The sequence below is a fragment of the Stegodyphus dumicola genome, chromosome 2 (assembly GCF_044657685.1).
Source record: "Stegodyphus dumicola isolate Sdum_Otavi_A_Nest chromosome 2, ASM4465768v1".
In the NCBI taxonomy this organism is placed as follows: Eukaryota; Metazoa; Arthropoda; class Arachnida; order Araneae; family Eresidae; genus Stegodyphus; species Stegodyphus dumicola.
In genome coordinates, this window is record NC_140769.1 from 11157169 (window position 1) to 11228142 (window position 70974).

A 70974-nucleotide genomic window follows, 5' to 3' on the forward strand; every position below is an offset into this window, starting at 1 on the left:
CAAAGCAGTCTTGAAGGGTGAGGTGTGGTTTGTACTATGAAAGCCCTAATATGGGCATCTTGGAATTTTTACGAGTAGTTTTCAGGCGGGAATTTTATCAGTAGCTTGAGTCATTTTAGGAGCTGCATGAATTTTTTGCTTTCCCTTTTTAGTCTCATTCCCGTTTATTTTCAATAATTGTGTAGATATTTTTTGTGTATGTATATTTTATCGCTTAATTTTCTTTATTGTTAATATTATTTGTAGTTAATATTTTATTATTAATTTTCCATAAATGGCACGTAGAGATCTCACTCTTTCCGAAGTGCTAAAAGTGCTTCATGAATTACCCTCCGATTCTGAATCGGAGCATGAAGATAGCAGCGATACTGAGATATACACTCCTGAACCACTTGTGTAATCCGATGATGATATGTCGGATGAAACTCATTTATTTGATGAGAAAGTTGATGATCCATATCACCAAAGCCTCTCTACGCAGCCTCAAGTTTTTACTTGGAATTCTAAACATATTGTTGCATGGAACAGAAGCCGCACAAAACGAGTTTTGTGTTCAAAAACCTGCAAAGTTGGTTTGTGCTTCTATGAAAACGTGTGATATGCTTTGAACAATTTCACGAAGCTAAGAAATCGAAATATTTTTAAATATTTTTGTATATAGGACGTGTGTATATACATATATTTATCTCACTTATCCACATATATTCAAGAATGTTGTGTATATCCAGAAAACCATGTATAAAACCATAATACAGTGTTTTTTCATTAATATACAAAAACATCTACTCATTTCCATGCTTCACTGCAATGCTCGCTTAATTGCACTTTTAAGAGCTCTGGCGGTGCAGTTTTCTACCTCATGGGAACACCCACAGAATTAAAACGGTAAGTGCAATTTTTACAAAATTTGACCTGTATACTGCTTTAGGCCTAGATAGACGGCATACAACTTTTTTTGTTGAAATTCCGAATTTAAAGTATAGTGCACCACAAAGGGTTGCGTCAAAAATTCGCAACTTGATATCTGTAAATGCAAAGTTTTGTTAGTTATTCAGCTTAGTTACTCTTAGTTATTCAGCACATCTATTATAGTATAAAATATAATCTGTTTTTGTCTGTGTATTAAAAAACTGCATGTAATTTTTGATTTATACATATTTTTTTTACATCAAATTTTGGATAGTTCTTTCATGGTTATAACAATGAATTCAGATGAGCCCCTAAATCAGCACCGTGTTCAGCTTTTCCATGATAAAGCTAATTTCTTTTGTGAATGAGGAATTATGAGGTGCATTAAAAAAGACAACCAATTATCAAACAAAAATGAGCAATATATTATTGACTGCTCATTTTCTTTATATAAATAAAGAATATAGAAAAAATGCATCATGACACTTTAAACCAAATATAATAATGAATACCATGATAGTAGTATAAAGTGGATCACTAAAGTATTGATTTCAGAGAATGTTCTGAGGTATATGCCAAATTATATTTTCATAAATAAATTTTCAAACTATTTTATTTTCCTTTAAAAAATAAAGATTCTTAATACAGAAAATATTTATTCACTTCTTACTCACAACAGAAACTGGTGATATTACAATTTTGTTCATTTAAACTCTTTGAAGACCACAACGCCCCAGACGGCCTTTCATTCCAACGACCACAACCGCCCGAAACGGCTTAAATTCCGACGTTGTTTTCTTCCCTTTCCTAAGGTATGCAGTAGCAGGTGCAGTTTCCCCAAAATTCATTGTATTAGTTTATTGCAGACAGCTTGTCCTAAAAAGATTTATTTGTGGTTTCTTATCTTTATTTGTTAGGAAGTAGAAAGGATGCTATTTGAAATCTTCACTCTTTTTTGTGCGTTAATGGATGGGGAGGGAAGGAAATTGCTGTTACTCTCGAAAACGTTTTCGGGCGGTTCAGTATGTTTATGCATACGGGCTGACGAAGACTTCAAAGAGTTAAAAAGGCTTTAAATTTAAGAAAATATATTCATATAAAATGCAAGAAAAAACAAGCAAAATACAGTAAAAAAATATTTATATTAAATTACATGAGCTATAACAGAAAATGAACACAAATCTTAATTTGCTTCAAGAGCAAAAATATTCCACAATAATAATCCAAGTAGCACGGCAAACTGGTCTGAGAGGTTGGAAAATGGTTGTGGTAACTTTTACAACGTCTTTACAATGTTGCGAAGATTCAAAATATTTGCCGTTCCATCTTGGCAATTTGCCGACGTCGCCGAAACGTCATGACCACTTTTAGACGTGGTCGTTTTAGCATCTTTTTCATAGTTCATCAGCATTACTTTTAGAATGAAAAAGAGATTAAATCTGCCTTTTCAAGAATCTGAAGTCCGCATAAGATTTATTTTGCAATGTTTCATTACTTTATTTCATCTAAATATATTAATCTAAGGTAGATTCATCTAATGAAATATAAATTTAATATAAATACTTGAATTATTAAATTTAATTAGTACTAAAAATATATGCTAAATTATTGTTAAAATAATACTTATATTTTTTATAAATATTATAGCAAAATATTTAAAAATGAAACAAATTTATAAAGTTATTAAGTTATGCATTTTATATATTTTAAAAAATCATATTTTTGAAATCAATGCAAATCACATGTTAGCAATTATTTTACTGCTGAAAGACTATTTATTATTTTTGAAGTAAGGACGAATTAATATGCTGACATAATATGAAACATTTTTACCGCGTACAGAGCAAAAAGTACAATTTTCGCGAAGATATGATTGTGTGTGAACATTTATTCATGATTATAAATGGGACGATTTTAAGAATTCCGAGAAAACGTCCAATGTTAAAAGACATTGCATATCCATGCATATTTAATGGCTGTCCAAAATATCTGACGGAAAATTAATGGAAAAAGAGAAAGAAATATTAACACTTTTAATGAAAAACGGCAAAATTAATGGCTTTTACAAATTACTAATAAATGTTGACATCAAAATTAGAGAAAGTGTGTACAAAAATATGAAATTCATTACCTATAAAAGTTCTGATGAACCATTTGTTACGTTTTTGTCCATCTCCAATGCATTTAAAAATAATTTTGGTTTAATCCTAGTATACGGTACACTCAGGATTTGGTGATATTGACATTACAAATGTTTTAGTGTGCCCAATTAATATTTTTTTTTTGTTAATATAATCTTGTGTTTGTAACACTGTTCATAATTCTATTCAGTTGAAATAATTCTTGTATGCCATTTAAAAAAGATTCTATTAAATTATCAGAAGAGCCATCTAAAAGTTTGATGCCATCCTATAAACCGCTGAAAAGTTTAGACTGAACTGTTATTCGAGAGATTGACATTCCATGCATATAATTTACTGAATGATTATACTATTACCGCACATCTGAAGTGGAGGCTTGCACGCTTTGGCTAGCTGCCAAATTCGAACAAATCAGTTAATGGCGAAATAATTTCAGACTTCATCTTATTTTCAGGAACGTTTTCTTCATGGTTTTGCAATTCACCATAGGAATTAAATACTGGAGAGCTTCAATACAGAAAGAGAATGATGCACAAGAGTATAGTGATGGCAGTTTGTTTTGAATTGAGGAGAAATCTTCACGGTAATGCTGAATATCTGCTCTACAAGACCACACCAAATTTTTAATTCTGGATGCATCGTTTAAAGAAAATATCGGATGCAACTTGCTAAAATTGTCCATATACAGTGAAATAGTGTTCTGTTTTCGTGTTTTATGTGTTTCCAGTGATTAAAATTATATGGTGGTTTTTTCCAATCTTCAGTGACCCTCAGCGGTGCAATATTTGGATACAAGGATTAGCGATTTGGTTGTTATAATGTAAGTGCTATACCATATATCATTCATATTAATCGATTATTGTGTTGGTGCTCAGAATTAATTCATATAAAACCAAAAACAACATACATTTTCATGAAGAAGCAACAACAATTCAAGCTGTTATGGTATGTTCATGAGTTTCAAAATAGAAAGAAATTATTGGACTGGTACTTAATATGACTGCTAAAGATGAATTAGATATAATTAATAACATATTAGAAAAATACAAGGAATACATTAAAACTAATAATAATGCACATTGTATATTATGTTGTCTTTTGTATAGTAAGCAGAAAAGGTTAATGATTTTAAAATGTATGAAATGTAAGATCGAAAAAATAGTGTTAAGGAAATATTAGGACTACTATGAAATATTGTAATTTATAATTATGTGATATTTAATTGTGTAATATTAAAAAACACTAAATATTTTTTATTGATTGCAAATTACAGTTTTATTACTTTTCGTTTGGTATCTATTCTTCCAAACAATGCGTAATTCGCATTTTTTTAAATATTGCCATTATGTATGTTTATTAGATTATCTCAATAAATGAATGTTGGAAATTAGGTTTTATTTTTTATTAAATTTAAGTATATTCTATTTTCTTTACTTACTTTTTATGTGCTTGTGATAATGAAGAAATTCATAATAAATAGAAACAAAAAGTTTCATCCTGTGCTATTTAACGAAGAGCTTACTTGAACATACTTAGCTTACTATCGTATACTATATTATTTAAATTATTTCTGTACAGTAACAAAAGGAAAAGTTATTGATTATATAAAGTGCATGAAATAATCATTGTAATCTACCACAAGTCTAAATTGTAGAAACTAAAAGTAAGTAAATACATTAACGGAACTACTCTGATATGCGCCCTCAAGTCGCCAAATTTCGCGCCAAATATTTTTGGCGAGAAACTTTATGCTGCCATATTACTATCTAAATTTTTTGTCTACATTTCGAACTTTTACCCTAAAATGTCTCCAAAAACGCGGTTTCCGCACATGCAAAAACTACGTTTTCAACATACAATTTAGCTAAAAATCCGAAACAAAAACAAAAAATTTAGATAGCAAAAACGTAAAATTTCTAACCAAAAATATTTGACAAGAATCCATGTACACAGCGACATGTTTTAACTTAAAAAAACATTTACGAATGGCACAATGTAGGCAACGAACGAATCTACAAACTATGCACACCTCGCTTTAATAAATTAACGTAACAACAATAAATTTCAAAGAATACCATGTACACAGCATCCTGTTTAAACTTAAAAAAAATTCTACGAATTGCACAATTTAGGCAAGGAAGGAATCTACGATCTACGCACTCCTCACTTTAATAAAATAACATAACAACAATAAATTTCAAATAATACCATGTACACAGCGTTCTGTTTCAACTTTAAAAAACATCTACGAATTGCACAGTCTAGACACTAAACAACAAAATAAACTAAAATAAATTTCAAACAATTTAAAAAAACAACAATAAACGTCAGAAATTCATACTAAACCAATGAACATAACATTCTACAAAATAAGAACAAGGATAAAATAAAATGCACTTACCATGAATTAATGCATTTTCGAATAGCAGAAATATTAATTTCATACCGCCTTTAACATGCTGCCACGTAATCACTATCATATTTACATGACAGCCAAACACACTATCCAGAAAATTTATACTATGGGTTCACAAATAAATAAAATCACAAATCCCTACTTCTATCATGCACTGCCATTAAAAATAATCTCCCAGACCCTCTTTCCACACTTCCAAATACCCACTACCCCTCAACAGGATAGCCACAATGATATTTCCTTTTGCTGAACTTCAATTCAACAACTACCATTTTATCTTTCCCTCCCATCTTCTCAGACACAGAGGCGAATCAACGAGCTCCAGCGAAAGATTTTTCAACGTCAACAGGGTTGCCATAGAACACGCAATCGTGCCAAAACCAGCGCAGAACACATATCATTTGGTGAAATTAGGGCGTATATTAGAGTTGTACCACATTAACATATGATCGAAAGAAATGGTGTTAAAAACATCAGCATTATTAGTAAATTCTGCAATCCATAATTATTGTATTTTTGATTGCTTACTATTTAAAAAACACGAATAATTTTTTATTAATTGGAAATTTTAGTTCTGTTACCTTCCTTCTGCTTATTTATACTTTCAAACACTGCTAGTTCATGTTTTTTTCTTAAATAGTGCTGTCATGTATGTTCTTTGTTAGGTTATTATTTCATTTTAGATATGAATATGGGAAGTTTTTTTTTTTTTTTGGTTATTTTTTGTATGAAATACTTTTAATCATATTTATTAACTACTTTATACAGTGTTTCATTTGGATATCTTGGAGATATAAAAGTTAATGGTTATATTTTTTACTATAAAACGTGAATATATTTATACTTGAATTCAGGTAAAATACTGATTATGCTTTCTAAGAACCACTTCCTAATTTATCATGACAGGGGCAATTTTCAATGTCTCTGAGATTTAACAGAAATAAATATGATAATGCTGTTATAATCTTATGTCTGATTAAGTTTTATTTACTTAAAACCTACTATTAATGTTATATATTTATAATAACCCCTTTCATAATCATTCTCACTTACATACTAAAGGATTAAGGGAAAAAAAATTATGAAATCTTAAATAATAGTTATTTGGAATTTAAGTTATTTAAAAAATGTAGTTTAAAGTACTGAAAATAATTAAGGCTATTATTAATTATGCATGCTTATTCTAAAGAGAAAAAATTTTATTATCTTCTGGTTTTCAGGAAATGTGAAAATATTTAAACTTTAGATAAATACAAGGAATACAAAATTTCAAAAAAGAAAAAAATATATTAATTATTAAGCTTATTTTTCTGCATAAATCAAAATGTAACACAAGGATATAATAACGACATTTTCACAACTGTTGCGGAATTTGGCGAATATTTAGGCGTCTTTAAGTGATCGTGATACAATGCTTTCACAACCAAAATATCATCTGCGAAAGACGCAATAATGACGTCTATTTGACAAAACCTTCATCTGCAAAGACATAATAAAGACATCTTTGCAACGGTTGAAAAACAGTTCGCGGACATCTGGGCGTCTTAAAGACGACATATTGCAACGACATCTGCGTTAAGACGTTGCTGTGCTACTTGGGAAATGCACACCCATTTTTATTCATGTAATGTTTTCTATTTATATTCAGTTTTCATGTACAAAAATTATTTTTATATAAAGTTTAATAATTAGTTCTTTATTATATTATAAAATTATATAAATATACACTGAGAACATACATTGTAATACATAAATATATATATATATTACTTTTTGTGTCACATTTCTCATTCATGTATACTTATTACATACAGAATGTAATTATAGCTATTTTTATTTAGCTAGCATAATGATATGTCATAAAACAATCTAAATGAAAACATCAGGTAGATAAAATTTTATGACACTGCATTAGATTTAGATGGAATCAAGATATCCTTTCTTCACAGGTAGCAAAGAAAAACCAATTTGCTTCTTTCATTGCATTTGTGGTTTCTTACCAACCACAGCAAAAATATCATCACCCACATTAACATCACCAGATTTGATAACTGCACAACCTACACCTAGAACTGGCACTGCACCTGTTTTCTTCAACATTTCAGGATCTTTAGGAATTCTATACCTAGGAGATATATAATATGTTAAAACATTACTTTTAAATATACCTAGGGGCTATTAAAGTATATAAATGAATTTCTTTTACATTTTTTTAATATTTAATCAAGAGCTTTTAATTAACTTACTTCCTCAGAGTCACTAAAGGCTCTTTTTGGCTCAATTCTCCTAGGTCAGGTTTGACTGTAGTCAAGAGGCATCTGAAATATATATATATATATATATAATATTTTATGAAAATGCAGTACTATATGATCAAAATTAATTATAAAATCTCATAAACACATAAGCTTTTATAAGTAACTTCAATTTATACTTCAATTAGAAATTTTAGTTATGAAATCTTTTAGAATTATAAATGTTAAAAAAAAAATAATACAATGCATGGTCAATTGCAGACTATTTATTTAAAAGATTATAATCTAATAATTAAAAGAAATATTTTCATGGATATTGTCAAGATAAAGAAAGCAGTATTAAATGAACAAAGTTATCAGACATGATAAAACTAATACAAGCTAAACTAATACTGTAGCTGCAGGAGGGGGCAAAATCAAAATTCAGAGCATGCAACTTTTTTTAGGATTTAGTGAGGCACTGGGCATCAGAATTTAAAAAACATAAGGGACTGCAATGACGGGTAAAATGCCTAGTTTCAGCCCTGTATACATATGTACTATAATTGTTGCAATTTATTTATATCAAGTAATGAAATTCTTATTAATATATAAGGCGTCCCTCAGAATCAAACAGCCAAATGCCATGTGCACATTCTATGATGAAAAGTAAGCAAAATTATCCTGTAAACATATGATAGTGAGATAATTTAAGAGTTATAGGTTATATCTCTCAAACATCCAGATACTTTTTTCATGGATTCTGACAACGAATATGGAACATACCATGGATTCTGATAACATACCTGGTCCAATGAAACCACAGCATGCACCTAGCCTTTGCATCCATCTATCACTGATGTTCAACATATCAATCATAATCTATGCATTTCCCATCCTATGCTCATGGACATTTTTTGCTTATATTTGGCCACAGCATGCACAGGCAATGTTTGGCAAATTTATTTTGAAACACGTGGTATATTAAGCTAATTGTCATATTATCTCGTCATTGATGTTCAGTCTTTCATAATTTACAGACTATGCATACCTCACTCTATACTCATAGTGCATTTTTTGCTTGTCTTTGGCCAGAGAAGGTACTGGGCAGCATTTGGTGACATTATTCTAGAATACTATGTATAATCAACTATTTCTTAATTTTCTGATTATGATTACTGTACATCTAATTCACACTAAAAACATTTTACAAACTTTTTCAATGCGTGAATCACTTATCAAAATTATGCACAACATAGATTTGAAAATATAAAGTTAATTACCTGCCAGTGAGAATAAACTGCTCTAATTCAGCTCCACTCTTAAACTTAATATAATTCCATGAATCCTTTAAAAATATTTTAGAATACAAATTAATTTTTAAAAGTCAGGTTAAAAATGTAATTATAATACGAGTATTAATGCATAACATTGACTAAAAAGAAATATACCTGCGAATGCATGATATAATGTATAAAACAATATATATATATGTTACGATGAAACACCGAAATCTGGAGAATGTCGACTTTCAACAGTGAATGTAAACATTCACATAGTCGCTTGGTGCATGTCCGAAATATTTTCCAAATACTCTTATTTCTGACTTACACCGGTAAATGTCGACATTCACCATGTGCCAATGGTGAATGTTGAACATATAAGAATATTATATTTTCTTCTCTGTAATTCATTCTCGTAAAAACGCACTTGAAATTTAAAATAAGAACTTAAGAACATAAGAACTTAAAACACACAGTACATTCAAAATGAGAAAGGAAAATAATAGAAATTAAAAACTTATTAAATTATGTGATTCAAATCTTATTTATTGCAACAACTTAAACTATTAGGACACTTTAATTGTACAAGAGGCCCTTGCTTTTAAAATTGATTTTATTTGTGGAACACTTCCTTTTGCAATGACAGCATGTACATATACTCCTCTCTTTTTGACCTACACCAGAGCATATCTGTGATTGTTAACATACAACGGTGAGGGTCTGAATGTAATGCAATATTCGATCTTTCACCGACGTATTTGGTGAATGTTAACATTCTCCGGTGAAAGTCGACATTTTTCAATTTTGGTCTTTCACGGTAACATACATATATATATATCTGAAACACAATTTATATAGTGAAGACTGAAAGGTAGGATTCCATATAAGGCAATATAGAACATGTAATTAATTAGAAACACATTTTATTAATTATATAATAATGTTGCAGAGGTTCATAACAGTTGAATGCAATAAATATATTATTAATACAATGCACTATTAATGAAATTTTTCCTGGTTACTACATGGTCCATCCTTAAGGTGATCATGTCTTTGAACAAAATCATTTGGAATTGTGGATGACTATCTCATTCAGGTTTTATTGTAATATGAAAAATATAAAGGATTTGATGGCAGGTTATATAGCAACTCTGGAAACTTATTGTTTGCTAGGAAGGATCATCAGCTTCATGAAAAATATAACATCACCAAACAACGAATAAGCTAGCAGTTTTCTTGGAAGCATATACCACAGAACAGAAGTGCACTTTTAACCAACACACTGACAGTGATGCGAGACAACAGTAGATATTACCAGCTATTGCAGATGCAATATGGGGTCAAATATGTGTTACATTAATGGGAACTGTAAACATAACAGGCTATAAAAAATGACTGGCTGATGTAAAGGCAAAGATTACAATATACAAACATCTCTGAGATGTTAGTATGCCTGAAATTTTACTTTATTTTATTTATTTATTTATTTTTAGCAGCATATTTGCTTACATTAAAATCTAATACTTCTACTGTTTTGTTTAAAGAAAAGTGAGTTTAACTTTCTACACTTGCATTAATTTCTGTAGGAATTATGTTAAAAAGTGATGATGGGTTTCCAGTTGAGTGCATTCATAATTATGATCCATCATAAAATTGTAAATACTTCTAATGCAGGTTGATCGGTATTTGCCACTGCAAAATCTTCATAGTGGCACTACAACAACTAAAGTCACATTTAGGAAAGTCAGTTTTTTAACATGAAATTATTAAGTTTCTGAAAAGTGACCATAATGCAAAAAGATATCTATTAGAGGTTTTATTTGCTACTAATCCTCTTGCTGCATGGAGCTGCCATTTTAATGAAGTCTGCTGTTTTCATATTTAAAATTAAACTTTATGAAAGTGTCTGGATCTTTCCGGTATGGCTTAGTTACACAGCTATCCATTTTCAAGACTATCTTTGCATATTCTGTCAGAATATAAATTCTATAAAGTTTACTGTCTGACTCTTCCTTATACTTTTTTTTAAGTTGCTGCAACAGGTACTGCTCTATAATCGATAGTTCAACATCAAGCTGCCTAAATGATGAACTACTGCAGTGGTCTTAAACTGTTGACCCCGGAAGCAATTTTATGCAGCCTGCTAATACATTTCAGTTATGTATTTGTTTTAATACAGAGCTTATGAATTTCGATATAGCATAAATTAATTGGGCAGTGGATTGCAGTGTTTATTAAGAAATGAAAATAGAAAAGCACTTGCAAACATTTCAGCAGGCATTATATGCCAGCTGAGTTCGAAGCTAGAGCTGGCACACAGCCATAACTACGTATGTAATCCCATAACAGCACTTTCACAGATTCCCAAAAGTAAGGAGGAGAAAGGATATTAAGCATCCCATCTCAGGAATTATAAACATATGGATTGCTATTGTATGAAAAGGGAAAAAAATTACAGATTTAGGATGAATGATTTATTAATTTTAAATGAAAAATCATACACTTTGCATGCTTTCATGCCAGGCCGCATAATTAAGCTAAGTGGGATATTGATATAATCAATAAATTTATTCTCCAGCCAACAGCTGGTAGAATTTTTACATTCTGGCAAGTCCAGTCCCTCCTTCTCATGTACTTTTACTTTCCTGGAGCCAGTCACTAGCAATTCTTATAGCTAAACTGGTGTAGACTAACTAATGTACAGCTTGAAAAACCTGTTCTTTGTGCTTGCCATTAATGTTACATCAATACCAATCCTGAAATCATGCAAAATGCTCTAGTGTTGCTTTCATATAAAAATTCATCTTGTTGAAAAGTTGTAAACAAAATTATAATCCTGATCTTAACTAAGAGATTAAACTGCAAGCCATGTATTTAACAAAAGGTGAAAAAAAAGTAACAAAAAAGAGACATGTTTTTCAAGATAAAAAAGGGTACTTATGATTACGTACTTTTATGATGTTGTGTGCAATAAAATTGTATGTTTTATTTGTAATAAGGAAATGTTAGTTCCAAAAGAATACAACACTTGTTGCCATTATGAAATGAATCATAGAGAGAAATTTGAAATCTTGAAAGGCAAACTGAGGGGAGAAAAGTTACACTTTCTTAAACTTGGCTAACAGCAACAAAGTGTTTTTACAGAAGCAAGTAAATCCAATGAAGCAACAGATCATGCAGATTTTGCTTTCCTGTACATCCTGTACATTGCAACATGATAAAAACCATTTGGTAATGGTGAATTTGTTAAAAATTATTAGATTAAATCTGTTGAATGTCTTTGTCCTGAAAAACAACAATTATTTAAAAATATTAGTTTATCAGCCATCTCAGTAGAACACAAACTTATTAACAAAACTGCTACAGTACAAAGTCCATAATTCGAACTCATCGGGACTTCAGCGATTCCAGATTAGGGGTTTTGCTGGATTATAGAACATCAATTTAAATCTGGTAAGATGACATGCAGAAATTATACAATTAAAAATATCAAACCGTAATTTATGAAATAAAGAGCAATTATGATCTAAAGAGTATCAAATTTTACAAAAAAAACTTAATATTTATTTGTTTATTTCATTAAGCATTTCTTTCAATGTGCACATGCATAAAGCATACATTATGTGCATGCATAATGTATGTGCATTCATGCGTAAGGTTTTTGGCTTTGAGGTCTGGATTATAGATCATTGCGGATAATGGACATCCAGACTACAGACTTTGTACTGTAGTTATTTATGATGTTGATTCAATGAAAAAATTATAGACTCTGCAACATTCTCAAAAGCAGTTGATAAAAGTACTGACACCACAAATATAACACAGCTTGCTATTTTCATGCAAGATGTTTTTGGTGAATTTCAAGTTGAGGAAATATTAAAAATAATTCATATGAAAGGAGAAACTGTTGCACAGAATAATTTTTCTGAAATAAAAACAGTAACAAATAAATATACATTAAATTGGGATAAAATTTTTGGATGTGCAAGTGCAGCTGCTATGATTGGTAAAACAATGGAGTAGCGGCAAAATTAAGAAATATAGTGAGGAAAATTTTCAAAATATGTTTTGCTCTATACACTGCATTATTCATCAACAAACGCTCTGTGCCAGAAGTTAGCGAATGGATGATATTATGGAAATGGTAATTAAAACTGTAAACTTCATCCCTGGATGTGCTCTGAATCATCAAGAGTTTGATGCATGGCTTGAAGAAATTGAAAGTGAGCATGCAGAAACGATTTATTATAAGGTGAAGTGGTTAAATAGAGAATTGTATTAAAACAATATTTTGATTAATTAAATGAAATCAAATTTTCAATAAATAATACAACCACTGGCGAGCTACATAATGGTACATGGATAACAGATTTAGCATTTCTTGTTATTTAACCGGCCATTTAAATATTCTTAATAAAGAGTTGCAAGGAAAGGCTAAACTCATTATCACTGACATATATGCTTCTACTAAAGCTATTACAACTAAATTGGAAATATGAGAAACACAACTGCAATTAAAATATTCCACACATCTTCTAAGCTTTAAATCCTATCCTATCCTATTATTCAAAACTAAAAAAGCTCTAGAATATGCAAGTAAATGGCATCATTATGGCAAGAATAATGATTTGGAATCCAATTTTAAATTATTTTCACTACCACTAAAAGCAGAAAATAATAACATACTAGAAAATCTGAAAATGGAACTAAGTGTAATATAAATCTTATTCAAAGATTTGAAGATCCAGATTTGATTAACTTCCATTTGTACTTGTCAATAAAGATAAATATCCTCAGTTGTGAAATTTGCAGTAAGAAAAATAAATGGCTTTGTTTGGAAGCACATTTACATGTGAACAGTTCTTTTTTCACAGATGAAAATTACCAAATTTAAAAGGGCTTGATTTACAATCTGTGATGAAGATAGTTTCCAATAATTTTTCTCACGTTATCAGACTTGAAACATCATCGAGTGTCAAGCTGAAGTAAAAAATAGAGGAAATGTATAATTATTTATATATAATCATATGTATTTTTTCTGCATGTGTTGATATTAAATTTAATACATAAAGGAAAGAGAATAGGTTGACATTATTCATTACGTTTTTGTCTTTTGTTCTCCATGAAATGTAACCAACAGAAATTTATTTTGGATAGAAAATAAATGCAATAAAGTTGAATTTTTTCCCTTTGTGTTATCGAATCTATATCCATTAGGGGCTCACTTTTAGTTATATTAATATCGAGTAGTTCATTGAAATAGTTAAACCAGCTAATCTTATTTAAAAAATATAGATATATATCACCTTTTAATTCACACACTGAAAGTTTCCTTATATGAAGAATAAAACACAGCAAAAGAAATAAATATTTTGTAAAACGTAAAAAATTATTAATATTAAATAATAAATCTGATCATGTATATTTGAATAAAATGGGGAATAAAATGTATGTTTTGATAAATATTTAATAAATAAAATTAAATAGTAAGTTGAAAACTGTTCCCCCCCCCAAAGGTTTTCAGATTGCGCATGCAGTCCATCGGCTCCTTTTAGATCGTGCATGCAGCCTATAACCATTTGAATTTGAGACTGATATACTGCATAAAGAATAATTTTTATTTGAAGCAAAATTTTAAAAATAGAAAAAATTACAACTGAATTTTACATTTTTTTCCATTTCTTTTTAATCATTTTCACATTAGAAAATTATGGATATTGTCCCAGCTGGTGATCTACCAATTTTCCTTAGTTAGCTAATCAGTTTTATACTAAATAAGGCCACTTTTCTTTGAGATTATTTTGTTTGTAAAAGTAATGTTTATGCTTATCGTTTCTTTCACGATATTTCTGTTGAATATGTAAAAGGTTTTTAAAATGATGCCTTCAAATATTTGTTATCAATGTACTCTCAAATAAATTTCACATTTACATTAAAAAGAGCTGAAACGAGAAGCAAATGAAATAACTGTTATCTTAAGCAGCAACAGTGTTTGTGTCCCTTAAATTCCTTGGCTCTCTTTTTTAATACTTCGCTTACAACAAATTGTTTGTAAATAGGTTTCAAAACAACTAAATATAGCAGTACAAAATCGGGTGTATTTTCTCTAACTTCTTATCTGTTTCATTCACTGTATGCACAAAATTCTTGATATTATCTACATCCATTAGGGGCTCACTTTTAGTTATATTAATATCGAGTAATTCATTGAAATAGTTAAACCAGCTAATCTTATTAAAAAATATAGATATATATCACCTTTTAATTCGCGCACTGAAAGTTTCCTTATATGAAGAATAAAACACAGCAAAAGAAATAAATATTTTGCAAAACGTAAAAAATTATTAATATTAAATAATAATAAATCTAATCATGTATATTTGAATAAAATGGGGAATAAAATTACGTAAAAACAACAATTTTAGTGGTGCTACCAATTGATCTGTAAAGTAACTACTCAGTTAAGTGAGGCAGATCACCTATTGGGAAAATACCGAATTATGCTTCCATACACATGTGAAAAAATTAAGTACATGTAATTCATATAAAGGTTTTAGAAAACTGTCTAAACTAGCAAAATTTTATGAATCTTTTTAAACAATCTATCAGTCTATTCCATTACAGGTTGGAAATCATGAAAACGTCTCAATATACTCTGCATTCTTAAAAAAATGGATGCATTTAGATTAATTACTCTAAAATTTTAATCAGCACTTTTTTTAGCTAAGGCATACTAACTTTCTAATACAACATTAAACTTACTTCATCATAAGCTCCACATTCTTCAACTAAAATACTTGGTCTGAAATTACGAACTGAAATTTCATCATCCTCTATCCTTGAATTCAAGTCATCGATAGAAGCTTGAGACAACAAATGAATAGCAGCCAGATCTTGCAGTCCTATCTAAAATATGAAATTAAATCTTATTTCAAATTAAAACATAATATATAAAATTTTACTGCATCAAAAATTCAGAAAGATTTCAAAAATGTAATTTCAAAGGAATTGCATATCAGCTTTATAATACAGTACAAAGTCCATAATCCAGACTCGTTGGGACTCCGGATTAGGGGGTTTTCCGGATTATAGATCATCAATTTAAATCTGGTAAGATGGCATGCAGAAATTATACAATTAAAAATATGAAATTGTAATTTATGAAATAAATAGCAATTATGATCAGGGTATCAAAATTTAGAAAAAAAAAAGCTCAACATTTATTTGTTTACTTTATTAAACATTTCATTCAAAATTCAAAAAGTTTCTTTTTCTTTTTGCTTATGTCATATACAACTGACTTTCCAATGTCATATTCCTCGCATAATTTTGAGATGGATATGCCTTTATTTTGCAGCAATTACACTTTTAGTTTGATGGACATCGAAACATGCTTTAACTTTGTAGATCCTTTGGCAGCTCCAGAATTGGAAACTCTTTTTGACATAATCGAAAGTTCAAGCTTAATTTTTATAAAATTGCTCTAACAGTCTGCAAAAAATAATAAGCCGGATCCAATTAGAAGATTAAGGAACAGCGCAATCTGCAACATTAACTGAAATGCCTTAGAATCAGTAAAGATAATTTTAGCCTAGCTTATACAGTCCGTTATACATTAAACGCATTACGCGCATGCATAAAGCATACAAAAAGAAAGTTTGTGGCTTCGAGCTCTGGATTATAAATCATTCCGGATAATGGATGTCCGGATTACGGACTTTGTACTGTGTATATATATATATATATATATATATATATATATGATAATTAGTTATGTTGCACATATACCTAGGACTAATATTCATGCAAGTTCAATTTTTATTAAAACAATGGAGTCAGTTAAGTTTTTCTTTCATAACTGAGTCTTTAATTATTCAACATGAATCAAAATTGAATCCTAAGTAATAACATTTATTTACAGTGGCTAACTGTTTCACAGTTTCCCTTTTCAATCTTTTTAGCCATCATTTTTTTAACCATCATTTTCGAGTCTTTTCTTTGTTCATCATCACTCGCTCTTTCAGTAATGGGAGATCAAAATAAAATTGTCCCAGAAAATGTGAATAATTCCAATACTAAATTTACTTTTGTAAATGAACAGCTGAATTGCCCTTTACAAGAAGTATTCGAAATGGCCACCTCTGACATCAGTGTAATAATGTACTTGATTTATCACACTGTGAGACACGCACTGCAGCTCCGCCTGGATATGAATTACTGTAGCGAACTTTGCCTACATATGAATTTCCAAGAACTGTGCTTCACATGTTTTACCTTGCATTTTGTATGTTTCCCTGAGCTAAAAATTAATTTTACATCCATACGTAATTTGAAACAACATGGATAAAGTGTAAACTGAAATGATTTGGTACAATTCTTGTAAAACTGCAAGAATAATGTTTGCATAATTAGGCATAAAGTGTGAACTGAATCAACATTCATAAAGTGTGAATTTAAATGATTTGGTATAATTCTTGTAAAAATGAGAGACTAATGTTTATATAATTAGGTGGATATTTATGTATTTATTTAAAAAAAACTCTCAATCAAATTTTTCAAGCATGTCTTCACTGACCATTTATTCTTCAATGCTTCATTTACTACCTCCAAGAGGAATAATGCTTCCCCAGATATCCTCAGTGACAATGCTGTAAACCTATAGATTGCCATAAAATATTATATCTGATTAAACAACATTTCTGCTACGTATCTAAATCTGCTGAATAAAATTATTATCAAAAACAATCGTTTGAATATAAAAGATTGTAGCACTTTAACAATTTATTTGTTGAATTCATATTTATTAATTTTGTTTTCATTTTCCATTCTATCAAAATCAAATTAGAGAAATATTATGAAAATTTATAAATCTGGCATCAAAAACATGCAAAATCTAAGATGATTTTCTTATATTTCCCCTGCTTTAAAGAGGTAATCTCGTAAGGAAAAAATTGATATAGTAACATTTTAAATTCTATCAGAAAATCGTCCGGTTGAAAATAATTTTTTAACTATGCATACTTAATTCTTTTCCCAGGAACAAGTGAAAGTTGACAGATATCCCCCCCCCAAAACTTATGGTGAATTATTCTGGTGAAAGTATTGCTTTTTATTTAGTTAAAATACAACTAATTGCTTTTTATCTAGTTTAATAATCATAGATTGATATTTTATTTACATAAAGAACAGATAAGTTATGGCCATAGCAGCTCCGGCTCTGAGATTATCTGACAAACAGAAAAACTTTCACCAATCATTCTCAATCATGGCATTTGACATAGCAATAAAATAGTCACCACATTCATTGCCACAAAAATTCGCTTGCATAGGAATCCAAGTGATATTGCATGGGTGTACAGTGTTTGTTACGCCATTATTTTTTGTCAAAACACCACAATCTTTTTCAATATTTTGATTATATTGTACTGTAACGAATTCGAAAGACAAGGGGTAATGTAGATGGTTTATTTGGGTTCTTTCTAGGCTATATGCAAAAAAATAAAAATAAATAAACTTATAAAATATTGTTCTCACAATAGGGTGAATAAATTCGTGTTTAGATGAAAGTTCTGGTTTGGAAAGTTCAAGACGAGGGTAGGCTCAAGATGAGGCTGTCTTGAATAAATCGAGCCTCTCAGCCGGTGGTTGCCGGACTGAGCTGTGTCCGAGTAGGGTGCTCTTTGTAAGGTAGCGGCGAACCCGGCTACCTCGCTGTAAATCTCGTGACTGAGATATTAGTATCGCTCTACGCAGAGCTAAACAAAAATTTGCTTGTGGCCGAGCTATAAACCCGAGAGAAGGTTTCTCTCTCTACTTACTGCAACTAACTCTCACTTTCGTCTCTCTGGAACTGCGTTCCATGATTTTGTTCAAATTGTCCTGGGCGTGTCGGAAAAACTTCCAGGATCCTTATTTGTCCGTAATATTTGGAAGCGCCTCTTGATTGGCAAGAGCACTTTGATTAAAAACTGGATATGATGAAGACAGCCTCGGAAAAAGTCCGTGAGAACTTTCAGATTCCAACTGGGTGTCTCAAACCGGGTGGTCTGAGACACTGAACCTATAAAATAATGAAAGGGAACTGAACAATGTCTCCTTTCGAACAACTATAAGAGGAACAAAAAAGCTGAGACTGTTTTGTGACTGCTGGTCACTTCCTCTTTCCTAGAATTCGCTAAGAAATATTCTGTCTGTGGGAACTTTTGAGGTGGTCATTCTTTTTCTGAGAACTTTGTGAGGGTCGATAAATAGCTTAAAACGTTACAGCTATATTCCTTCCCCCTTACACAGGAGATAAATATCTGTCCTCTAAATAATTTTCTCAAGCACATTTATACAAGAACACTGTTGCGTTCAATGATAATAATACTAATAGTAATAATGTCACTAATAGATAGTTCACATATATGTCAATTAGGCATTACCCTTAGAGGCGAGAACTTAATAAATTCAATACACACACACACACACACACACACATATATATATATATATATATACACACATTACAATATGCTTAACAAAAACCAAACAAGCTGTATATTAGTCTGGTATAATATTTACACATTATAAAAAATACATGTCAATAACAAAATGAGAACACTCATACCCTAGCACAGAGTGTTTCCTCTAGACGACTCAGCCCACTGGTATTTATTTATCCTACCCGGGTGGTAAACAGCATCAAAATTGCAAGGCTGCAACTATACTATAAAGCTAAGAAACACAATAAATCCTACATAATTCAAAAAGGACCAATACACAATAAACAAATACGAAGTACTGCAATAAACAAAACAGACAAACAATTATTGTACTCAAAACAAGTTCTCGGCTCCTATTGGGACCTAATTCAGATAAAATCTCAATCTATTTGGTGTGTTTTTGCACTTCTGAGCCTTCATTATGTGTGTGGGTTTTCCACTTACGGCTAAATATTTTGTTCCTATTTTGAAAACTACTTTGCCAGTTATCTGTTCGATTTCGATGTTCAGCTTCAGATTTCCGAACAGCACATCGTGAATGGAAACGCTCCGGGGGTCTTCCTGCACTCCTTCCTTTCAGAGTTCTTTCTTCCGGGATTCCAGACAAAATTTCGTCCTGGCAGACCAGCGTCTTTTTCTTAGAAAAGTTTTACTTTCTTCGGAAATCTAAAGAAGCCCATGCACTTCGTGGGTTAATGACCGCTTTTGTTATCGTGATTTGTCCACTTCTTGACCAGTTGTCCGAATGGTGAGGACACTTCACCCTTTCTTTGCCTCGGGCCTTAGCTGATTCGACAGGGAAACTTCCTTTTTTCATCTGTATGGATTCCCTGACTTTCGTCTCCTTTCTTTTGTTTGGGTAACAGCTGCATCTTGTTGGGGCATCTTCGCTTGTACTACATTATCTTTACCAAAGATCTTTATTACGGTCAATCAACTGAGCTGTTCGATTATCCAATAAATAATATTCCTGATTTAGGTCTACTATTACTGCTGCTTTGGTAATTACCTTCCCAAAATTCCCTCCTTCGAGTTCTACTTGTGCAAGAGGCAATCGAATCGGTTGCGGGTTCAAAGGTTGCTTGATCAAGACAGTTTCCTCTAACAACATTTCTGATGTTACATGATCCCTTCCTATTAAGTTAATAGTGGATCCAGTATCTCTAAACATTTTAATCTTTCGATCGTTGACTTTCACAGTACTAATATATGGGTCAAGCCACATGTTTGGGGTACCCAAAATATCCAAATTATTTCCGACTTATATGGATTCCGCCGTAGCTTTTAATTGCGGGCATTGGTATCGGAGATGATTCTCTGAATTGCATTTATAGCATCTAGGTGCTCTCTGTTTTTCGAACATATTTGGCTTCCATTTTTCAGCCGTCTTTTCTTTCACACCTTCATCGCTACGACATATTCTATCTGCAGGTTCACCCTTCTTCCTTTCTTTAGATTCTTGTTCAGTGCTTTTAACAAAACCTGTCAGTTTTTTTTTATGAACCTATGTTCTTTTTCATATTAAACTAATTTTCTGACTAATTCAGAGGAAGATATTATATTCGGCCAATCATCCACAAAATGTTCGCGAATTTCGCTGTTTACGCGACGTTTACTTTGATCTGTCAACATCAAGTCTTTCAGAGAATCAAAATCTCGCACTTCCGCTCCGTTCAACCACCATCCAGATAATTCCTCAGCTCTAACGCAAAATCTTTATATCGAGTACCTGCACACCGCTGGTGCTGAACAAATTTAACCCGAAAAGCCTCTGGGCTCAACCTGAAACGTTGTAAAAGAATTTTCTTTACATAAGTGTAATTATCGAGTTCCTCTTCCAGTTCTCGTAGAATAATAGAAACAATGTCCATTGGCAATAAAGCCATCAAATGCGACACCCAGTCTCCTTCGTCTACATTCGCTTTGCGAGCCTGACACTCAAACATCGCTAAATAAAGAGAAATATCCGATGATTCAGGATTATATCTTTGCATTAAATTTTGCAATTCTCTTATTGACTTAGGAATATTATTCTGGGAATTTTCTCTGACATTGTTGGCGTTTGTCAACCTCAGTCGTTCCTATTCAAACTCTCTTTCCCTTTCCTTTTCTAGTCTCTCCCGTTCCTTTTCTAGTCTCTGTTGTTTGGCTTCTACGAGCCTATGCTGTTCTATCCGAGTTTCAATAATGGACTCTAGCATTGCCTCAACAAATTTTTCGTCATAATGAGGACTCTGCACAATAAGGTTTTTAAGATCCTGTATTTTTGCATTGAGGAGAATCTCTAAACCTAATTCCTCAGACAGATTTATGAGATCCTGTTTCCTACCTTTCCCAAGATATGACATATAGCAAATTCCAAAATTTCAGATCATACACACAAAAAATAGTATTGCAAAAGTATTAGCTGTTTACTATCAAAACCTTTCACACTTTAAAATTAAATAGAATAACGCAAAATGACATTGCAATTTATGATATGCTTGACATAGACTACTATTAAAATCTTTCCCACTTTAGATTAATAAGAATAACACAAAATAACATTGCAATTTATGATATGCTTTACACAGGCTACTTACGATTAACAAAACGTTAAGAAGTAAAGACAATTTAGAACAAATAATTTCAGCATACAATTTTAACTAAAATATTTCGGCTCAAACAGGTAATAATGCTCAGTACAATAAGCAAATTTCTAAAATACTTTTCAACAAAAGCAAAACAGAACTTAATTTATAAATAACACATGCCTCTTAAATTTGAAAATTTGACATTAAAATTCGGTTTCTCAAAACCATTCAGGGTTATGAGTGACCTATCAACTTAAACATATAAATCTGACACAGCAATTTCACATAATAAAATAAATATTGCTTCTACAAAGGTTAATGCCCAAATTGACTTACCCCGTTTTACAGACAAGCAGACACACATCTTTCTAATCAATTCAGAAGCACTTGATCGTAACTACGGCACAATTTGTTTCCTTTTTTATATCACTAAATAAAACACACTTTTTTTCACTTTGCACTGAAATCACTATTTACTGAACACTATTCAGGATGCACAAATCACTTCATAGTAGGTGTCACAGTTAGAGGTACTTCTTTCCACAAACGCGTATTCTGAGATAAGATCTTTGAAACTTGCTATTGTCCACATAAGAGGAAATTTTCTTCTGTCGTTTTGCAGGCACTTTTTGCACACAGTTTTCCACACAGTCTTTGTTGTAGCTGACACTGCGCGGGGAAACAGAGAAGTCTCAATTACTTCTTCCTCCAAGATCCACTTAGTTGCCACCATTTTTACACATAGCCTCTATAGCTGTAACGAATTCAAAAGACCAGGGGTAGCGTAGATGGTTTATTTGGGTTCTTTCTAGGCTATATGCAAAATATATATATATATATATATATATAAACTTATAAATATTGTTCTCACAGTAGGGTGAATAAGTTTGTGTTCAGATGAAAGTTCTGGTTTGGAAGGTTCAAGACAAGGTTAGGCTCAAGATGAGGCTGTCTCGAATAAATTGAGCCTTGCAGCCGGTGGTTGCTGGACTGAGCTGTGTCCGAGTAGGGTGCTCTTCGTAAGGTAGCGGCGAACTCGGCTACCTTGTTGTAAATCTCGTGACCAAGATATTAGTATCGCTCTATGCAGAGCGAAACAAAAATTTGCTCGAGGCCGAGCTATAAACCCGAGAGAAGGTTTCTCTCTCTACTTACTGGTTCAAGTTGTCCTGGGCGTGTCGGAAAAACTTCCAGGATTCTTATTTGTCCGTAATTTTTGGAAGCACCTCTTGATTGGTGAGAGCACTTTGATTAAAAACTGGATATGATGAAGACAGCCTGGTAAAAAGTCCGTGGGAACTTTTTGATTCCAACTGGGGGTCTCAAACCAGGTGGTCTGAGACACTGAACCTATAAACTGATGAAAGGGAACTGAACAATGTCTCCTTTTGAACAACTATAAGAGGAACAAAAAAGCTGAGACTGTTTTGTGACTGCTGGTCACTTCCTCTTTCCTAGAATTTGCTAAGAAATACTCTGTCTGTGGGAACTTTCGAGGTGGTCATTCCTTTTCTGAGAACTTCATGAGGGTCGATAAGTAGCTTAAGACGTTACAGTACCCATATGAGTAGTCCTATAACACTGAAAATACTTCACTGCTTGCTCTTCTGAAGAAATCATATCCCAATTTTTTTGTATTATTATTTTTAAATACAGGAGAAAAACAGAAATTGACTTAAATTTTGTTTTACAAAAACTAAACTGACTAAGGATCGGCATAACATAAAACTACAGTGGGATCTTATAAGTGTATTCTAATGTTATGTTTATCCATTACAGATGTTCAGATTGTTTTGGTTTATTTGATTACAGCAAAGCCCTCAAAAGGGCTAGTTTCCTAAGAGGAATGATGTCTTTGTAGAGAATTTTCTAAGGAAAATTAGCTAGTATACAAATTACACATGGGGAAAACCACAAAAATGCCCACACAGCCAGTCCACCAGGATTCAAACCGTGGACTGAATTAGTAGGAAAATTCTTAGACATAAATTTATATTATTGATTTAATATACCATTTTTTATCAGTCCATCTAATGAGGTCAAATGTCTGTTTACAACTTAAGCCCTGATCTACACTCAGTTACACTGAATCTATTGTCAGAAAGAATTACAGTAAAGTATAAGGTAATCAGAAATGTCATGCAAAATAACAAAAATAAGATTCTTGCCAGTGTTTTGTATAATATTCCAAATATACCAAACTGAGTGCTTGAAAATAAGACAGAGATGAACTGTTAATGCAAATAGTTATTTAAAATCATAAAATTACTTGTAAAAATTTTCTGTACATAACATAAAACATGCAATTTTTTAATACAAAGCTTAAAACCAAATGCCTAGCCTTGCTTTTATTTTTACTGCATTAAAATTAAACACAGAAATTACTTTTTTTTTTTTTTTTTTTTGTATAAAATAAAACATATAACCTACGTCTATTAAACTAAACTGGGTATTGGCCATGATGATTTAGTATATTTTTAAAAAAAGAAACATTAATTATGGCTCAGCAATGACTTACTTACAATTACTTTGTTGTTACCAAACAAAGAATAACAGACTTACCGATAATCTGGGCCACCCTAACAGAAGGCTAAATGGGTTTATAACCCTGCCAATTTGTAATAGTTGACACAAAAGTGTATTTTACATAATCATGTAGATACCTAATTAAAATATCTAATTTTGTTTTCATTTGGGAAGAGAGGAAATGCTTTTTTAAGAAATCTTTTACACCAGAATTGTGTATCTGACAGCTGCCCAGCCTGGCATAATCTGTTTAAGTAATAACTATTCATATGTACTTATGTACTCATTTTTATCTATATAATTAATATTAGTCTTGCATATATTTGAAACAATGCGCCTGCCAATGTCCAAGGTCAGATCTACAGTTTTGAGCGCTCAGAGTGAAATAAATTTTCACACGCTTTATATATTTTGCAAATTAAAGTAAAAAGACATAACTCAAAAGATTGCTGAAAATGTCTTATACCTTGTTGTTCCTTTGTAAAGCTGGCAACTCTAAGAATGGTATTGATTAGTAATTTTCATTGTTATAATCAAAATTATATAAAAGAAAACAACAATTAGATTAATGTATATGCAGGGTGGTCATAAAAAAACTTCCCTGATATATGAACTTCTAGTGGCTTGCCTGCACAGCCAATCAAAATGAAATTTCAGATATTGTTATTTGTAGGTATGCATCCGAGATTGTCATGATTCATAACAATAGAGCTCTCATGGTTATCGTTACAGAGAAAAAGTTTCAAAATTTTTGCATGGCAACACCCACCTTTTTCCCTGTGCAAATTAATCAGCACACTGAAAAACCATAAATGGCATTGGAATAATACATGTATGACAAAAATTCCCATGCAAAACATTTGTGAATAAGAGCATTTGCACTGACAAACTTTGCTCAATTCACAGGGGTAGACAGTAGAAGCATCAAACACAAAACACCATATGCAAAGCATTGATTATGAAAAAACTTTAATAAGCAGCATAGGAGTTCTTTTGATCAGATGTACAAACATGCTAAAGAGATGACACTTACAGGGAATAACAAGGTGAAATGATAAAGTAGTTTTATCTGAACAGGGAAAATATGCTACTGAAGCAGTGCGAATTTATTCTCAAAATCATAAGCTAAGACATCAAAATCATAAGCTATAAAAACTGTATGTAATTTGGCAAACAAATTTGAAGAAACTGGATGCATATGTGATAGATGGTGATACGGATGAGCATGTGTTCTACTGAAGTTGTTGTAAAATTGTATAATGCAATTACTGCAGGTCCATTGCATACTACAAAAAGTGTTTCCCACAGTTCTCCCCAAGCTTCCACACTTTGCTCTGTGGATATTTCTCCATCGATTCCAGCATGTTCATATATTAGCATGTCGACTTTACAAATTTTTTCCTCATCAGATCTGATGAAGATAGCGGGTGAACACTGTGTATATTATAGACAGATGTGGCGCATTTCTCCATAACTGGGAAAAACTGCATTTACTGGGCTGATGAAAATTCTCACGATGTAGCACTAATGGCTTTACATGTAGCTATATTACTGTGTGGCACGACATTGGAAGCACATCTTCCAAAAGATCACTTCAACAGATATGAAAACATGCTCCATTACAAGTGTTTGGTATACAGCAATGTTACGGATTATGTAATTCCAGAACTGCAGCAGCAAAATGAATGACACTGTATGGATGGCATTAATAACATAAATGACATTAATGACATTGTATGGATGCAAGATAATGTTCCTTCACATGTTGCAACATGTGTTCAGCAAGTGCTGCAACAGCAATTTGGATTTAGTATAATCTCCTGTAACTTTGTAGTTTCATGGCCACCGCCAACTTCCAACCTTATATTAATGGATTTCTGGTTCCTGGGTTATCTGAAATCTAAGGTACACACATGAAATCCATGAGATTTGTTAGAACTGAAAGATGCCATAAAACATGATCTTTGATGTTATACAGATACCACCTGCAATGTTTTGTCTGTAACTGTTGTCAACAATCTCTCACATGCAATGCATTGTCATATGTGAAGGTAGGCATACTGAAAACTTGTAATTCCAATATTCCCCCCTTTTCTCATCTCTTGTGCTGTCATTGATTCTTTATAATGATCTTCTTTGCAAAGGTTTTTAACGCCGGCAACTTTTGTCACATGCGTATCATTCCAACACCATTTATGGTTTTACAATGAGCTGATCAATTCGCACAGAAAAAAAAAGTGCTGCCATTCAAAAATTTCAAAATGTTTTCACTGTAACCATATTAAATCATCACAATCTTGAGCGCTTACCTCCAAATAACAATATCTGACACTTTGTTTCAATTGGTTGAGCGGATAAGCCACTTGGAATTTATATACTGGTTATCATAAGGAAAAATCACAAAAATGATGATTACTCAAACAGTTACATGTAGAATTTAATGAAAATGACCCACAGTATATAACACATGGTAAGGAATAAAATAACATGAAAATAAATTACCAGACAATTATGCTGTTATAGAACTTAGCATCGGTATAAAATGAAAAAATCGTATGTGCCAGTGTGGTATACGTATAAAAATGAACAAATCATATGTGTCAGCTTAGTATATGCAGTATGATCTCTTCTAGAAGCAATACAGCACACACAGCGATGTACAATGCCATCAATTATGCAGTCTATCAGTTCCATTGGAAGTGAAAGCCATTGCTGCTGCAGCATGTTCATACTAATGCGGTGATGAATGTAAAAAAATAATGATTTTTCCAGGTGGGCTTAAGTCTCAAAGTGAAATTAAGAATTAACACTCTCTGCATATTTATTATGAAAAAATAACAATTGTACAAATGTAAAGAATAAAAGAATGTTTCTAAAAAAAGCTACTAGTGATCCAGAAGTCCATATTTTAAATCCTTCTGCATATCAGATGTCTGGATTTTGTACTTTGTAACGTACTACTAAATCCACCTAAAAATTACAAATAAATAAACAAACAGCAAATGCAGATTTATAAGGTCAAGGAAGAACAGCTGATTCTGTTAATCAGAATTTAACTGCATTAATTTTTAAAAAAGTAATTTTTGTTTTTAAATTCTGGGCAAAGTAAGGAACACGGTATTAATTTTAAACAACAAAAATCATTTTTATCAGCACTTGAAACTATACATTGTAGCTAAAGATAAAACGAAAATTCTTACTGGATGTTCTTTCTTTAGCTTAGAATAAAAAGGATCTTTCCTCAAGTATTTTCTTGCTGGTAGCGAAGGGAAATAACGGACCAAACGAACACCAGGCTTTTCCAGATATACCTGAAACCATGATGCCACTTCATCCCCACAGTCAACTACTGTAACAGAATCTGTGTGAACCCTGAAATGTAATAAATATACTAGTTAAAGATATGAAGCTAATAATATAATGATAAAATACAACAGATTTGTTCAGACAGATCTCAATAATATACAACTACAATGATCTGCTTGAATTAATAATTCAGTATTACACTAAAAACTTTCTAAGATGATCACCTACACTGGCAGATGATGTTGATGGAGATGATCTTTTACAGAACATGACTATCCATCATTATAAGAATGCATGATTATTTATGTTCTTAAAAATACAATCCAGTTTTGAAGGTGGTCCCCACAAGAGGTTTCTCTTATTTTTACTGTTTTAGGTTAATAAAATTATATGTGCCTAACAGAATAAACTTGGTTGCTTTTCCATAAAGAAGGTGCCACTTAGACCCAACATAAACATTGGCATAACATCCAACCAGGTAGCGGCAATAAAACTTCATGGGGGGGGGGGGGAAATTAACTTGTAATAACAGTAACATATCATATACATAATGTTTATTAAATAATGGAGGTAATTATGTTGAAAAGTAGATTTTTAATGGAACTTTAAGATATAAATAAACTTATTGCAAAATTTTGCTCCTGTTTTGTTTTCTTAGACTGCAACTAACTTTTTGACTGACCCTCGTATATATATGTATTGCGTGTGTGTGTATTTAAGTAGTACTTTTACTGCACAATCAATTACTGCAACTTGTATGGTTTATCATGTGCAGTTATTTTCAAAATGTTTGCAGCTGTAAGCTTTCTCTATTACACTCTTCACAGTTGTCAACTAGAAAAGATCATACTTCTTTCTAGTTTTTTATTCACTTATAACAGTAAAGCTAATACAGAAAATATAAAACAAAATTCACTAGATTGTTATTTTATTATCTTATATTAAAAAAAATAACATCTTTGTTTAATTTTAGATGAACAGAAATATATTATCATTTTGCTTTAACCAGGGTTCGTATACATTTCTGCACACGGAAATTAAGTACTTTTAAGGGCCATTCATGAAAAAAATTAAGGACGATGAGCAAATGGGAACTGAATAAATTCAATTAAAAATATTAGTCTATGCCTGAATTTCACTTCTGTAATACCATCCTAAAACTAAAATAGATCCCTAAGTAGTATGCATTATTACTAAACATGAATTAACTAACATAATTATGAATAAGTTTGAGAATAAAATAAACTTCATGCAATTTATAAAGTAGCATTAAATATTTTACACTTATAATAGTTGGACATATTTGAAAGAAGATAAGTGACATTAACATTTTACTAATAGTTAGCTTTTTTTTTTTTTAATGTCTCATTTTGTCACATACCTGGTCAGTCTAGAGGTTTAGTAAATAATACGGAGATTTTATCAAAGAATTTGTAAGGGAGAAGAACGAAAGGTCCACAGATTCTTTGATTTTATGTCAAATGGCATAGGTTAAAATGAATAGGTTCATAATGTTAAATGCAAAGGTCAAAACAGCAGAAGTAAGATCATAATCAGCATGATTCGTAACAAAAGACTGAATGTTGTCCCTCTGCTGCTTGTCTAGAGAGAGACCTGCTGGCTGGAACAAACCTGAAAGGCCTGATGTAGGCATGGTTGGCAAGCGTTGAAAGTTAGTCAGGCTCTTTAAGTTATGCAGTTAATGTCATAGCTTTGTATAGAGTTCCAAGGGTTGTAATCCAGTTAATATACTTTAAGGTTAAAAAAAGTGATTAAGCAAAGAGGTGATAAGTTGTTTTGTATATATTATTCGAAGTCTCAGTAGATGCAAAGAATAAGTTTTACTTGAATTTTTACATTTTTGTGTTTTATCTTGTGACCACAGTGAGTATTAATGAAAGGCAATAACTCGCTTTAATATGTAGAAATAATTTTTAAGGGTAAGTAGTTAATTATAAATAACTAAATTAGGTAATTAGATAATCTTAGTCAGTACGGATTTACATGACCACTATTAAATTTAATTTTTTAACAATATTTGTTCCATTAAAAGCTACAAAACATATATTAACACTTATGTTTTGTAACAACAATCCTCAACAAAATATTTATCCGTCATTTTAATTTGAAGCCTATAAGGTATTTCTGCCACTTTCTTGGCGAGCCTTTGTGGTGTAGTGGTTTGCACATTGAGCGATATTCCAGAGGTTGGCAGTTTGATTCTGGGCAAAGGCGTTGTTAATTTTTCATCTTTCCTGCTTTCAGAAATACCTAATGTCTCTACATTCACGCCCGAACTAAAAGGGTGTTGGATGATGGTTCTCCACACCCAGGATTTGGCAATTGGATCCCCTAAAATCCCCAGTCACCCTTTAAAAGAAGGAGTACATAAGGTATTTCTCCTACCTTCTCAGCGAGCCTTCGTGGTGTAGTGGTTTGCATACTGGGCCGGTATTCCAGAGCTCCACAGTTCGATTCCTGGCGAAGGCATTGTTAATTTTTTATCTTTCCTGCTTTCAAAAATACTTGATGTCTCTAAGAGCTTTCGCAAACATTTTGCCTAGTTTATATCAATTTCCTTCTCTTTAAGCATCTTTTCTAACAATAATTAGAAATTTGTCTCAATATGCAAACCAATGTTCTTGCTAGTTTTTGTTTGCTTTATCTCCTAACTTGTCCACCTCTCCCCAATGTACCTATAAGGGTTTACTTGATCTGGTAAAAGTTAAAAATCCCCCCCCCTGATAGATGTGAAGCAAATTATCACTGTGTCTGAAAGTAACTACAATATCAGACAAAGATTTAAGTAAGCCTCTTATTTAAAAGAACTTGGAACATAAAGGCATATTCTGATGGTAACAAAGTCAATTATAACAAAGTTAATTACTACAATTTAACAAAGTCTTCCATGCTGCTATAACAAAGTCAATTACAGCTCACGGTGATATAATTAAACAAGAACAGTCAAATTCAAACTAAAAATGTGGACTAGTGGTCAAAGATTATATAATTTAATCTGGCTCAGTAACTCTATCACATGTGGAAATAAAAATGGGAAGTTATAGTAAAGGCTAAAATCATAAACAATTGGGTAATTTACATAATAATAACTGCACATATTTTTGAATTATAATTTTCTTTATGTATTCTGTTTCTTTCTTCAATGTGCCTCCTTTTAATTTTAGAATTTTTGGATTTAATCAAGGATTTCTGTTATTCTAAAAAAACACTAAATGCATTTAGAATGTATAAAAAAAGTGGCTAATTTTATTTCTTTAGTAATATGAACATTCAGAAGAAATATGAAATATGTATGGTAAAAGCCAGTTACAGAGCTGGTGTGGCAGAATTTTTAGAATTTAGTAACACACAGAACAACAAAACCTAGAAATGGCAAAACTTTTAGACTTTAGAGCAGGCATTAGAAACAGAATTTAGAATCCACAGAGATTGCATCAGCTGGGAAAATGCCTAGCATCAGCTCTGTGTACGATGCTTTTAGACATATTAGACGAATCTTTTAAATTGTAAGTTTTCAATTTCTTTATTAATAAAAAGATCTCTTTCTATAATGCCTGCCCAAGTGATAAGATCAGAAGCATTTTTGATATTTTCCATGCTTGAGTCCAGTGAAAAGTAGAGAAAATAAAATGAAGATAAACATGTTAAGAAAAAGATTCTAGTATCAGAAGTAAAACATTCAAATATTATGTTTCCATTGTGCTTCCAGACATTCTTCAACAAGTACGAAATTCATCGCAAACTTTCTGTAAAATACATCCATTAAGTGTTCATACCATGGAGACATTTCTCATTTTGTCACATATTTCTTGAATCTTCTAGAATTGTGGGTCTATAAATCTTGCCTTCAAATCCTTCTAAACTTTCCATACTGCAACGTCAAAAATACTAGAGAAAAATTATCCTAACCAATTATGTAACAGCAAAAAGCCAGATATATTTTAAAAAAAGGAAGGAAAAAGTATAAAATTAATTTTATATAAAAAAACTGATGCATATTCTGAGAATTTTGAATAATCTAAGACAATTCATTGGAGAAAAACACTTACTATGAAAAAATTGAAAAGACATTTTTAATTAATTACATAGCTAATTGTGCTTTTACTAAGAGCTGTTTCATAAATTATGCTTTATAGCATACCTTGCTTATATTTTAGATTCAAAATATTGTACTATAATATGTTGCCAAAATGAAACTTTATAATATGACAGCGAAAAATAAAACTATTTTTTAATGTTATTTTTTAAATATAATTTCAATATATTACCATTATTTTAATGAAATTAATCAATACTATGATGTTTTAAAAAAACATCAAAAAATTCTCAGATTTCAGAATTAAAAATTTTCTATAGAAACTGATTTTAAAATTGTCAAAATGTTGACAAATCGCCAAATTTAGAACCATTTAATAAACGAATTCACATCCCCAAAAGTGAAAAGTTGTTTAAGAGCTCTTTATTAGAAAAAATAAATTTCAAAATGCTTATGTTTCACTTCTTGCTTAGAAACTCGAGTATCCCATCATTTATATTAGAAACAGAAACAAATTATAACACATGAACCCTTTCAAAAGATAACCATATATGTCAGTGAATTGCCAAAAATATTCCTCCAAAATGCTAATTCGCATTCAAAATGGCAGTTGTAAAAACAGAGAAATTTAAGATGATTCAAATTAAGGACCTTCTACTGATTTTGGCCAAAATTAAGGACTTTTAAAGACCAAAAATCGATTTAAAAAAAATTTAAGGACTCTTAAGGATCAGACGTTTAACATAAGGAGAAAAAAATCTTTTTTGTTGTTTAATTTTAATATGGTTAAAAATAAAAAATTTGACTCTATATTCAATTTTATAAATTTTATGAATAAAACTATTATGGTACTATTATGGCATATTATACCATCAGCTGTGAAATTGTTGCCAAGTAAAAATATATATATAAGTCTAACAATAAATCCGACTAGATAGAATTTAAAGTAATAAACAAAGCGTTATTCTACACAACATTTATTCATGAACAGCAAAGATGAACTACTACATATACATAATTATGACATCACAGTTTCTGTTTACAAACACCACCGCTATCTACTGCCATTCTGAGGATACATAACCGTAAACTTATATTTAACACTAAGGAGTACTATTTAGTAGCAATTATGGATAAGCGAGACATAACAACACACTCATAACATTTGCTCTTTCATTTGATGTAACCTCAATTGATTCTTGATAACCTACATTTAGTTTTTACGAACAATGACATAAGACTGTCATTTCTGCCACTTTTTTTTTTTTTTTTTTTTTGTTTGTTTTGTTTTGAGAAAACGATTAAATTTGGAACCTGCTTTCTACAGAACAACAAGTGAATTATTTTCTACTGCTTCAAGTTATGGGATCGTAAAGTAATGATCACATGGTGTGAGATACCTCAGTGGCTTCAGATATGTAGTTGCTTGCTCATGTCACCATCTATAGCACCAATGAGAAGTGCAGCAGCACACAAGTTTCACATGCCCTTGAAGATGTTAATGACCTTGGGATTTGATCCAGGGTCTGTTTAATGCAGGTCAAATTCTTTACAAATAATGCAAAAGAACTCCTGTGTGCTAGGTTCAAGAATTTCAACTCTTTCAAATTTGCTAGCATTGAGTGACTCTCGAGATCATTACACTACCATAAAAAAGTGTATATTAATGTACACAATATAGCCATACAGCAATATACAATATAGCTTATGGCCAAAAAAAGTGCAATAGCTTGGAAGAATTACCTGTGAAAAGCTTGTACTTAAACACAGCTTCTGATAAAATCAAAATTTCTAAGAAAACAATAGAAATTGAAGAAAACCTTTGGAAATGCAGAATAAAGTGGGCTTAATACTTATTGTTCATTAAATAAAGAGGCATCAGTTCAGGGGCGTAGCTAGAGGGGGGCAAGGGGGGACATTTGTGCCCAGGCGCAGAATCCAAGGGGCGCCAAACTGATGTTACGACATTTTAGAATTAAATGTTTTCCATCCTTGGCAAGCAGTAGAGGGTGCGAAATCTTCAGTTGTCCCTGGGCGCTGAAAACCCTAGCTACGACTCTGCATCAGTTATTGATAATTCTGCAGGAAAAATTGAGGCAACTTCGGCAGTAACTTCGCCAGCTTTCATGGTCAATGGGATAATACCTAAGTACCAAATTTATTTCACTGCAAACAGTAAATTTTGTTTTATAGAAATAAAAATACTTCATTTTTCAGCTGTATAAGCTTTGTTTTGATATACAATAAATAAAAAATTAATTCCTTTTAATTCCTTGCATTTCCATACATATGCATGTTACTTACAGGAAAAGGCAGCTTAATACAGACCCTTAATACAGATAATGTGACCCCATTTCATCCAACAATTTGAGTTCTAGTACATTAAAAAAAATTTGCTATGTGCAGAAGTTTTTGCAATTGCGAAAACCATTTTGAATTTACTTTTATGTTAGATTATAGCAAAGGCAGCATGAGTTACCCAATGTTCTGCACAGTAAAAGGTACAGAATGGGCAATGCATGTTACTTCTATGTATTAAGGAGAAAGGAAAGAAAGGAGGCCAAGAGCATAACAGACATTGCCTCTTGAGAGAATACAACAATAGATGCAGTACAGCAGAAGTATGTCAAAACACGTATGATTTACAATAATGGCACTTCATAACATAAATGGAGTACGTACAGTGTGACATTTGTTATTGCTAAAAAGCTTTGTGTTTCAAATTTAATCAAGAAACTTGGCGGTATAAAAGAAGTGTGTTGCCACTCAGCAAAATGCAATATATTTGACTTTAGAATTTAATAAACAAACTGAGCAATTTAAAAGAAATGTTGTCACTGTCCAAATTAAAATATTTCCCCCTACTACATGACAGCATGTTGTTGTTCAGCAAAAGTAAAGTATTTAATTTTGCATCCCAAATTTATTCTGTTATTATCAAACTAACTGATTTAGAAGCTATAAATGCAAATTCATTTCAACTATGATTAGTTACTAAACTGAATTTGTGAAATTTCATTAGCTAGATTCATTAAAACCAACTCTACATATAAAAAAGAGTGTCCATTTATTTGTGTGTGGGGAATTAAATTTAAAAATCAAAGATAATAAAACAACATAGATTATTTTAGAAGTGCAAAAATTTAAAGGTAAACTGTATTTATGAAAAAATTGGAATTTAAAATATACAAACTTTTAATACTGGTTATCAGTTAAAAATTACATGTATGAAAAAGGTCAGTAATTTTTTTATTATTATTATTCTTACATTTCAGTGTAGGCTTCGGCAGGTCACCGAGTGACCCATTTCATAATTTCAAGTGACTCACTTAAGTTCGAAGAATAAAATACATAAAAATAAATTATAAAACAAATATGAAGCAAACCCTTAAAGACTTAAAGAATACATTAAAAAATAAATCATAAAAATAACATTTTAGTTTGATTACAAAGTTGCAGTAACAAATATGTATTTTTATTTTTAAAACAATCTGATCAGAACACCATGATTTACTTATATTGCTTTTAAATCATGTATGTTTTTGCTGCATTTCATTTAAACTTATTTCGGTTGATCTTTGGATTATGGTAACTTGGCGATTTTTTGGTGACCAACTCTGCTACAGCAACCCTCTTTTTTTTTCGCTGCCATTTTGTCTTCACGAAGTAAAGACATGTTTCTTTTCTTTTTATTTACTGAACACTTTTTCCAACAATCTACTAGCTGAATTACACTTATGCTAGAAATTTTATGTAACAAAACTGCTTAATCATGACAACTATTAACTGCAAAATTGGGAAAAAGTGCACAATTGCAAACTCCTTGCACGTTTTTCCGAATAGCACATACACATAAACCACTTACACGTCGACTTATTTTTACTTAAAAAAAATCCCAGAATTGCACAAAAATGGCATTGCACACACTCTTAACTTTATTCATCTACACTGCTATTTTCTCATAAATTACAAAAATTTGCACGAAAATGCAAAAAAATTCTGTGAATCTTTAAACTCGGTAAAAAGCACATATATGAAATTACCTGATCGCGAAAAAGTATATACCTTTTCCAAGGATGAATATTTCCACATATAAAATAAATAAAATATCCAAAAACTTTTACCTCTGAATTATCTATTATATTATAAACGTCACCAACGAATTCATACCGCAAACATTACAAATGGTTACAAATACTTAGTTTCAAATATTTAAATTATTTCTATACACGTTTACTTCAACTGAAACGTATACCAAATTCCTACAAACATAAAATTCACAAAATAACTATCATTTAATTAAAATATCACTAAACCATGTACACGTCGACTCATTTTTACTTTAAAAAAATCCCAGAATTGCACAAAAATGGCATTGCGCACACTCTTCACTATATCCATGTACACTGCTTTTTTCTCATAAATTAGAAAAATTTCACAAAAATGCATGAAAATACTCAACGTATTCTACTCAAACGTATTCCAAAATACTACAAACATATAACTCACAAAATCACGATCATTAAATTAAAATATAATTAAATTAAAAAACACTACTTAAAATATAAATAAGCACATACATTAAATTAATAAAAATTAGATTAAAATCCTAATTACTTTAAACTAAATCATTGCTAATAACAATTTTCCAGTAATATCATATTAATTTATTTACTCCTTACATTTAGAACAATGCATAAAATTAATATCCTCAAATGATTAAAAATACTAACTTACCTAATCTTCAGAATCTTCATTACGTGGCATGCACACTTCCACTATTTCACACAACACACAATGAAGCTTAATACAAAATAATATAGTACTACAGTTTTTCAAATCCCCCCCCCCGCCTTTTCCAATTAAAGAACGGTAATTCGTCCATTAATGTCACTTGACATACGTCATGATCTCTCATTTCCCTGACACAAAATAATGCGTAATCGGAACTGAGTACTTCTCACATTATTACCAAAGTCCTAGGTAGTAACCTTTATCGCCTCCAAAATGTCGCCAAACTACCAGTTACCATATTCCAAAGATCAGCCCTTATTTCATTTCAACGTGAGATAAGATCTTCCAATCCAAAGTGCATTTCTGGGACTGCCGATTGCAATAAAAAATGAGAGATGCACAACTACATGTTAACAGCAGTCCTATATGCAAAATTTCAACATGCTATTGGCTAATTGTTTTTGAGTTATGCGAGAAGTAGTTACTAAAACCGTTGCAAGATACTGGTGTTAGTTCTGCAGTTTTCTACAGTCTTATTCGAGGTTAGTAAAATTTTACCCAACCCAACCTGAATTTAAATAAGGAGGAAATCACTATCAAGATGAGGAGGATTCCTATCTTGGAATTTGAGGTAATGCTGGGCACTTGGGTATAACAAGAATTATTGGAATAAGACAAAGACAGAAGAATGATTCATAGTGTTTCATACACTGTCTGGCAGAATGCATTAGAACTTCTGTACCAAATAGTAAACTGTGATGAGAAATGGGCTCCTGACAAGAATGCAAAATGACAGGCAAGGAAATTTTCCGGAATCCACTTGAAAGTAAGGTTTACATTACTGTGTGACCGATGGGATTTCAGAGAACTGATCTATTGTAAACTGCTAAACAAGTCAAACATTAAATAAGAAGATGAACTGCTAACAGATGAACAATCTTCATAATTCTTAGAGAGAAATGTGCCCAATACTGGGAGTTTAAAGAAGTTGTAATCTATCAGGATAATGCAATATTCCACATATCTGTTAAGACTAAGCACAAGTTTCAGAGCTTGGAGTGTAACTCATACAGTCCACCTGCTCACTGGATATTGCTCCAATATAACTTTTTTTCTGATTTTCATGCTAGATAATAAAACTTCTTTGATAGCAAAGGAGGCAAATTCTACAGGAGAGAAATAGATAAGTTGCCAGTAAATGGCAATGCTAAATGTAATAATGGATAATATACTGCAGATACAAAGCTAATAAGTATGTTCTATATAACATAATAGAATTCTTCCATTCAAACTCACATGAACTTTTATGTACACCTAATGTAACTATACACTTCTATTATACAGTTTCTAAATATAAACTAAATACAGTCAAAAGTCGTTAATCCGGACCTCAAAGCTACAAACTTTCTGCGCATGCATCAACGCATAATGCGTAATACTTTTACACATGCGCATATGCGTGTGTGCATGTGCATAATACATTTATGCATACGCGTTTAATGTATAACGGATGGTATAAGCTAAGCTAAAATTATCTAATTATCTATTTCAGTTAATGTTGCAGATTGCGTTGTTCCTTAATCTTCGAATTGGATCCGGCTTATTATTTTTTGCAGACTGTTAGAGCAATTTTATAAAAGTAAGCTTGAACTTTCGATTATGCCAAATAGAATTTCCGATATATATTTACTAATATGTAAAGGATCTACAAAGCGAAAGTATGTTTCAATGTCCATCAAACAAAAAGTGGAATTGCTGCAAAAAATAGATAAAGGCATATCCTTTGTTTCTCTGACCATTCTGAAATCTGTTTATCAATTTCACTCTGCTCTGCAGAAGGGGGGGGGAACGTCGCAGCGCGCAATGAACTGGAAGTTGATCTGTCAGCGCTATCCTTATCTTCAGGGCAGATGTTTTTATTTTATTCGGCTTATAATTCCTTACTAAATGTTGTATTTCATCTCGATGTATTCCGTCTTTGATATGATTTAAATCAAATTCCTCGTCATTATAAATATCATGAGTACACATCAAATAGTTTTCTGGTTGCAATTTTCTAATTTCAACAATGTGTAATGTATGCTTTACACATTTGCGCGTTAAAAGAAATGTTTAATAAAGTAAACAAATAAATATTAAGCTTTTTTTTTTTTTGTAAATTTTGATACCCTTTAGATCATAATTGCTCTTTATTTCATAAATTACGGTTTCATACTTTTAATTTTATAATTTCTGAATGCCATCTTACCAGATTTAAACTGATGATCTATAATCCGTAAAAATCGATAATCCGGAATCGTCGAAATCCCGACAAGTCTGGATTAAAGACTTGACTGTATTACTAAGTGTTGCATGTTTTTCAAAATCCCTGAACTACAAAGTAAAATTGAGATTTAAAACATATATTGTTTAACAGAACAAATTAAGTAGCAGTAATTATCATTTACCGGCATTCAAGTACTTTGTCTTCAGAAGCTGGAGAATCTTTGATTTCAACTTTTACAGATGGACCTGAAGGTTGGGTAAGTAATAGATATTTTCCACTGATTTGTGGGGCAGGTAATAAAGCAAGACGAGGTGCCTGACGCTGAGAAAGAAGCATTCCATCTTCTGATATCAACATAAAAGCTCTGTTGTGAAATAAAACACAAAAAAAAAAAAAAAAAAAATTGGAATACATTTTGCAATCATTTAACATTTATATGAATATTACATTTCAAGAATATTTTTACAAATATTACATTCAAAATAAAGAAGCATTCCATCTTCTGATATCAGAATAAAATCTCTGTTGTGAAATAAAATGCAAAAAATTGCAATACATTTTGCAATTCTTTAACATTTATATGAATATTGCATTTAAAGATTTTTTTAATAAATAAAGTGCATTTGAATTTCTCCATTACTTTATTCAAGATGTTACTATTTTCATTTTTGACAAAATAATATCTACAATAAGCACAGCTTGTTGCCAGTTGAGAACAGGAAAGCTCTTTCTTTCACTTTCAGTATTATAAAAATGAGTTGATCAGTACAAATGGCACCGAGCCTCTTATCACTCTAGGAAATTAATTTTTGTATACCTCTGGCATACACCTCTGCCACCAGCAGAAGTATATGATGAATGCATACAAAATATTGATAGTTCATTAACAGTAGATGCATTCTGCAACCAACAGCCCAATGAGAAATGCAATTACTACTTATTGGTGCTCTTCCTTGCCAGGAAAATACTTTCTACTCGAAAACTACTGTACAGACATGCACAGAATTCGACAATTTTAAGAAAAAAAAAGAAAACTTCGAAGTAATTGGTCGACTTATACACGGAGCCTAAGAACAAAAGATACACTGCCACCGATCGATGACACATCAGCGATCTTGATTATTAATTACATCATTCATACAGAAGAAACACAAAACTTTTATTTATCCTTTCCACTTTATAAGCAATAAATTACCTCCCATGATTATTTTCAAATGAAAAACATTGCCAAAAAAGACAGCATTTCTGGAAGGTATTCTTGTTCGCACCCAGAAAAATGGTTGGATGGACGACACTCTAACGACTGATTGGTTTCAAAACGTATGGTGCAAAAAACCAGGTGAACTTTTTAAGAAACCTTTGCTTTTGGTTTGGGATATGTTTTGACCACATTGTTCAGAAGTTGTAAAAAATGATACAGAAAGTTAAAAAAGAACACTTTCTGTAATCCCAGGAGCACCAATATCCATTTCACAGCCACAGAATGATAGCATAAATAAGTTGTTCAAGGTGAATATGCATGGGCAGAATGGATACAAGCCGAATTGCCTACTAAATCCAAAGGTGGCAATATTAGAAAGTCGGATATAACTTTAGTTGCATTGTGGGTGAAAGACGCTTAGAACATGATTCCAGCTGAAATGATAATAAACATTGAAAAAGTGTTGCATTTCCAATAACTTGGATGGCACAGAAGATGATGCAATCTATCCAAGTGATCATAATGACACTAGCTGTGATGAATCAAGTGATGAAATTTATGATGACTTACTAATGACTGAAAATGAATTCCTGGATTTATTTGCAGATTCTGGCTTTGAATCAGAATTTGAAAATTTTGTATATATTTTAAAATTTCATCATGTGCTAAAATGGAAATAAACAAAAATTCACTAAAAAGTGAGTGTAATTTTATCAAGTAGGTGTATCAAGGCTGCGATAGTGCTGCTCATGCAACAAATTTGTTTTTCCAAAAATTTTTTCTCAAAAGTCCAGGAATTGACTTAACAAGTGTATATGTGAGTTATTAAAGTAACTTACATATGCACTTATTTATTGGCTGTGAGTTACTTAAGTAACTCACAGTTACTTTAGTAAGTCACACAGTTATTTTAGTAACTCACAGCCAATAAATTTCCCCAGTTTACTTACAGTTACTTTAGTAACTCACAGCCAATAAATTTCCTTCCAGCTTTGTCATGGAAGATGTTAATATTTTAATTAGAAAGCACTTTAATGACAATGAAGAGTTTCATCAAGTAGTTATTGCCCTTTTTCAAAGAATTGTCACTAGAAGCGATTGATAACTGTATGCAAAATTTGTCTCCTAATATTATAAATGCATCTGTGCGATAGGTGCCTATGTGGAATAATAATCCAATGTATATACTTCGAAATAAAACATTTATATTTACCTAGTCTCTTTTATTCTTTTAATAATTAGCAAATAGTTACTGCATTCTGGATATGCTTCATATAATGTGTTTTTAATAATGATTTCATAAAACAGAAACAAAGATATTAATTTTTATGCAGGGGTTTAAAGGTTTTATTTCAAGAATTCTACAAGAGTAAAAGGTTTCAAAATACTGCTCAATTGATCTAGTGATTATTTTTAGGTTAATTGCTTTCAATTCAACATTCCCGTATCAAGAAATCGGAAAGAAAATAGAGGTGAACACAATTTTCAAAGTGCCTATTCGCAATAAAGAATATATTACTTTTTTACTAAAATGAATTACTTTAAATACCAGTTCAATACAAAATTAATCAGAATTGAAATAATAATAACTGATATTAGAAACTATTATATTAATGGTTAAAATGAAACAAATAAACTGATTTAAGAACAATTTTAAAGTGAATCTGAAAAATAGTATAAATAATATTAAAAAAAGGGCTGAATTCAAATTTCAGATCTGAAGAGTAAGTGAATTCTAAAATACATAAATAATTACTTTTCAAACTATAATATATGCATTGAATTAAAAACTAGATAAAATATCAATAATTTTATAGTGTTAAGAAAGATATCATTTTGTTTGAGATGTCAATTTAGGGTATTAAGCTGAAATTTAAGTAATTAGTTAATTGTAATTAAATAAAATTTTCGGTACTTCTCTTATATGCACCCTCAGGTAACCAAATGCAGCGATATGTGTTGTGCGCTGATTTTGACACGATTGCCTGTTCTGTGATGGTTTTGGGGGTAATGTTGGTTTCTATGGCAACCATTTTTACGTGGAAACTCGGATTTCAGTTGGTTTCAGCTGCTAGTTGGTTCGTGTGGTATGTGGTATTTAAGTGAATTATGACTGATTTATGTAGGCTGGACTTTGTATGCTCTGCGTCTCAGAAGATAGGAGAGAAAGATAAAGTGGTGGAAGTTGATGAGTCGAAGTTTGGCAAAAGGAAATATCATTCTGGCCATCCTGTTGAGGGGTAGTGGGTATTTAGATGTGTGAAAAAGAGGGTCTGGGATATTATTTATGGTGGCTGTGCATGATAGAAGTAAGGAAACTCTGATGCTGAGTATTAAAGAGTGGATTGAGCCTGGTACAACTATTTTTTCGGACGGCTGGAAATCCTACAAGGATTTAGGAAAAGAAGGTTTTGAACATTTATTTCTGAAAGATAGTATCAATTTTGTGGATAGTGAGTCTGGCTGTCATATAAATACAATAGTGATTATGTGGCGGCATGAAATTGGTATTTCTGCTGTTCGAAAAAGCATTCATTCATGGTAAGTGCATTTTATTTTATTCTTGTTCTTATTTTGTAGAATGTTATGTTCATTGTTTTTTTAGTATGAATTTCTGTCGTTATTGTTGTTTTTTGAATTGCTTGAAATTTATTTCAGTTTATTTTGTTAATTAGTGCTCCATGCCTAGATTGTGCAATTCGTAGATGTTTTTTAAAGTTGAAACAGAACGCTGTGTACATGGTATTCTTGAAATTTATTGTTGTTATGTTAATTTATTAAAGTGAGGTGTGCATAGTTCGTAGATTCCTTTGCTACCTAGATTGTGCAATTCATAGATTTTTTTTAAGTTTAAACACAATGCTGTGAACATGATATTCTTTGAAATTTATTGTTGTTATGTTATTTTATTTAAGCTACGTGTGTAGATTCCTTCACTGCATAGACTGTGCAGTTCTGTGATGATTTTTTTAAGTTAAAACATATCACTGTGTACATGGATTCCTCTGAATTATTTTAGGTTAGAAACTTTAAGGGTACTTACGTATTATCGCAACCAGGTTGGCGCTATTTGTAAGTTTGAGTAAAAAAGTATGAATAGAAAGAAAATGTACATTTATTAATTACAGATAATTTTAATACAGTTTTTTATATTATTTTGTTGTTTTAAAATATAAAATAGCAATTAAACCCTTCCGGTTTCGAATTTGAATAAGTTGCAGAATTATTTTTTCGGCGGAAATCGTTTGGCTATTGCTTTTAGCACTGATTGAAAACCGTATTCACCATAACCATGTACACGTCAACTTATTTTTACTTAAAAAAAATCCCAGAATTGCACAAAAATGGCATTGCGCACACTCTTGACTTTATCCATGTACACTGCTATTTTCTCATAAATTACAAAAATCTGCAGGAAAATTTTGTGAATCTCCACATGGTCTTTTTACAAAACTATGTATAACATGTAGGGTTGCCGTAAGTAGGGTCGCCAAATTTGGCAATTTATGCGAATTTTGGCCTGGTTGCGTTAATATGTAAGTACCACTTTAAGTTTTTGTTATCTAAATTTTTTGCTTTTGTTTTGGATTTTTAGCTTAAATTGTGTGTTCAAAATGTGGTTTTTGCAGACAATTTAGGCTTAAAGTTTGAAATGTAGACAAAAAATGTAGGTAGTAATATGGCAGCATGGAGTTTCTCACCAAAAATGTTTGGCGAGAAATTTGTCTCCAATCGAGGGTGTATATGAGAGTAGTTCCAAATTTTCTTTAACTAATCTTCCTATTAAATAAATTTCACTTTTACCGATCCAAGAGGCCATTAACTTCTAATCCTGCTTTAGTACATTTTCCTTGTGAAACTTCATATCCTTTCATGGACTTAATAGGGAAAAAGTATATTTTGGCAATCTTCCCTACCCTGACATATGTTCTTTTCTTCTTTCTCCAAATAAAAACCCCTAATGCACCCAGTGCTACAACAGATACTGCAGCATAGGTTTTCCAAGTTTGTGCCATTTTGAAAACCTGCAATGAAGAATATGACTTAATACAAAGTTGACTTAACATTGGCAGATACACAATGGAAACATACGCATATATATATATATCAAGCAGAGTAGTAATTACAATATTGAAGAATCAATTTGGTCTAGAAAACATCTTGTGCAATATGCTGCAAAATAAGTAAAATAGAAATTGTAGTAAGCTCGCCTAAAAGTTACCAGGAGCTGTTGCTCCAAAAAGTTCAACACGTTTTAAAAAATTAATACATATGAAAATCAAACCATTAAACATGTAAAACATTAAAAAACAGAATCAATATATATATATATAATGCATTATAATTCAGAATGTAACATTTAATGTAATATTTAATTTATGCAACATTTAGTGTATATATAATGCATTATAATTTAGAATGTAACATTATATAATCATGATAATCAATAATTTGGTAAAATCTTAGGATAGCCTAAACCCTTGGTGACAAACTGGGAAGTAAGCACTGCATCATGCGTTTCTCAAAAACACCAACTTGAGAATTTCTCAAAAACACCAACTTGAGAATAACAAGTCAAAGAATTCCACAAACTCAGTATCCATGTACACATCGACCTATTTTCACTTAAAATACATCAGAAAATTGCACAAACTTGGCATTAAACACTCCCTTTGTCCATGTACACATTGATACGCACCATAACCAAAATCATTCGTGCCAAAGGTGTGAGCTTTACTAGGATTCAGCCATTAATTTCATAGATTTATATTGCAGTAAATAATATGCTTTTTTTGACTGTATTAAAATGTTTGAATACAAACAAAATCATATCATTTGTAAAGTTAAGTATTTCACATTCATTTTAGGTCTTTATTAGCTATAAACATTATTATGAAAGATGTTATTTCTTTCAAAAATAGTCTACACAGATTGGGAATCATCTTGCTTTGATATATAGATTTGAAATTCTCTTGCTTTGATATGCATTCAGATACTTATACAGTACAAAGTCCATAATACGGACTCGTTGGGACTTCGGCGATTCCGGATTAGGGGTTTTTCTGGATTATAGATCATCAATTTAAATCTGGTAAGATGGCATGCAGAAATTATACAATTAAAAATATGAAATCATAATTTAATGAAATAAAGAACAATTATGATCTAAAAGGGTATCAAAATTTACAAAAAAAAAAAAGCTTAATATTTATTTGTTTACTTTATGAAACATTTCTTGCAACGTAAGTTGTTTAAGATGCTTCCACAAAAAATTCAAAAAGTTCCTTTTTCTTGTGCCATATATAGTGGACTTTCCAATGCTTCTCATATAATTTTGAGACAGATAGGCCTTTATTCACTTTTTGCAGCAATTCCACTTTTTGTTTAATGGACATTGAAACATGCTTTCGATTTGTAGATCCTTTGGCAGCTCCAGAATTGGAAACTCTTTTTGACATAATCGAAAGTTCAAGCTTAATTTTTATAAAATTGTTCCAACAGTCTGTAAAAAATAATAAGCCGGATCCAATTAGAAGATTAAGGAACAGCACAATCTGCAACATTAACTGAAATGCCTTAGATAATTTTAGACTAGCTTATACGGTCCGTTATACATTAAACGCGCATGCGTAAATGCATTATGCGTTTACGCATGCGCATAGAGTTTGTAGCTTTGAGGTCCGGATTACAGACTTTGTACTGTACATTTTCATAGTTCATTATATAGTTTCATATTAAACACAGTACTTTCCACTTAATATGATCTTGTTAATGTTATCATTCAGCTATATCTCTTTGTACACAGTAAACAAATATACTTCAAAGACAAGAAAGGTATCTACAATTTTTGAAACATAATTCAGTCAAAAAAAGGATCTGCTTCTTCAACTAACCATTCCATCTAATAATTTACATGCTTCAGGAACATTTGCACAGCTCTTGAAGCACATTGTACTTCTTTCAGGAAATTAACTACCCATAATTTAATTGTGAATCAAGGACCCATTACAATTATGGCAGAATATTAGTGGCATGAGAACAGCAGAATCCTTTATAACATGAAAAATTTGGATAGCACTATAAATGTATCATTAAATACTGCAACTGCCAAGTACCAGGATCTCATTCAGAAAATATACTGAAGGACTGTTTTAAGTATGGCAACCTTTAAATAAATGATGAAAGAAAAGAAAGAAAATGTGAGAACTACTCCAACTAGAGAGCATAGGGTAGAGTAGACTTTAAGGTACCCCTTGTATTATGGCAAAGTTGTTGTTTGATTTATTGCCAAGTTGTTTTTTCATTTATGGTAGCTGAGTAGCTGAATGTTATGGAAACCCTATTGTGACGTAATCAGGTGCATGATTCTGGGAAATTTTGTATCATGGGATGTTTTGTAAGCGTTTTTGTGGTGTGTGTTAAAACCGTTTAGATAGATTTGAATGGGTTTGTAGGAAGAAAGGTTCAGATGGTCACTATGTGAAGTGTTCGATCAGAAAGAGTACCTGGTTTGAAAAAAGTCATTTGTGTATGATTTAGATTTTGATTTTTACATGGCTCTGGGTGTACGAAGTGAACTCGAAAATCCTGGTAAGTGAATATTTGCTTTTGGTAATGCTTAAATGTATAACATGTTTTTCCTTTTTTATGTTATTTTATTGTTTGGTTTAAAATGTATTTTATTGAGATTACGTATTTTTTGTTTGCCTATATTGTAGACTTTGATGCTCCTTTGACTTTTTAAGTGAAAATATATCGATGTGTACATGGACAAAGTAAAGAGAGTGCACAATGCCAGTTTGTGCAATTCTGGGATTTTTTTACAAGTGAAAATAGGTCGAGGTGTACATGGATAAAGTTAAAAGAGTGCGCAATGCCATTTTTGTGCAATTAAAGGATTTTTTTTTAAGTGAAAATAGGTCGACGTGTACATGGATAAAGTCAAAGGAGTGCGCAATGCCATTTGTGTGCAATTCGGGTTTTTTTTTTTTTTTTTTTTTTTTTTTTTTTTTAAGTGAAAATAAGTCAATTTGTACATGGATACCGAGTTTGTGCAATTGTTTGTCTTGTTATTTTGGCTTCGTGTAGCGGCGGCAACTTCGCAAGCCAAAACAACCAGTTAAAGCATTGCACAAAATCGGTATCCATGTGCCGCGAAAAATCGCCAAGGAGTACTCTAAACTATACTTTTACCGAAAGCATATAGTTGATGTTTGAGTGGATATTTATAACAAGATTTTGTACTCTTTTGTTATCAGAAGCAGATTCAGAAACGTACGTATGAATGCATGCTTTCAGGTGTATATGTTTGTATGTATGGATGTGTGTATATATATATGTATTTACTAAAGAAATAATGATTATATTATCTCCTAATATAAATTTAGTAGAACATATCAAAAGGTTTTTTTTTTTTTATGATTCACATTCATTTTCAGAATTAAATTTCCTACTACCGGATTTCCTCTTTTGATACATTCTACTAAATTTATATTAGGAGATAATTTATAAATTTAGTAGAACATATCAAAAGGTTTTTTTTTTTTTATGATTCACATTCATTTTCAGAATTAAATTTCCTACTACCGGATTTCCTCTTTTGATACATTCTACTAAATTTATATTAGGAGATAATATAATCAATATTTTGTTAGTAAATAAATTATTATTATCTTAATTTGTAGCTATTGTGCATGCATTAGAAAAACGTATTTTCAATTTCAATGAATTTTAGTTCATTCAATATATATAAGTGTAATCACAAAAGTATATATAATGTAAAAAGCTAATTGTTTTCAGACTTTTCTTATGCTGTTACTAAAAAATGAGCCTATTTCATACTCTTTAGTCTGTCAAATAGCTCGTTAACAGCGAAAATTACTTTTTTCCTTTTCTAATTTTCCTCCTCGTTCCGACAAGACAATTAGCCAGAAATTAATTAATTTCCATTCACTAGTTAGTATATTCAAAATTTTAACAGATGTTTTCACTCACATAAGAACTCCGCAAAAAACGTCCCTCAAACATTTTTAGTCCCTTCCACGTCCTGTAATAATTCAAAGTTAACCCCGCTGCCGATAACGAAATTTCGGACACGCACCCCTTCTGAGTGAGACACATAAGAGAACACTTTAACAACATCCCACTAGAAAGAACGTTAATTAATGCATTTTCTGGCCTTCTATATCTTGATGTATATACATATTTCAAATTTTCAATTTTTATTTGATTTATTTTTGCAAAGATAGCATTGTTATGTTTCTTAATTTTCTCATGTTTATTTCAATTACTTTGAGTTCTATTTCATAATTATAATTAAGATTACTGCTGTTTTTTTTTATAAAAATAGTCTTGAACTAACATAAAAGCAAAGGTGTCGGGGAACATTTACTCAAGTATCTTGTAAATTTTACTACATAAATTGCTTTTCACTCGAACTCAAAATTAATAAAGAATCTTATATTAGCGTAAATGCTTCATTCAGAATGAGTTCTTGGGTACTCTACTTTGGTTATAAATCCCATCACTTCACGGAAGTACAATTTTCCAAATTACATTTACAATTTCACGGAACTATAATTTGCCAGTTTGGCATAATCATTCTTACTTGAGTAAAAGACGAAATACCTTCACATTTATTAATTATTGTTCACTGAATGAAAGTTGGTTTGTTCCCCTTGAAAAGTCAACTAATTTCCAATCAATAGCGATAATTACTTTTTTAATTAGTAATTTCTTTTTCAAAGTTTGAAATTTTGTTATTCATGATTTAAATTCAAGTCCCCGTAAAACGTTTTTTTCATAATTTACATCCAAGTTACATTAAAACACAATTTTTGGAATTAAACTTTCTACATATGGGTTCCCACGTTTTTGATACTTCATAATAGGAGATATATCATAATAGGATAAATTCATAATAGGAGATACTATAATCAATATTTCTTTAGCAAATAAATTATTATTATCTTACTTTGCAGTTATTGCGCAAGTATTAGAAAAACTTGTTTTCGAACTAAGTGAATTTTAGATCATTCAACATATATATGTATGTATACACACACACATATATACACACATACAATTTCTAAATCTGAGCTTGATAACAGAAGAGCAGCAAAAATTTAAACAGCAACACTAATTGCTTTCTCAAACACAATATATGAGAAATCTTTTGAAGATAATAAACTGATAAAATTTCCTACTAATTCTGAGGAATTTTTTTGTAACTGTATTGAACTACCTTTTATTTCTCATGAAAATCCAGGAATATGTCAAGTATATTTTGGTTGCAACAATAATTTGAAATACTTTTTCTCCCTCTGTAATGGTGTATATATATATATATATATATAAGAATTATATTAAAAAAAAAAACATAGTCCCAATAAGCAGCAAGCACTGTTAATTTCTAATTCCATGAATCATATTGCTTAAAACCATGCATTTGAATACATCCATAAAATTTGATCATTGACTTTTTGCTCATAAGCATTTAAATTGCATATAAGAATTATTTGAAAAAGGAAACATTTTTTAATACAATTTAATTCTGGTTGAATTACGGAGCAAAGCTTTTTTTTAAATAGCGCCATTAAAAGTTAAAACATCTTTTTTATAGAGGTGAAAGTCAGTTATTTCTTAAGAGTCATAGTATGGATTAAATAGATGTATGGATAGTATGTAACAGTATGGATTAAAAGATGAGGCATTTAAATCATGATATACATATTCACTCGTACGATAATATTCAGTTATTACAATATGGAAATGTGACAAAATTATTGCAAAAACTACAAGAAACGGTTTGCAACAGGTGAATGTAACAGTCTACAAACTGGAATATAATTGTCTAAAAACAGAGTTCTGGTTTGAATACGCTCGTTGACAAATGTTTTTGAATAACAATAAATGACAAATTAAAACCTGACAACAAAAACTGCACCTAAAACAAATTATTTGGCATACGTTTCTAGCTTGAATGTGGTTTATTTTTAATAATTAATTTCTGAACTAAAAAATATTGCTGAACAGCACAGAAAACACTTTTATTTTTTAATTTAAAAAGTTATGAGTCTAAAATTTATATTATGAGTGAAGAGATACATCATTCTGAAATACAAAATTTGCGATATAAATCCATGAAGACAAAAATAATTATTACTTAATAACGTTATTTTCGAACTGCGAACAGCGGTGATCCTTCTAACACTATGGAAATAAAAGGAAACGTTGAATGACTGAATGTTAGTTCAAGAAAATCTATGGGTTGATAAACTGAAAGTAACATTTTCCTGTTATCACAAAATACATTTCAACAAGGACCTTGAATTCTGATAACTCAATGAATATTTTAATAAACTGAGACATCTCTTTCATAATTTCCCACATGGCAACAGTATCACGTGACTAGCGGCGAAGTGCATCTCCGCATCACTCAGATGTCGGCCAATCTGAAATGAAATCGACCCTGACGTCAGGAAGAATTCTTTTTCCTAACAAAATACACCGGTTTCCTGTTTCGATCTAATTAATATGCCGTTTCTTTCATTCTAAACCTTCTTTCACATATAGCAATTATATATTTGCTGTTTATTTCTTATTTTGGTTCTCTGGCATTATCCATCGAATCCAACTACAAAGTCGCCAATCGTTAGCGCGTGGATAACAGAAGCTATTTTAAGGAAAGTCGAAACCCCAATATCGACAATGTTAAATTGACCATTTCCAATGTATCTTTCCTCAAAATCTGCTGTAGATACACATCTGAAATTTTTGTGTAATTAAAGTATACCTATCTGATCATATTGAAATGAGATTTGTAATACTTCAAGTCTTAGAGCAATTTATAGAGTATTAGGCATGGTAAAAGTTTTCACTTTTCTCTCATTGGTTTATCACAAAAAGCTCATTTTAATAAATATTAGGAAACACAATAAATAAGCTAGAAAAAAGTTACGTTCCTGTGAGCAGTAGCTTCTGAGAAAAGGTATATGGAGTATTAAAAAAATCACATTTTGGAGATAAACTCATTTTTATGTAAAAATCCTCACTTATTAAAGCATTCGATCATAAATTAAAACTAGACATTTTGCAGTTCTAATTTTGATAGAGATAGCACAGCATTTTTTGAAAGTTAAAAGCGTAGAAAATTTGAAAATGCAAAAATCTCTAATCACAATTTTTGTGAAGATTTTTGGTTTCCAACACCCCTTAAGAGAGCGTTGAAAACTGCATAAAAAAGCAACGAATTAAAAAAATTAGAATCGCAAGAAATATCCATAACGAAACATTGAAAATTACATAAAACAAACATTCATATGGAAAAATTGAAAATTACATAAAACAAACGTTCATATGGAAACACTCAAAATTACGTAAAACTGCAAAAGAACTAAATTAAAAGTGCAACAAACATTCAAATTATAACATCCCGCCCGCCCCCAATGTTCTGTCCATGTGCACAACAATCTGTTTTAACCTAAAAATCATCAGAGAATGACAGAAATATCGACACTGTAGAGCAAACTAACGCTGTTCTCCATCTGCACATCGGCCTGTTTTAACTTGTTGCTTAAAAAACATTATCATTAACTTTATGGAATGAGCATTCCTACATTTTCTAGCACTAGGCAAAACGCCATATTTCTGGGGGGAGAAGAAACACTACTTTATTTTTCATTACATTCCACAGTGGCATTGCAATTCGTTACGAGGAGGAAAAAAAAATTCATACCATAATCACAAAAAACAGAAATCACAAACATGACCTTCAAATTTCAAAACCAGACGCACTTATTTTCAAAATTTCATCACTATATTTTTTTTAGCAAGCTGCTAAAACTCTGTTTCGGGGTTCTCAACCTGGGGGAAATTTCTTAATTTCAGGGAAGAACGCGGTCGGGCTTTTAATTAGCTGTAAAGTATTTAATTTTAGTTTATGAACATAAAAAATACCGTTAAAGAAATTTTGGTATTTACCGATATTTTCTATACTTTTTGTTGTTTAATTTATAAAATATATTAGAAAATAATCTAAATAAATGTATATACGCATTTGTCAAGTTTTAGAAAGGAAGGGGGTTTATGTTTTATTTGATCACAGCAAAGCACTCAAAGGCTATGTGCTTAAGGGGAGGTATGCTTTCGTGGATGATATTCTAGGGAAAACTGGCTTGTATAGATCTTACACATGGGGAAACCACGAAATTCTCATGCAGCCAGCCCGTTCGCGGGATTCAAACCTCAAACCGAGCTACCAGTGTTCAGCGACTTTACTCGGCCGCTGCTGGGTTCAAAAGAAGGGAGGAATAATCTTCAAGCAATGGCGAAAGGGGGAAAAAAAAGATTGAGAGCCCCTGCTATTTAGCACTTCATATATATATATATATTAAATAGTGTCTAGTTCAGAAAAAGCATCTGAAAATGGGATTACATTAATACTGAATATGTTATATCTTGCTGTATTAATAATGAATATGTTAATTATCGTAAATTTTCAGGAATATCTGTTTTAATGCACAGAACATAATTTAGTTTTTCTGACTTCTATAGTGTTGTGTATTGTTTCGTGTACTTATTTATTGTGCATTTTGGTTGGTATATTAGTCATTGTTTTTATTTACTTATTTTTTATGTTTATTTATTGTGTATTTTATTATAATAATGTAATATGTAATAAAATACATAATAAATTTATTGGCTACTTCTTACGTTTGTACGTATATACTTCACGTGTTACGCTGTAAATCTTCTAACTCTGAATTTATTGATGACTGTAATGGCAGCTCAAGTAGAATCAATCTCAAGTCGAGATATCAGAAGAAACCCTCTTGATGGGCCTTTTAGCCAACTTTGGGTATATTCTGTTTATCCACACATCCTCCTGAAAAGTCGCTAACCAATGGCGACTAATTTTTTGCCAATCTAGGTCGGGGAAGACAACAGCCATTTTCAGAAATGGTAGCACTCTAAGCACTCACTTACACAAAGCAGTAACCAATTTATGAAATTTAAAACGCAAAAAATGTCCATAATAAAACCCCTTTTTTTACACTATTTTCACAATGTTCAGAGTGATCAATTTTAACTTCAAAAAGCGTCAACGAATTGCAGAAACTCGACATCGCGCACAACTTGACACTGCAAACTACCCATCTTCCCATGTGCACAACGATCTGTTTTTCACTCAAACAAATATCAGGGAATTGCACACATTTGGCGTCAGTGCAATAATTTCGATCAAGAAAATTTGATAGTTTACTAAGTACAATATCATGGAATGAGAATTTTTGCTTTCTGTAATTTTAGGCAAAGTGCCATCTTTCTGAAGAAACGCAACGCTTCCTTTATCATCAGCCATTCCCACTGCACCACTGCAAAGGCTCCTGCAGACGTTTTGAACGAAGACGTTTTGAACGTTCGAACCAAATAAAAGGCCGGAAACTGTTAACACGTAGAGAGCAAGACGAGGTCCGATATTTTATTTAACTATTTGTCATTCATTTAAAAGTTTATTAAATTTTTAGTTATCTCTTTTAATTTCAATGAATTTTAATTGTAATTTAACTACTTTAATTATTAGTTGTTTCAGTATTTTTTTAGTTACTTTACCCTCCTTCCTGACGGCCTTCCATAAGGCTCGGACACTTCTAATTTTAGAAATTAAGCTTTGGGGACAATTTTTATAACTTCGAAGGTTCTATGAATAACCTTTTTTAGCATGTGTTAATACCAATATACTTCTGAAATAAAATTAACGAAAAGTCACTTAAATTTGTATTAATGTTAAGTATCTATGTTGACAGAACAAAATGCATATTCATTTTTAATAATTCAAAGCTTTTAGAGTTTATATATTCTTTATCTTATTAAATAAAAAATTAAATAAATATTGTTACTCACATTCATGATGTAAATGAGTCTACCAATTCATGGGTACTATTCTGTGTTTGGAATGTACGTTGGGAAAAAGTACCACAGTCATAGAGCCCCTCTTTTGTCTAATTAATTCCAAGTCCAAATTTGTCTCTTTTATCAAAACACTCTTTTGTCAATAAGACTGAAGTGGAAACTTCATAGGGATAGGATAACTGGTTGCAAATTTCATAAAATGTCAGCCTTGAACCAAAAAGTGATAAACGATTGCATGTGTAATTTCCAAATTCTGAGATTTTCAGCTGCAGTGTTATATGCGCAATTGTTATTTTATTTTATTTATTTATTTATTTATTTTGTCCTTTTTGGAAATATAGGAGAACCAGACCACCACAAAGGAAAGTTTCGCCCACCACAGTTCGAGAAAAGAATGTATATTAGTGAGCAATTATCATGACCTTGCTAGGCTTGCCGATTACTTCTTAGCTACCTAAGCCTTTTTTTCCGATTTGCTCTTACTGTAATAGACCTCGCTAGGTTTCCTGATTTTCTACAAGGCCTTTGAACGCAGTCTCCTATTCAGGTTCTTTGCTGAAACCTCCTTTACTGCTTCTTTATTTCTCGGTTTCAGTTCTTGCTCTTGAATTACGAATTTTTCAAATCCAAGTTATCAATTTAGTTATATTTTAAATACGGATATGTTCATAATTGGAATATAGCCTTCCTACCTAATTTGCTTGTGTTCCTGGCAATGTTGCCTGACTCGCTGCTCGTACCACTCTTCTCTTCTATATGAACCAATGTTGCCTGACTCGCTGCTCGTACCACTCTTCTCTTCTATATGAACTCTTGTTTAACTTGCTTAAGCTTGCCTTACAAGTAAATAAGGTTATAATGCAAGTAAGTAATTATAGTATTTAAAGTATGTATACGTACCAGGGGACTGGCGAATATTAGCGTGCTTTTTATTGCCTTACAATTAAATAAAAAAAAGTCTGAAAGCTTTCAGATATTACGCCCAAATGGGTGTTTTTTAACGTTTTATGGGTTACCTTTATTTATTAAATATCCTGTTCTTCTCACTTAAACCATAAAATTCTGTTCAACAATAATATCGGAAAATAATTTTAAAATGAGCCTATCTTTAGAATTTCCGATACACAGGCTCGCTCGCTGGAGACAAAAAAATGTTTTTTCTGTGCAACATTGCCATTGCTCGTTTTGAAATCCTTGAGTTTGTTAATCAAAAATTCGATAAAGTTTCCCGAAATATGAAATAGGTAATATAACAAATTCCAAATGTGGGCCTCCAGATGCCCATATTCGAGTGGAGGACTACGTTATTCAAAATTTTATATCTCTAGGTACCGTTGTTTTTTTACAATGCGAAAAACATACATACAATCATGCAGATTCTTCATTATTTAATTTCTTAAATATAATGCAATGCTATAATAACTGGTGGGAAAAAAAAAAAAAAAAAGTAAAAAAAAAAAAAAAAAAAAACCAGTATGAGGAAAATTTAAGAAAAAAAAAATAGTACGGGGAGTATGGGGAAACCAGCATGTACCCGGGAAAACTCCATTCAGGACGTTCCCAGTATGAAAACCGAATAAGTATTCCCATTGAAAGTGTTATATTTACATAAAGTAAAGCGCCATTTATACGTTTCTCATTTATATGTCGTGAAGATGAAATTTCCATTCCTGTTAATAGTAAAATATTTCCCTTACACTGTGGTGTAGGAATAAAAACTTAGGATACCTCAGACTCGATAGGGGCTTAAATCCAAATGATATTTGGAAGGAAAGTCGCTTTAAAGAATATAATAATTAATTAAGTCTTATAACCAGACTAGCTTACTGGTATGAAATAGACACTTCCTTCCTACGCCATGTGTTAAGCATGTTTAAACTAGACTATTATTTACTCTTTGCATTCGTGGTGCTTTATTTAAGGTTCAAAAAGCAAATCTCATATTAGCTGGCACTTGATGACTTCCCTTAATGAGGTTTAAGGATTTCATTTTCAGAAGCATCAATCTAAAAATGAAGAATGGATAAGCCCAGTGAAAAGTGATTAATTCGATCCATATTAAAATCCTGGTAAATGGGCTTACTGTAGAGACGGTTTTGTAGTCAACTCCAAGACAAGTCATTATTTTAAGAAAAACATCTACGAAGGCATTCCTATTTTTAGAGAAACAGTCTTTGCATTCTTTGTCATAATTTGAATACACTAAAGATTTTTCTTCTAGTTTGATATTTTGTTAATGGTTAGTTTCAGCGCGAACTTTTTTCACACTACTCTTAGTACCCAAGATGATCCCTACACAATAACCAGAAACAGAGCTCTAATGCAAAATGTTCATACAATGGTATAAAAATTGTCTCTAGTGTAGAATTGGGTGCCCATTCGATTAGCGACAAATTGGCGACAAATATTTTGTTAATGGTTAGTTTCAGCGCGAACTTTTTTCACGCTACTCTTAGTACCCAAGATGATCCCTACACAATAACCAGAAACAGAGCTCTAATGCAAAATGTTCATACAATGGTATAAAAATTGGCTCTAGTGTAGAATTGGGTGCCCATTCGATTAGCGACAAATGGGTTCAGTTTTGGTGATGAAACTCCATTTCTGGTTACCGTGATAATTTCAACTTTGTTTTACACCTAATTTGTTTTAAGTGAAAATATATCCATGTGTACATGAACAGTGCGCAATGCTTAATTTGTGCAATTCTGTGATGTATCTCTAAGTGAAAATAGATCGATGTGCACCTGGAAACCGAGTTTGTCCAATTCTGTGACTTCTAATTTTGGTTTTGTGTAGTGGCCATCTTGAAATTGTGCTTTTCTGGCGCCAAAAAAGAATCTCAAAAAAAGGGGGGAAGGGGCACGCAATTGTAAACTTTTACCGAAAAATTAAGGCCGAAGCATCGTGGGATTGGCGAAATTTGCGTAGCCAATGGGCGATGGAAAAGGCACTATGCCACTGTACGAATGCGAAAGACAGCTTCTCGAATTTACCTCTCTAAGCTGAAAGTGAAACTGCATTTTGATTTCAGTTTTCCTAATTAATTCAATAATCTGCTGAGGTAAGGTTATTTTCTGATGTCCATCCGTAGTCTTTTTTAACATCATCAACTAATTTCATCATATCTTCGATGAATGATCGGTCACTTGAGTCTATAATTTGTTTGAAGATTTCTTCTGCTGAGGGAGATCGTTAAGAGATGGTTCCTGAGACTTGCATTTTCTTTGTTCCTTAATGTCTGATCTTCGGAGGATTTCTTGCCATTCCTAGTGACTGAGGCAACTTTTCACATCCACGAAAGTTTGCGGAGTGATTTTTCTGCCATCGGTAGCCGACAGGCTTATCCTCTTTTCTTTGTTCTTTTCCTTTGTTTTACAGTACTTCAGCATACAAGATTGCGTTAAATAATTTTATCCACACTTAAGGAATCCCGGAGTGTTAATACAGACCAATTTCCCATGTCCGAAAGGCTGATATCTAAAATATTGAATTGGTAACTTCCAAGCTTTGTAGAATTTTACCAGAATCGTCAGTCTGAGAATGTGTTTCGCTGTAAAGATTTCCCTTCCTTCGACGGTTTTCAGAAGCTCCACGAAGAAAGTAGAGAATTTTCCGTAACTTATTCGAGGGAATGCTGAAGGCAGATTGCTTTCTTTCCAGTATCCAGGAGAAGTCCGTGAATTGTGACTTTAAAGAGCTTATCTGTATGATCAGTCTGGATGTTGCGCTATATTTCCGATTTGGTGAGCAGTACATGACTTTATTTCTGTCTGCGTCATTTTCAGAATCCAGTCTTATGACCACTTGCTTAAGGGTATATATAAAGTCAGGGCTTTTATGAACTGTAAGAAGTCTCATAACATCCATCCATCCACATCATGTTTAGGACAGAATATTAACAGATGTTTCCGTTATGGCAGGGTATTGGCATTCATTTATTCTTTCATCTCGGCTGCGTCTGACTCCAAAAAGGGATCCAAGTTTTTAGTGGATAATTTGAGGGCTTTCATAGTAAGTGACAAAGGCTGAGCCGGCTTTTTTAGGGAAATCCATTCGTTGTCTTGCTTTGGCGTGATGTTGTACTCTTCCCTTCGTTAACAGTGGGAAGACGAGGTTACTTCAACGCTTTCCTAGCTGCTCGCAGTGACTGGCCAGCAGAATCATGCATTTCGGTAGCTGCCAATGGGGTGGCATGAACTTCAGCTATGCTCTCGTCAGGAATGGGAGCAGGATAATCGGTTTTAGGCTTTTTGACATGTGGCGTACCGCTCAGGATATACAGAGGGAAGTCTTCGTCGTATGGTAGAACAACCACGTCAAGTTCAAATTTTCTCAATTTTTTTCTCAAGCGCTAAACATGATGCTGGGAAGCCTCTTTTTTTTTTTTTTTTTTTTTCAAACTTAGATTTTTAAGTCTGACTTGTTTTGGCAGCATAAAGCAAGTGCAAACCTTTAAGAGACTTGGAGCAAATTATCGCTTCGTCTGAACAGAACTACAAAGTCTTACGAATGTTTAACAAACCTTTTTATTAAATTAGAACTGAAACATAAATGCACAACTCGTGTTTGCAAATCAGTCAACCATTTGTGACAATGAAACTTAAGTAACAGACAAATTCAAATTTTAAACTAAGACACACAGCCAAAGACTACACAATTGATTTAACGCAAAGTTGGCTCCAAACCTCTTAACCGACGTAACAATTTAAATATCGGCAGCTATAATACAAAAAGAAAAAGGAAATCTTAATTGAGCTAACTAGTAGCCTAGCAACGTGGCCTTGAGAGGCAGTACCACGCTCTGCTTTATAATTCGGAAATGTCGCGTTATGTACTCTAGAACTAATTTACATTCTGGTAGGGAAACGGAAGTGAGAAGTAACAGTAGAGATCTAAATCATAAAATAACTGGTTATTTAAAATAATAGGAATTACCAGATTTTTTTTTATTTATTTAATTTTCAAACGATTTTCCGCACATGTCTTCGTTTAACGAACAAACTGATATCACAGTTTTAATGTTTGCACCATCAAATATAGCGGAAAAAAATAACTTTTCAGTGAAGTTTGTATGAAAATTGTAACTTAATTTCTGAATTTTTGAAAATCGCTCTATTTTGTAGACTATTTGACGTTTATGATTTTAAAATTCAACATCTAAAAGTATAAGTTTTGAAACTTTCATAGATTATGAAACAAACTTTTTGTCCTCTTTTAAACAAAAGCTAAAAAATATTAATTGAGCGATTTTCTACATTAAAAAAAAAAAAAAAAAAAAAAAAAAAAAAAAATCTTAACACTCTGAAAGCAGAAGGGAGAAAAAAGCGAAAAAATGTCTCGCGGAAATGTTGCTTTTGAGTTTGCCATCTTTGGTGCCCTTAATGACGAATGGACGGACTTTACTTTAATGTTCATTGTTAATCCAGTTCCGAAACTGAATATTCAAAGCGATTTCTTCATTCTTTGAATGACGTTCAGTTACTTTTATTTATTTCCTAATATTCTTATAATTTTTTGCTAGTGTTTGATAATGACTAAAACTTTCATCATTGATAACGTGTAACTGAGACCAAAAACCACAAAATAAAATACGATTTGAAAACGGTTTTTATACAAAAAGCTTTTATTTAAAATGGATATTATAATTAATGCACTAGAAGAAGAAAAATAACTTATTGTATAGTTTAATGGGACTAACAGATTAAATAATTCTCATTACAAAATTCTTCTGGGTCAATGATGCTTTGACTGAATCTGAAAAATATGACCGTTTGTTAGATGAGGATAGCCCTGAGATAGAGGAATTTGAGGAAAAATATTTCGCAGTTAAAAGCACTTTACGCAGTAGATAAATTTGTAGAAATTTCTTGCGCTAGTCAGAAAAACTGATATACAGTTTCCGCGATTAAATATTAAATATTTTCAAGAAGATTATCAAGACTGGCCTTCTTGTAAGGATTTGTTTGCATAAGCAATTCATAATAATCAATCGTTATCTAAAAGATTAGAAACCTTTGCTATCTTCGAGGTTTGTTGTTTGAAGATGCAGAAAAATCAGTTCAACACATTCCTGTTTCAGAAGATATCTATGAGGAAGCTTCGGCTAAGCTGTATGGTGAAAAAGGGCAAATAGTCATATCGTTAAAAACTTTTTGGATCAACCATTTAAGATTAAGGAGGCTGGCGTATATTTCTGTCGAAGTAATTTGTAATTTTGATTCCTTACTTGCAAACGCCTCAAAAGAGACCCGTGGTTAATATTGTTACGAAATGTCCAGGCGCTGTAAGATGGCATTCTCGCAAAGCAGTTTTAGGGTTGCCATAAAATAGCAAGGAAGACAGGATTGCCACATTTGGCGAGAAATAGTCCATTAGGCGACAAATTTGGCGATATGCCATGGACGGATGGAGAGCCTTCTGGAACGAATTCTTATCGGTTTAGCCCAGAATGTTCTCGAACACAAGCCGAAAGCTATATAAAACCTGCTAGTCCGTAGACAGTTAGTGTGTTCCTCGTCGGAGGGCGAGTCAGAGTGCCTCGTCTGGAGTGCGAGATAGTTGGTATAGAGTTGGTGTCTCGTCTAGCGAGTCAATCCTTGCTAGACCGAGTCGATCGAGTTGACAGCCGAGCAGCGAGTGCCGAGTGGGTCGTCAAGTGCACCGAAAGAGTCTCGTAGTGTATCGCGGTTAGGGCATCGTCGAGAGAGAACGACTGAACCGAAGAGTCGGGAGCTGTGCTCTGTGTGTCGTCGAGTGCATCGCGAGTTGTAGCGTGGAGAGTCTCGAGAGTACGTGGAGTTCCGAGAATGACCAAGCAGACTCGGGAGCTGTACTTTAGTGCTTTACAGTGAAGCTGTCTCCACCGTCATAGCCTGGTAACATGAAGGCTGTGTCGCTGATCGTGTCAACGTGTTTATAGTAGTTCATCGACGACTGTATAAACGTGTTTTGGAGCTGTCCTGATGAATACTGGTAAATAAAGTGTGTTTCGATACTTCATCAAGTGTCGTCGTTATTGACTCCAAATCTGCACGAACCCCTGAAGAAAATTACGTAACAACTGGTGTCAGAGGAAAGAAAAACGTAACAATACTTGTGTGCGCCCGGGTTCACAGATTGAATGCACACGAGTCCGATTATCGATTAATACAATTTATTTTTTATCAAAATAAACACTTTAAAGTTCTGCAAAGCTAACTCAGATATCTCAGTTCACGCGAAACTAACAACTATAACTAAGCAACTAAGATCAGATGCTCTCTCTTCGGCTTTAAATAGTTTTCAACCGGCTGCCGAGATATTTCTAGTACTATCTGTTTCTCTAAATTACTGGAAAGCAATACGAGGGTGGAACTACCGTTACAGCTAACATAATGGTAAATTACATTTATTAAATTTCAATACATATTACGGTGATACAGGGAACGTACTAAAGTATTTCTAAACCAAGTGTAATGAAAACCAGAGCTGAAACTGCTTCTTACCAGTATAAAGAAAGTAAGCGCAAATACTGTGTGGCATTCATTGTTTAAAAAGGGTGTATAAAATTTAAAGAATTATATGTAATATCTAGAAAGAATCTAATGAAAAAATACAACTTGGTCTTTAATTGCCTTAGTGAAAGTCATCATATTAGTAGCTGTTTTTCTAAGTGTAATATTTGTCACGGGAACATAATACATAGCTTCATGAAAATGCTAAGTCAGCTTTGGTTACAGCTTAAGAATATCCAGTTGCGATATAAAATTTTAGCAATTTAATTTCTAATGTAGCATGGTATTCTTTTGCGAGGAATCAGAAAATGGGTTTGCTTCCTATAGCACTCATTTTCATACTCGAGTCGTTTGGCAAACAACTTAATTGTTCTGCTCCTTTAGAAAATGAAAGGGAACGTAGTTTTATTTTGAAGTCTTGTTTGGCCCTGCTAATGCACGATTTACCGTTTAGGATTTAGCATCCAGAAATGCTGATCAGGGGCGTAGCTAGGGGGGGAATCTGTCCCCAGACGTAGCTTCCAAGGGGCGCCAAATTAATGCTAAGAAATTTTAGCATGAAATGTTTTAGATTCTTGTCAAATAGGAGGGAGGCGCGAAATCTTCATTTGTCCCCGGGCGCTGAAAGACCTAGCTACGGCTCTGATGCTGATACTACTAAAGCCATGGTCCAGCTGTCCATGATTCAAAAATTTGTTTCTGAGAAGGAATTTGTAATTTAGGTTTATGTGTTAAATAAGTTAACCTGTCCCTTTCTATCGAACACAATACTGTGCCGTTCATATAGATTTGACTACGTCCATTGAAGTTGAGTTTGACAACAGGAAATAAATTGACTTTATTATTGGTGGTGAATATTTCTTTTCACTTTTGTTGCGAGGCATAATTCAAGATTCAGTAACAGCTCAAAACACCTATTTCGGTTGGATTCTCGCAGAAAGTAATAAAAATTCAATTCATGATAATCAAGCCGCAGTAATACTACTTACGTGCTGAGCATTATTGCATTGACGAAAACCCTGCAGCGGTTTTTTTGGAAAATGAAGAAGTGCCTCGAAAGGTTATTGGGTTAACAGATGAAAAAAATATTGTGAAAGGCATTTTCAAGATCAATTCAGACGGTAGATTCGGGGTCGGGCTTCCATTTCGAGATTCCTCTGAAAAACTAGGAAATACGAGAGACGCAACAATTTCACAGTTATTTATCGTGGAATGGAAAATTAAGCAAAATCCTAGTTGGTTAATTTAGTTTATTGGAATATGGCAAAGTACTCGAGAGCTATCTGCTTAAACGAAGAAATGCCTTCGAGGAAGACATTCTAAGGGAAACTGGCTCGTTTACATATTACAGACTCGGGAAAACTACGAAAACAACCGTGCAGCCAAGCCGTTCGCCGCGACTTGGAGTGCGAATTTCCAGTATTCAGTGAGTGGTAAAACTCGGCCAGTCCTAGCTTGGAAAAAAGTTATGTGAAATTTATGACCGAATATTGAAGAGCTAAATCATACAAACACAGTTAAATCCCTAACCGTTTTTTCTAAAAAATACATGTTAATCTCCATGTGATTAAGTCGGATAGCGCTACGACAAAATTTTGTGTCGCGTTCCATGCCTCGTGTTAGTCTACTAGCAGAAAGTCCCTGAATTCTAGATTATGTTAAGTAGAACTATTCAGTAATGTCGGTGCTCAGAAATTTCAGAACTCATGCTAGAATTTACGACTGATGTTGCCAAAATCTACCGGCAGATTCTTACGTCGGAAGAAAACAGAAGCTTCCATAGAACTGTACGGCGAAACAGCTCGAAAAACAAAATACTTGAATATCGATTAAACAAGGTAACTTACGAAATGATTCTTTCAACATTTTTGGCAAAGGGATGTTTGAAACAAACCATGATGGATTGTGAAAATGAGTCGCAGCATATCTTCGAGATAGTAAGAAATTATTTCTACAGGATGACTTTCTGTCTAGTTCAAAATGTGCTGAACAGTCTTTTGATATTTGTGAGCAATTATCTGATGCTTTAAGAGCTAGAGGTTTTAAACTTAAGAAGTCACAAGCCAATTGTCTTTTTCAAAGCCAATATTTGTTGAACCGCGGATTTGGTTCAGCTGACCAGGAAATTATGCCTAATGAATGATCTAACGTCTTGCGGTTACAATGGATACTTTGAATTTAAGACTTCCTTGGCTGTCAAAGAAAACCTGACAAAGAATAAAATGTTGTCGCATTTGCGAAGATCTTCGACCTTCGTGGTTTGCTATCGTTAGCTACGATTCTGGAAACAATCAAATATCAACAACTTTGGATTTCTCATACTGACTGTGATGATTCAATTCCTAATGGTATTGCCAGAAAATAGATTCAGTTTCAAAAGGAATGAAAATATTTCATATTCGTATAAGCTTTGTAAAACATTATATAGCCGCTTGTAATTTTGTTTTAGACTGATTTTATAGTATGAGATACCAATTTCATAGAATAAGTTTAGAAAATCGGGTGTTTAGCAAGGAAGCTAAACTGCGCGAAGACCGGTCGTCTAGCAGTGACGTAGATACTCAGCTTGCAGGCCTTATCTACCTCGACGGTGACGGCATACCACACACAAGTTCGAAAGAACGTGGATTTATATCCTTTATACACTCACTTCCAAAAGTTAAGCACGGAGAGGAAAATGCTAATTTCCAGAAGCCAATCAGAATTGAAGAGGATGCAATTCGCTGCAGAGGTAGATGGAAGGTATGAAAATATGTTATGTAACAGACAATCGCGCTTTCATGTCAAGAAATATGCAAAAAAGGCAGTCTTATAAGAAGCCAGCTTTATGAAGCGTTACAGAAGTTGATTGTAAGTGCTGATAGAAGGTGTTTAAAACTTTCTTAGAATTTGTTTTCAAGACATACGTGTTTCTATGACTTTCTATGACAGAAGACGAATGGAAGATTCTGAGCGCTGGCGTGCTGTGGGGCGCATTGAAGCAGGACAGTCGATCACAGATGTTGCTCTTTTCTTCGGTGTTCATCATTCTGTAATTTCACGTTTAGGGAAACAATTCCAAACCACACAAACAGTTGTCCGAAGGCCCGTAGCTGGTCGCCCAAGGGTTACAACCCCCGCGGAAGATCGATATATTGCTATTGTAGCCAAGCGGAATCGCAGAGTGATCTCCATATGTGTGAAATTTATGGTTACAGCGTCCATTGGTAAGGCGATATCTGCAGCTACTGTACGCCGAAGATTACATATGAGTGGACAATACGCCCGGGTACCTCGAGTTTGTGTTCCTCTATTCGTCCAATCAAGAGGGGCACGATTACAATGGTGCCGGGAACATGTCAATTGGAATGTGTCTGACTGGGGCAATGTCATGCTTACTGATGAGTCAAGATTTACTTTGGAGCCAGATGACAAGGGTATAAGGATATGGCGTGAACAACGAACACGCAGTCAGTCTCAAAACATCACCGAACATTACGCATTCCGAGGCGGAAGCAGGCAGGGATTTCATTAGGATATCGCACCGACCTGCACATCTTTAAACGGGGTTCTTTGACGGCTGTCCGGTATCGAGCTGAAGTCCTAGAACCAATTGTGAGATTGCACGCTGCAGCAATTGGCCCTACTTTTGTTTTAATGGACGATAACGCACGTCCCCATAGAGCTGACATCGTTGATGACTACCTGGAGAGTGAAGAGATTGCGCGTATGGCATAATCACCCGACCGTAATCCCATTGAAAATCTTTGGGATGCTCTCGGTCGTGCTGTATCTTCACGTGTCTTACCTCCAGCCACTCTTATTGAGCTGGAAACTGCTCTAAAGAATGGCGATTGCTTAATTCTGCGGTGGTTGACCACCTAATTGAAAGCAGGACTTAGAAGAGAAGGGCTAGCTCATAGAGCTTTTCCCCCTGAAGCAGAAAATGAGAAGTGATGACGTAGTCATGATGACACTGAGCGCGCAGATGCAATTCACAGCTTTAAAATTAGCGTTTTTGAATCAGCGTTTGAAATGAGCTGTGTGTGAAAGATAGTTATAATTTGGAAGAGACAATTTTACTGCTTTATGCATTTTAGACTGAACCATTAAAAAATTTAATAATACTTACTCAATTTTAAAATAATAGATAAACTCTTTTAACATAAAGTTCCGTGGGTTTTTTTTTTTTTTTTTTTACTTTTATTTGCAGGTTTTTTTTTATTTAATGCACGTTTATTTCTAATCATTTCTTTATCTGCATGTTAACTGAGAGAATTTTTATACTGCTTCTAAGATAACTATAATAGCAGCTATTTAAATTTACTCAAAAAACAATTTTACATTGACATAGTTTTAAACATATGTGACATATATGGCAACATTTCTGCTAACCTACGTTTGATTTTTTGCCTAACTGTAAATTTTACATTGTTATAATTCTCTTCCGATTCAATATAATGATAGATATTTTTAAATAATTTTGTAATTTATACTTATATATATATTACAATTAAATAAATGTATGTAAGAATGTTACCTTAATTTTGACAAAGTAGCTTTACTCAGAGTACCTAATACAGTTATTTAATTTTTCAAAAGTGTGAGTAAAGGAAGCAAGTCTTTTTATGCCAATTACTTTGATGTTTTATACTATTATATTTTATCTAGAATGCTAATCTAGCACAAAATCTAATCAATAATTAGTTACAAAGGATACAATAACTTTAACAAGTACTTAAAAAAATTAGTTTGCTAAATACTTGCTATTCTTGTTGGTACTATTTTGGTACTATTCATAATACCGAAGATATTATTGATTAACTCATAGAAGTCAGATGCTTTTTGATTTTCTGTGGGGTTGAGTATACCTTTTGGGTACTTTTTGAAAATAATGTTTTCTCTGGAGCGGCTTTTTGTCTCTCGTTTCCCTTGACCATTAAATAATTCGATTTTAGTTTGTGATACAATTTGATTTCTTCTCAATCTCTATTAAAACCTCTTTAATAATATCAAAATTTAAAACAGTTCCATCTTCTAAAACAAATCCTTTATCTAAAACGTGGTTTCTCAGTAATTTGAGGCAGAGCGCGAAATGAGACCTCTGATTAAAACAAACTGCACATTTTGAAAAGAACCGAGAACTTTGTCCAGTTTAGAGTCATAGCAGAGTTTTCAATCTATATGCATTTCTTCAAAACTGAGAACGCATATTTTTTCTAAAGAATAGAAATATTCGCCTCTTTTCTTCTTTAGAGTAAGAACATCATTTTGAATTCTTGGACTACATTAAAATTTAGCGTACCATTAATCTTTAATTTGCTAATACTAGGTAAAGATATTCCATTTTTTTCTTAATTTTTTTTTCCTTCAAAAATCATAGCTTTAAGATGACAGAGCTCTTATGACAATGCAACGTGAAATATCTTCACAATCCACCTGATTTTTGTCCTTCTTTTTCAGTAATACATAAATCTGCGTCTTTATAAAAATAGGCTTTAGACATTTTTTCAAATTCTCCGATTTGTGCTCCCCCCCCCCAAAAAAAATGCGCTATTTGAGATTTTAATTTCTGATACCAATTTCTGTCTAGATGTCGTCCACCTTCTTTGCCGCTGAACAAACATTCTAAAATTTTTCTTTTCTCTATTTTTCAATATTTTAATACAAAACCGTAGTTTATTCGGTAGTAGGTTCAGGCTCGGCAGAGACCATGGAGGTAGGAAAGGGAGGAGGGGCCAACCCGCGCTAAAAGTGAAGCACTGCTTTGAAGCCTGGGTCACCAGATGGGGTATTCTTTGTTTACATTCAGAAGCTCGCTTGACAAGATTTTGATAGTATTTCGACACACGACAGTTCCATAGAAATCGAAAAAGGGACACTTTCGCATGAAAGAAACATTCATAGTGTGATGGATAATAGCAATTTGTATAGTTTAGTGACATTTACGCAAAAATCACATCTTGGTTATTTTTCGATAACTAACAACAGCGATTTTGATTATGAATTTGTTTTATAAAATTATAAGCTGTTGCACTACAAAAATATAGATTTTAAGAAAAATGTTATGCTTAAAGAATGAAAAATACCTTACGGTACATTTAAAATTGTATACGTCTTTCGACACCCTTGACAGAGTATTCGCTACTTTTATTTTATTTTCCAAACGTCAAAATGTTTTAAATAAAACAATTTTTTTCACATCCATATATTATTGTAACATGTACCTTTTAAAATTTTTTAGAGGAGAGGCTTTACTGCTGCTCTTTTTAAACCCATCGTTTTAATTTTATATATCTGAAAAATAATCACTTTGGGTTTACACGTTTTATAAATATAAAATTATGTATGTTAAAATATTTGTAATTAGGCACATAGGTCAAATTAAGTATTTATTAAATAGAGTAACGCATGCAAGGGCTATCTGCCTAAAGAGAGAGATGCCATCGTGGAGGAATTTTGAAACAAGAACTGACCTTTGAGTGGCTATTAAAAAAAATACTTATAATTTTCATCAAATTATATTCATATATATTTTTTATGTAAAACTTTCGGGTGTATGCTAAATTAGTGTAAATTACTTTACACGAAAAATATAGTGAATGCACAGAAATTAAAGATTTGCACATGCCGGAAATGAAAAATAGGAAATATGTATGGTTATTTATGCATGTGCTTGCAAAAAGCATGTATCTGCCTTTGACAAAGTACTTAAATATTCATTAAATTATTTATAAATGTATTTGAAATGAAGAATTTATTCACTTATAAACAAATGTGAAAGTACTGTGAAGAAATCTAATGATTAAATGTATCTAATTTATAATGATTATAAATGTTATCTAAATATATAATAACCTTAATATTGAATTGTAAACATAAATTGAAATCCTGTTGACAAATACGTTATAAAACTATTTAAGCAAGAACTGTTCGTATTGGAAAGCAATCTGTTAAAAGGTATTGTAACGCAAATGCTATGAGATGCGCACTTAAGAACGTAATAAAAAGTTTTGGAATATGTATTGTTGAAATAAAGGGTAAAAAAAAAATCTGATAAGTATAATTAAAAGAATTATTCCCTTTACATTTTATAATAACTCAGTTACAAGTTTTAAATAATACTAAAAAGAAAAAAAAAAAAAAAAAAAAACTTATTTTATTCCCTTTCAGAAATGTTCAGAGAAAGTCAAATACTATTTAATACATATTTAATTATTAGGAATTAGCGAAATACTTATTTAAAGTATTTCGCTAATTCCTAATAATTCTCTCATTTAAAATGAACCGAATAGAGCATTAATTATAAATTGACTTACATGTTTCGATTTAAAAGAAGCCAAAAAATCATGTCATATTTAAGAAAGTATTTTAGGAAGAAGGTCAATAATAGAAAAGAAATAATGCATAATTTTAATATTAATAATACAATAAACTTTGATCTTAATTTTTGTACCTTAACCGAATAAAATCGAATTACCTTAATTTTTTTTCTAATGTAATTAACGAAACTTGTGAAAATATTTCATTCAAATTAAACCATTCTGAGAAAACTGTCCTGTGAAAAGTCTACCATTTAATTCCGTTCAGAATGAAATGTTGTTTAAAAATATGTTGTTTTTACATACTTAGGACTCTGAAGTGTCGTAGAAAAAGAAAATATATACATTTATATGTATATTTGCGACGTAATTACAAAATATTTACACCCGAACGCGTCAAATCCCATAGAACTCAATGGTAAATGATCCAATGTTTTGGTCACCACGTAGGGATCGCCGGTGCTTCAGAGCAGGGTACGGAGAAACTTGTTTAGGGCGACTCCATCTTACTTCCTACCTCCATGTACAGATGAGGGGGAGCTCACATACCCTATTAATGTCCTTTTTTTTTCATTTTATGCTGTTTATTTTCACTTTATACATAATTCTGTTTAAGTCTACAGTATGTCATTATCTGATAATTTACAAAAATTTAATATTGTTTTCATTTCTGTACATAATTATTGTTTTATGCATAAATATATATGCTACTTTCCTGCCGAATTTTGTGTCAATCAAAGCAGTATTTGTTGATTTTTTTGCATTTTACATCTTCGTGCTTAACTTTTGGAAGTGAGTGTATTTAAATGTCGTTTAGCTGAACAATATTCCCTGGCAATAAAAATTTGAATATCGGGCCCATATACTTTTGTTTTTACTTCATAAAATTCATTGTTTCTTATAAAACGCTTTTTTCTGTTATTATAAGTTCACTCGTGGTGTTTCACTGTGAGGGTAATTTTATCATCTATTAATCTACTTCCTGATAAGCTATCAAGTTCAAATTTTGTACACACACTGTTTGGTAATGACAATTAGTGCAGTGAAGCGATTTTTTCTAAATTCGATTTAGAATTTTTTATTAGCCTCAAAATCAAATTTTATGTGGCGTAAGCACTAATAATGTGATATGTAATAAATAAAGTTAAACACAAAATGTTAATAATAAAAAGATTTAAAATTTGTAAAGCTATCTTAGCAAGAAAATTGAATAGCGATATGATGAAAAAAAAAAAGTGCATGCCAGCATTTAACACTGCATCCGGAAATCTAAACGTATGCTGCGTTTAAATGTTCTTTAATTTTGTTGTTGAATTGCATATGGTGTAAGTCGAAGAAAGCGATGCTTAATAATAAAGCTAAAAAGACAAAAAGAAACGTGTTAGCAGAAGTAAGTGCAGCAGCAGACAGGTAGACTGCGAGCTCAACGAGATTGGGGAAAAGAAAAACCTTAACAAACCTGTTACGAAATGTACAGGTGCGGTAAGATGGCTTCCCCGCAAAGCAGTTTTAGGGTTGCTATAAAATGGCAAGGGAAGGCAGGGTTGCCACATTTGGCAACAAAATCGACGATATGTCATGGACGGTTGGAGAACCTTCTGGAACGAATTCGTACCGGTTTAGCCCATAATGTTCTCGAACACAAGCCGAAAGCTATATAAACCCTGCTGGTCCGCAGTCAGTGAGAGTGTGCCTCATCCAGTTAGTCCGCTCGGAGCCGATTGAGTTGACAGCGAGTGCCGAGTGGGTCGTCGAGTGTACCGAAAGGTTCTCGTATGAACTCTCGTCGAAAGAGCGTGTTGAGCTCCGGGAACGACTGAACCGAAGAGTCGGGAGCTGTGCTCTGTGTGTCGTCGAGTGCATCGCGAATTGTAGGGTGGAGAGTCTCGAGAGTACGCAGAGTTCCGAGAACGACCAAGCAGAGTCGGGAGCTGTACTCTAGTGCTTTGCCGTGAAGCTGCCTCCACTGTGATAGCCTGATAACCTGGAGGCTGTGTCGCTGACCGTGTCAGCGTGTTTATAGTAGGTCATCGACGACTGTAAAAACGTGTTTTGGAGCTGTCCTGACAATACTGGCCAATAAAGTGCGTTTCGATATTTCATCAAGTGGTATTGTCATTTTTCAGTCCAAAT

The 70974-nt window shown here is 32.2% G+C and overlaps 1 protein-coding gene across 2 annotated transcripts; it reads right to left on the minus strand.

Moving 5' to 3' along the window:
* Positions 1-1504: 1504 nt before the first annotated feature.
* On the minus strand, positions 1505-50537 carry LOC118204763 (mitochondrial amidoxime-reducing component 1-like). 2 transcript variants are annotated; one of them, XM_085810433.1, is made up of 8 exons: positions 50296-50536; positions 43935-44155; positions 39111-39293; positions 27767-27938; positions 15746-15889; positions 8984-9048; positions 7713-7784; positions 1505-7591 (listed from the first exon to the last, which is right to left on the minus strand). In XM_085810433.1, the coding sequence occupies exons 2-8, from the start codon at positions 44144-44146 to the stop codon at positions 7444-7446; spliced, it is 996 nt and encodes a 331-aa protein (XP_085666559.1). In that variant the 5' UTR covers positions 44147-44155; positions 50296-50536; the 3' UTR covers positions 1505-7443. The 2 variants fall into 2 exon arrangements, with proteins under 2 accessions (XP_085666559.1, XP_085666560.1); XM_085810434.1 differs by lacking the exon at positions 43935-44155 and having other exon boundaries at positions 50296-50537.
* Between the last annotated feature and the right edge of the window lie 20437 nt (positions 50538-70974).

Excerpts from the sequence above, each read along its gene's own strand:
- LOC118204763 (XM_085810433.1), bottom strand. The coding sequence starts at position 44,146 with ATGGCACAAACTTGGAAAACCTATGCTGCAGTATCTGTTGTAGCACTG. Across the intron at positions 15,890-27,766 it reads AGCTAAAGAAAGAACATCCA|ATAGGACTGCAAGATCTGGC; the intron begins GTAAGAATTTTC and ends TTCATATTTTAG. Across the intron at positions 7,592-7,712 it reads CCTTTAGTGACTCTGAGGAA|GTATAGAATTCCTAAAGATC; the intron begins GTAAGTTAATTA and ends TATATCTCCTAG.